The sequence below is a fragment of the Asterias rubens genome, chromosome 11 (genome assembly GCF_902459465.1).
Source record: "Asterias rubens chromosome 11, eAstRub1.3, whole genome shotgun sequence".
Lineage (NCBI taxonomy): Eukaryota > Metazoa > Echinodermata > Asteroidea > Forcipulatida > Asteriidae > Asterias > Asterias rubens.
In genome coordinates, this window is record NC_047072.1 from 5,659,100 (window position 1) to 5,730,459 (window position 71,360).

At 39.5% G+C, this 71,360-nt stretch overlaps 2 protein-coding genes across 4 annotated transcripts; one reads left to right on the forward strand and one right to left on the reverse strand.

Annotated features, from left to right (window-relative positions):
* Window positions 1-694: 694 nt before the first annotated feature.
* On the reverse strand, window positions 695-15,988 carry LOC117296846 (ectonucleotide pyrophosphatase/phosphodiesterase family member 5-like). Its single transcript, XM_033779925.1, has 7 exons — window positions 15,867-15,988; window positions 14,076-15,071; window positions 12,932-13,105; window positions 4,072-4,265; window positions 3,105-3,234; window positions 1,790-1,927; window positions 695-1,429 (listed from the first exon to the last, which is right to left on the reverse strand). The coding sequence occupies exons 2-7, from the start codon at window positions 14,953-14,955 to the stop codon at window positions 1,344-1,346; spliced, it is 1,602 nt and encodes a 533-aa protein (XP_033635816.1). The 5' UTR covers window positions 14,956-15,071; window positions 15,867-15,988; the 3' UTR covers window positions 695-1,343.
* Window positions 15,989-16,040: 52 nt separating this feature from the next.
* Window positions 16,041-57,754, forward strand: LOC117296503 (FGFR1 oncogene partner-like). 3 transcript variants are annotated; one of them, XM_033779468.1, is made up of 15 exons: window positions 16,041-16,121; window positions 17,735-17,843; window positions 18,540-18,628; window positions 19,807-19,962; window positions 21,757-21,774; window positions 26,118-26,174; window positions 27,303-27,373; window positions 31,424-31,485; window positions 31,696-31,841; window positions 32,722-32,918; window positions 33,757-33,917; window positions 34,201-34,315; window positions 39,267-39,420; window positions 41,837-41,962; window positions 57,697-57,754. In XM_033779468.1, the coding sequence occupies exons 1-14, from the start codon at window positions 16,041-16,043 to the stop codon at window positions 41,918-41,920; spliced, it is 1,500 nt and encodes a 499-aa protein (XP_033635359.1). In that variant the 3' UTR covers window positions 41,921-41,962; window positions 57,697-57,754. The 3 variants fall into 3 exon arrangements, with proteins under 3 accessions (XP_033635359.1, XP_033635358.1, XP_033635360.1); XM_033779467.1 differs by lacking the exon at window positions 57,697-57,754 and having other exon boundaries at window positions 41,837-42,134; XM_033779469.1 differs by lacking the exons at window positions 21,757-21,774; window positions 57,697-57,754 and having other exon boundaries at window positions 41,837-42,134.
* Window positions 57,755-71,360: the final 13,606 nt, after the last annotated feature.

Here is a 71,360-nt window from a genome sequence, read left to right on the forward strand (position 1 = left end):
CTAACGAAAACAAGTTCAACTTTTACTTTTAATGGTCAGGAACCATGACAAAAATTTAAAACGTTTCTTATAAAACACATAAGAATTGGTCATGTGATATATTGTCAGGATCCCGACAAAAGCTAATTTTGAGCACTTTATTTCACTGCTACTAATAATTAGCAGACTTTTTCGAGGCTCAAATGGCTCAAATGAAAGCTTGTAACAAGTAACAATCAAAATACCTATTGAATTTTAAATCAAAATTTTGGGGTCAAATCGGCCAAAAATCTGACATAGCATCTTTAATGTAGAAAACACAAAAAGATTTCAGTGCAAACAGTCAAATTAAATAATAGGAATTAAAGAAGGAGAAAGAAGTACATCATTTTTGTCTGACAACTCACACCTGTTATCTCCATGTAATTCATTTCCCAAACAGTTAGTTGGATCATGCACAAAGCATAGTACTGCGAATGCCACAGGCAAACTCAACGCTCCTCCATTAAGTTTAATGACCAAAGTAAATCAATGTAATACACTCACGCACAAAAAGGATGTACTTTCTGAGTTTTTTGTGGACAACTCAGAAACTCTTCAACGGAGCTTTTCACAGAAACCAATTTTATTTGTTTTACTATCAGAACTGTCACCCAAATGAAATAAATTCAAATCATTACAACATACTCGAAATATTTATTATTTGTTTATTACTTTTTTTTTTTTTTAGATTTAGATCTGTACACAATTTCCCCACATGTCATCTTTCTTGTCAGAGCCCCCCCCCCCCCCCCCCCCACCATCGATTGAAGACATCAACCTTTTTGTTTTGAACAAATTCAAGTGAGTTTTACCCAAACATCAATATGATGCACCCTTCACCATCAAAGCTTCAAATCCATTGAAACCAATTAAGAACTCACTCATCGGCAGTGAAGTTAATAACAAGAAGTCCCCTCGATCCACAAAGGAAGGTAAAAGTCCCAGCTGATTTTTAAACTTCCTTCCAAGGCAGTTCGTTTCTGAACTGAGAAGTCCCCCAAATTCAGAAAATCTACTTCGCGGTAGTAACAAAGTACTCCGCAGTATTAGAATATGTAGCAAGACAAGTTCTCAAAAGACAAAATCTACAAGTACATTGTAGATACATTCATCGTGTTACTGCAAACCAAATAAACATCCTGCTGATGAAGACCGAAGTGTCGGTTGAAAGTTTCAGGTATGAAATTATTTTCAGTGTTGTGATCAAGAGTTTAACCAAATTGCAAATAAACATTGCTTTACATTTACCAAACAATTTGTTGTGCTTCCTTCAACTTTCAAGTATTAACATAACTTAATTGGACGCTCCTCTATATACGTCACTAGGTTTCAAGTTGCTTTAAACCCGATATTTTATTTCCTCTTGACTTTTCCGTGATGGTGTTTGAGTTACACTCCAGGCTCAGAGCTATCAATATACAAAACACATTAAAAGTCATTAACCCTTTTTTCTTTGTTTAACCCAAACTATTTAAAATCTTACTCCCAAAATGTTAATAGATGGATTGCAATAGATGTCATCTTTGATGAATTGTCTACTCATATGATGAGCTATCATTGGCTGAGAGTTGTGCGCAGTTCGTACACGCGTACGTTTCCATTGTTTTACATCAAAGATGGCAGTCAAATGACCATATTGCAATCCATCCATTGACACAGCATGTCTTCTTAGTTTGCATAATATCTTAAAGGCATTGGTTCCCAGTACGAGTGTACTGGGGAGTACTCTAAATCTTGGTGTTTGGATAGTTGTAGGACTGGAACCCACCTTCGTCCACATTGTCCAATGACGTGTCAGCGATCGGCGCGTACTGCGTGGGCGGCTGACGATAAGAACGCTGCTTAGCACACATCGCTATGAGTAGACAAACGGCTAGAAATGCAACCCCGCCAACCACAGCCATTCCTGGGATTAACAAAAGTACAAACATGCAAGGTTTAACAAGGCAAGTAAGTTTGTTGGGACAGATTGTGGTGAGGTTTGTGCAGACATGTTGTGGTGAGGTTTGTGGGGACATGTTGTGGTGAGGGTTGAGGTTTGTTGGGACAAGTTTTGGTGAGGTTTGTGAGGACATGTTGTGGTGAGGTTTGTTGGGACATGTTGTGGTGAGGGTTTAAGGGGACATGTGGTGAGGTTTGTTGGGACAAGTTTTGGTAAGGTTTGTAGGGACATGTTGTGGTGAGGTTTTTGAGAACAGGTTGTGGTAAGGTTTGTGAGGACAGGTTGTGGTGAGGTTTATGATGACAGGTTGTGGTGAGGTTTGTGAGGACAGGTTGTGGTGAGGTTTGTTGGGACATGTTGTGGTGAGGTTTGTGAGGACAGGTTGTAGAGCAGTTTGTTGGGACAAATTGTGTTGAGGTTTGTGGGGACAAATTGTGGTGAGGTTTGTGGGGACAGATTGTGGTGAGGTTTGTGGGGACAGATTGTGGTGAGGTTTGAGTGGACAGAATGTGATGATGTTTGTGGGGACAGGTTGTGGTGTGGGTTACAGGGGACATGTTGTGAGGTTTGTTGTGACAAGTTTTTGTGAGGTTTGTTGGGACATGTTGTGGTGAGGTTTGTGAGGACACGTTGTTGTGAAGTTTGTTGGGACAGGTTGTGGTGAGGGTTTAAAGGGACATGTGGTGAGGTTTGTTGGGACATGTTGAGGTGAGGTTTGTGAGGACATGTTGTGGTGAAGTTTGTTGGGACAGGTTGTGGTGAGGGTTTAAAGGGACATGTGGTGAGGTTTGTTGGGACATGTTGAGGTGAGGTTTGTGAGGACATGTTGTGGTGAAGAGTTTGGGACAGGTTGTGGTGAAGTTTTTGGTGGAATGTGTGGTGAAGGGTTGTAGTGAGGCCTACGGAGAGGTTCATGGTAAAGAGTGGGAGGGTTAGTATTGAAGTGCATCAAGTACAGAGCAACACCTCACCAAATTATTCAACCGGGGAAGCAGTGAGATGGAATTTGAGTTGCGGAGTTGTCTATGTGTGTTTTTTAACGTTGGGAGGGATGAGATTTTTTGTTTGCTTGTTATTGGATAGTGTTTTCGATTTGGGCAAATTCAAGGTCTTCGATCAAATCGAGTTCCTCCTACTTTACCAATGATTGTACTTGTAGTCATCTCTTCTGGCGACCCCCCAGTAGTTAGTTCGTTGTATGTCACATGGGCACTTAGTTTTGTCAGTCGATGCGAGGACGTTGGTTCTGTGGTCTGCAGCATGTCTTGGACCTTTCAAAAATAATTAGATTCATCACAAATAATCACACTGAAATGTCATGAAGTGCACTACATGTAGGTGAGGTTAGAGGGAAAGTCTCTTTTAGAGTTGTGTTGGTTCTAACAAGAACCGGTGGTGAATAATAATCATATAAGAGCATTCATATAGCACCATCTACAATATCTAGAACACTAATCCGAGGTGCTGGAGAGGAAAAAAAGTTGATACAAAGATAAGGATCAAAAGTATTTGGAAACAAACAGGTCTTCAGTTGCAATTTAAATGTGTCGAAGGATGAAGCTGTGCGATTGATTATCGGTAGAGTGTTCCAGAGGGTTGGTGCTGCACATGAAAAAGCAATGTAGTTATGCCCGACACTGCCCACTCCAAATGTCAAGTACCTTTTTAAGAGATCTATTTTTGGGTGCAGACCCAGAGTGTTACTAAATCGAGGTTCTAATGTGTGACACTGGGGGACACTGTGCCACTAAAATGAGGTACTACATGTAGTGCCCAAAAAACGTCCACTCAAATGTGATACAAATACCCGACAGTCCACGAGGTACACACTCATACATTGTATGTAATGTACAAAGACCTCAATCTGTCCATTAAAATGAGTGAATAATAGATGGTCTAGCCATGGGCAATCTAGGTGGTCTAAAATATAGTTGGTGCAGTATGACACTGCTCTAAGGTTGTGGGTTCGACTCCCACCAGAGTAATTATGCCTACTGGTGATATTTTCACAGAACTCGGGAAGTACTAACAGACATCGGTGTAGTGGGTAAAAAACCAAAATGAGGTTTGTACAATGTAGTATTACCTGACACTGCCCACTCACATACCTTTTCAAGAGATCCATTATTGGGTGCCGGCGATAGACCCAGAATGTCACAGATGAGCGTGTAGATGTTGACATTCTCAAAGGGTTCTACTAGGAGACCCTTCTCGAAGGACGGACCGTTGGCAACGAAGATGGGATGCATCGCCATGACGCTGTTATTGTAACCATGGTTGCCTTTGTACATCTTCCGAGAATCTGTGTAATTCAGACAAGAGAGAAGTGTTAAGCCACGTTAGCATTGAACCTTTGGGTCTGGTAACATAAGTTCTGATCAGCAGGGTTCCAGTCCCAGTCGTGACACTTGTGTCCTTAAGCAAGAAACCTACATGTAGCCATTGCTTCGTCCCTCGGTTGGGACGTAAAGCCATTGGTCCTGTGTGTTGTGTAACGCCCCCCCCCCCCCCCCCCCCATTCTTGTTGAATTACACAATGTAACCTACTGAGCCCGTACATGCACTGCTAAAAATGGTATTCTTGAAACAAGAAAAACATCTTTTTTTGAGATTACATTTCTTATGTCACTCCTTACAAACTTTTTCTAGGGAGTGACAATAGAAATATTTTCTCAAAATAAGATGTTTTTCTCATTTCAAGAATACCATTTTTAGCAGTGTGTAAGTTACCAGTTGATAACTTACCACGGCACCGTGTAAGATTCAGAGAAATTAAATCACAGTCTAGGTCATCATTTTTGTGACCAGGTTTATTGGAAGTCACGTGACAGTATTTTTAAGTTACAAGAATGGTGCGTTCGCATTGGACTTCTTGTTCCTGTTAAATTACATTGTTAAGTTCCGCGGCTCAAATCGGCCTGTTAAGTTTGTTGCAGTAGCTTACCACCCCAGTACATGTAAGTTACCACTGTTCGCACTTGCAGTTTCCAGCGGTCAGTTACATGTAACTATTTTAAGTCCAATATGCAAATGTAAAAATGCAAAAAACAAAAATGACCATCCGGGAAACAAAAGAACACAGGCCTGATACTTCACGGAGGCAATGGAGGACGATTGCCTCCATTGCCCCTTGTCATTGCCTTGGTGCCCTTGAAATGCTCCAGTAGAAATTTACAATTTCCTCATAGGGTGCCCTTTGCCAAAGAGACAATGCCTTGGTGCCCTTGCCCTTTCAAAAACGAAGCATACAGCCCTGTGAACAGAAATACTAAATCAGCTGGAACAAATCTATACCAGTGAATATTTGGTGGTTTTGTGGATTATCCCCCAGAGTCTTCCCTGCATGGAATAATTCCTGGAGGGTTACCTCCCACATATAAAAACTTACAACTAATTCCTTGTGCCAAGTTCGAGCCCTGAGTGTACACTTCACATTTTAGGAACAGAAAAATAAATTGGTGATCATGGTTTTTCTGGCTACTCTGAATGCAACAGTTGGCAGGTACCAGCATGATCAGTTATTTTCCAATATAAAACTACGACAGGTCACTAATTAATATTCCAAGGTTGACAGATTTATAGCGGCTAGCCATACATGACAAGTGAACAATGCACTACTTCATACATATTGTACAAAAAGATTGACGCGTATGGTACACCCAAATCGATTCTTATTTCAATCAATAAATAAAAATATGTAATTCACAACTGTTCAATTTTATAGGCAGTGGACACTATTGGTAATTACATGTACTCAAAATAATTATTATCCCAAAACCTTACTTGGTAACGAGTTATGGGGAGAGGTTGATAGGACAAACATAGTGAGAAACAGCTCCCTCTGAATTGAAGTAGTTTTGGAGAAAGAAGTAATTTCCATCGAATTTGATTTCGAGACCTCAGATTTAGAATTTGAGGTCTCGCTAAATCTGAGGTCTCGAAATCAAGCATCCGAAAGCGCACAACTTCAAAGTGACATGGGTGTTTTTCCTTTCATTATTATCTTGCAACTTCGACGACCAATTGAGCTCAAATTTTCACAGGTTTGTTATTTTATGCATATATGTTGAGATACAGCAAGTGAGAAGACTGGTCTTTGACAATTACCAATAGTGTCCAGTGTCTTTAACAAGCATAAAGCTTGGTTTTACCAATCGATGTATGTTACTTTCCCAGAGCTCCATGAAAAAAACATCACCTGTAGGCATATTACTCGAGTGGGATTCGACCAAACAACAATTCAAGAGCAATGTCTTTACATACATGTACCAAATAGGCACCCCAGATTGCCAGTAGCTAGAGGCAGTTCAAATCCTATGTTATACCGTCTTCATATCCTGTCTTTATATCCCCAAAACTAAGTAAAGTACGGGAGGTCATGCTTTTCAAGCCGCTGCTCCCCTGCTCTGGACAAACTAAAATTAGTAGGCCCTATTCTTTATCCCCGATGCAAATTTCCATCTATTACATGTAAATCAGAAGCAATTCTTCATTTATTTATTTGTTTTTGCCGCTTTTGTTTTTTTGCCACTACTAAGTGAGCCAGCCTTAGGTCTTTCTACTTCAGTTTGGAAAGGAGCTTCATCTACATACATATAGGCCTAATGACTTTTTTAAATATCCGTAATTAAGGTTTTTTTCATGAGCCATTCATGCATTCATGAGACAAATGCAACCAAACATGTGGCTGTACACACACTGTATAAAACAGTCAAAAAGATATAGACATGTACTTTTGAAACTAAATTATCAAAAACATCTGTTCAATAGAAAAGCATCCCATAAAAAAAGAACAAAAATTTAACGTTAAAAAAATATATATATATAAAAAAATGAATTGGCCCCTAGGACCCTACTATAATAAAACAAAAACAATAATAATAAAAAAATAAAAAAACACCGTGAACAGCATATCTGCCCCAATAGCAAAATATCCAAATAAAGAAAAACATTTTAAAACATTTTTAAAAACAATAAAACCAAGTTTACATTGATACCTCACCATGCAATGCCTCAAATCCTATAAAAAAATAAACCCCCAATAAAAAAAACCAAGAACAGCATATCTTCCTTTAGCAAAATATCTGAGTAAAAAGAACATTTAACATTTAGAAAACAATAAACCAAAGTTTATATAGGCCTAATAAATAAAAAATAAAAAAAACTTGTTAGGCCTTAAAATACATAATACATTTATATTAAAAAACAATGCTACCTGAAGATCTGCCTACCATTCAAAAAGCTGGAGACCACAAAAATTGTCAATAAATAAATAATAAAAATATGATGAGTTTCATGATCGACTATACTACTCTACCACCACCCGAATTCCTAACTCAAATAAAATATTTTAATCAGATAATGTCCTCTCAATTCACTTCAAGATGTGCCATTCAAATTTTGGAAGTCAAAGTTTGTCTTTTTCTTTTGCAGGCAGATCATCCTTCAGTGTTGCAGCCACTGTGGGCGGTGCCCATCAGGCTTGCCCGAAACTAACAAATTTTTGTCCCAGCACCCTGAGCAAAATAAGCTGTGATGCCCACACAAATTTCCTCCAGATTGCACTTCAAAAATGATGGCCCCTAAATCTTTTGTTGAACCGCTTGCCATTTGTGGACTAAATTTGATGTAGAACCCACAACTAAAATTGTTCTAGCTACAACAATGTCCTCCTTGGTAAAATTATTTCAGTTTAAACAACATTATTCTGACTGGCACCCCCAAACAAAGATATTGACTAAATAGGAACACCGCCAACATAGGGCTAGATAGCTCAGTTGGTAGTGCGCCGGTATGTTAATCCGGAGGTCATTGGTTGGAATCCTACTCTGTTCAACCCTAAAATTCAAATATTATTTATGTGTGCGATGTACTGTCATGTCAAAGTTCTTCCTAAATACAGCTACATGTATGTTTTGACAACCTGCCCATTCTGTGCTTGTTTTGTGGCATTGTGTCCCCATGTTGAGTCTTGTCTTCATTGAGTTCTAGGAACATCAGGAATTCTTTACACGATTTTAGGGGGTGGGGAATACTACTGTATTTAGAGGAAAAAGAGCCTGTTAAAGTATGGTAAAAAAATTATTTATAATTGTCTTATTTATTATTATTATTATTATTATTATTATTATTATTATTATTATTTTTTTATTTTTTTTTTTTTTTTTTTGGGGGGGGGGTAAACCGAACCTATTCATTCCAGTTTGACAAAACATTATTTGTAAGGGCCTATTTGTATCACCAAAATAACACTTAATTGAAGACAACCTTTTTGATTGATTCAGATGTTAAATCTAGAAGATTTTTCAGCTCGATAATCAAAGGCAGTAAATAAAAACCCCATCCCCAACAATCTATTGATTTTAGAAATCTGGACGATCTTCCGACGTCATTGATCCCTTAACGATGCCCTTGAAGGCAATTAATCAAGCCCATAGTGTTCGTCTCTCTTTCTCTCTCTCTCGTTGCTTATGTACCAGACCGCCTCGTTATCTGCCTTGGTGACCATGGCAACCATAACCAGGTTGTCATGGTGATGATGACTAGCAATCATCCGAGAGGGATCGTTTGTTGATTAGCAGACGTGGCATTGTACGTGTTTCACTCTCAGCAAGGTTTTGAAAACAAATTCTCTTCCATATAAGAAATAGGCCTACATGTTTTTTGTACGTATAGTACATGTGGTTCGAAGGCTACAAAAGAGTATTACGTAGCAATTTTTGGCTGCATGAAACATTTAGTGCACTGTTTTCCAATTGTGACGCAAACAAATTTGTCATGTGACGCACATGCATGAAAGGGGATACATACATTCTGTAGCCTAGTTCGAAGGCTACAAAAGCAGTTTTTGGTTGCGTAAACATTCAAGTGCACAGTTTTTTACAATTGCGACGAAAGAAAAATGTTCATGTAATATAATGCATGAACCCAGCTTAAAAAGGCATTAGTAATTTTTGTTTAGGGGCATGAACAAGTATGTATTTTGACAACTTTTTTGATTTTGGTGTTAATATCCATTTTTTAATTCAATGAATATAAAGTGCATTACGTAGGCCTATAAGAAAATATCAGTTTTATTTGTTGTCCACCTATAGAAACACAAAAATTCAAGTTCCCCTTCATTCTGCCCTTCATTTGCAATCTATGCAGGACTGGCTACATGATGTACCCATGATCTCAAGCTACAGTTTATTTGATTTTATTTCCAAGGTCTCGAATTTGGAGGGAAAACCCACAAGCCGGTAGGGCTTAACTCAACAGACTTTTGTAAGACCATTTTCAAAATGAGTTGAACAAGCACAAAGAGAAGATCTATCTCATTTGTCATGCTACTTCGATACTCAACAGAAGTGAAAGATATCAGATTCATTGTCAACATTTTATAGCCTAACAAAGACATTACACAGTAAAGTATTGCTGTTATTAGTCAATTGAAAAACACCAGACCGCTGCCCTTGTCTGGTCGTTATTTCACTGGCCCAGCATGCCCAGTGCTAAAAGCAATGCCCTCATGCCTGTGCAGTCCAGTGTTAATTTCAAGCCCTCTTCCCCTACATTCTATGGAAATGTTTGCATGACCTGTAAGGTCTTTTGGGTCATTTAACAAAATTAAAAAATAGAAATTAATGTTCATATTTAAGAGCAAAAGTATGATACAAAATGTACACATTGTGCAATCAAGGCACTTCTGCTACGTGTACATGTACATGTAGCTGGGAGGCGAGTGGTAACTGAGAGCTATTGTGAGAAACAGCTCGGCTCTGAAGTAACATACAGGTCACTTGTATGTGTACTGTAGTTCTTGAAAGAGAAGTAATTTTCCACGAATTTGATATCGAGACCGCAGAATTAGTTTTCAAGATCTCTAAATCAATTATCTGAATGCACACAACTTCGTCTCTAAATCAATTATCTGAAAGCACACAACTTTGTGTTAAAAGGGTTTTTTTTCTTCCATTATTGTCTTGCAACTTCGATGACCAATTGAGCTAAAATTTTCACAGGTATGTTATTTTATGATATGTTGAGATACACCAAGTGAGAAGACTGGTCTTTGACAATTTTACCAATAGTGTCCAGTGTCTTTAAACCATAATTGCTTCATCCTTCATCATTTGATCATCCAAGTACTTTTTAAACCTTAAAGACAGTGGAGACTATTGGTAATTGTCAAAGACTAGCCTTCACAGTTGGTGAATCTCAACATATGCATAAACTAACTAATCTGTGAAAATTTGAGCTCAATCGGTCATCAAAGTTGCGAGATAATAATGAAAGAAAAAACACCCTTGTCACACGAAGTTGTGTGCATTTAGATGGTTGATTCCGAGACCTCAAAATCTAAACCTGAGGTCCCGAAATAAAATTCGTGGAAATTTACTTCTTTCTCGAAAACTATGGCACTTTAGAGGGAGCCGTTTCTCACAATGTTTTATACGATCAACCTCTCCCCATTACTCGTTACCAAGTAAGGTTTTGTGCTCATAATTATTTTGAGTAATTACCAGTTAGTGTCCACTGCCTTTAACAAGGTGCTAATTGTAAATAGTGTCTTGTAAATTGAATATTGCTCTGCTCGCTTATTGTCACAAAAATAATGAGCACTTTGAGGCACCTGTCGGCTGTATTGGTGATAAAGCACTTTCAAAGATATGTAATTGAATTAGAGTGGTTTTGCAAGTGTAAAGATACTTTAAGTAGGATTTGGAACTTTGCATGGTGGAAATAAGATATAGAAAAGTTTGCGGTAACACCATGTAATAACAATCTCTCAATGAGTTGGGGTGGTTCTGAAAAGAACCGTTGGATTAACTTGACGTTTCGATCAGTATGCTCTGATCGTCTTCTGGAGATCATCTTCATTTCTCCAGAAGACGATCAGAGCATACTGCTAAGCTAATCACCAAGCTAATCCGCCACTCAGTACTTAAGCAGCATGCAGCATCAGAGTCCAGCATTCTCCAGAAGACGATCAGAGCATCTTGATCGAAACGTCGAGTTAATCCAACGGTTCTTTTCAGAACCACCCCAACTCATTTAGAGATTGTTATTACATGGTGTTACCGCAAACTCTTCTATATCAGAGCATACTGATCGAAACGTCGAGTTCCAACTTTTCAGAACCACCCCAACTCATTTAGAGATTGTTATTACATGGTGTTACCGCAAACTCTTCTATATCAGAGCATACTGATCGAAACGTCGAGTTCCAACTTTTCAGAACCACCCCAACTCATTTAGAGATTGTTATTACATGGTGTTACCGCAAACTCTTCTTTATCAGAGCATACTGATCGAAACGTCGAGTTCCAGCTTTTCAGAACCACCCCAACTCATTTAGAGATTGTTATTACATGGTGTTACCGCAAACTCTTCTATATCAGAGCATACTGATCGAAACGTCGAGTTCCAACTTTTCAGAACCACCCCAACTCATTTAGAGATTGTTATTACATGGTGTTACCGCAAACTCTTCTATATCAGAGCATACTGATCGAAACGTCGAGTTCCAACTTTTCAGAACCACCCCTACTCATTTAGAGATTGTTATTACATGGTGTTACCGCAAACTCAGACGTTGTACATGTACATGTACATGTACATGTACATTAATGTTAAATGGATACTACTTGGTAATGTATGAATGGGCCCTTGATTACATTTTTAAAGCAAAAAATTAGAAAAGTAAAGTGTAAAGAGGGTCTCTTTTTCACCATCCGAATTAGAAATTTTCTGGGTCCTTCCCAGGTTTTTTTTTTCCACAAGGTGGGGCATTCTGGACCCTATTGTTTTTAAATGTTTTAGCATGCGGAATTAAAACAGGGTCTTAGGAACGTTTTCTACTTGGAGTAGGCCCTATATTTTGTGGTTTTAAAAGCCCTATTTAGGCCTACAATGCATGGACCATTCTACAGTACAATGATTATAATTCTCTATTCTGTGACATTGTCATAAAAAAATAAGCAAAAATAAGCAGGATAGCAGTCATGGATGACATTTGATTCTGGTATGTTATTATTGTTATTTATTATTTATTCAACCCAAACAATCACAAAATGTACACAAATAACAGCACACAAAATAACATGAAAGCAGACACAATAATTAAAAGGGCCAACACAACAGTATACAACAAACCAGAGGACGAACCAAAATGCAAAAACCCAAACGGCTACAGTAGGTCAGGGTTTGCAAAAGTAAACCACTATTATCCGCAGGTATGCAGCCCAGCACATAACAAAGGACAGTGACAGGACGCGAAAGACTGTAAAAAGCATACAGAACTACAAAAGACCAATACACTACACTACATAGGCCCAGAGCAATGACAAAAAAGACAGGGAAAGCACAGACTGTTTTTAAAATTCCCTAGTTAATCTAGTTGAATGGAACCTTGGACAGTTTGATTGAGCACGCAAGAAATGAAATGTATGGTACCAGCCAAAATAAAATGGCTTATTGCCGATTCAATTCAGTTCAATTCAATTCAATGGAACTTCTTTCTAAGTTCCCCTTTATAGATGATGTGACCTGTGACATCACATGTTTACAAAAGAGCCACAGAGCCTGGACTTCCTGCAGGCATGATTTGTATACAGCTCAATGGAAGAAAACATAACATCTTATATTTTATGGAGATTGCACTGTCTAATTCTTATCAACTTTTGATATGATGAAAGGGGGCACATCTCAAAACTTGACCAGCTTTTACTTTCATTAACTCTTGGTTTAATGTGGAAATTATGACACAAAATGTCAACTTTCCAATAGGACCAGTGTAGTATCTTGCCTGCCAGAATACTAAAAGAGTGTACAAGGTCACACTTATTGTAAACAAGGTTCACATGGTCTATAGAAGTGCCCTTCTGGAAGTGCCTCTTACCAGAGGAAAATTGCTGTGCACAGCGATAACAAATTAAAACAAAATAATTAAAAAGGTAAAGGAATTAAAAATGGATTAATCCTCACCATTGGAATGGTCTCCCCGGTTGATGGACCATCCTACATCAGCGACCACAAGGATAGGTGAAATTCGTTGGTTGTCATGGTAATGATATTGCGCAGGAATGGCATCTTTTAAGTACACCTTCACATGTGAGCTGGCATTGTAAATCTTGCTGTAGATCAGTTCAGTATCATTCTCTGTGGTAAATCAACACAACACAAATGAACATCGGAGCTTGAAATTTACCTGGATCCCAGGCTTGGAGCTGGTGTTTTTAGATGACAAGTCGGACAGTCTTTTGTTTTTTTAGTTATAATAAGGGAATCAATGTGTGGTGAAGAGGTTTTCAACTAGTGGTTTAAACCCGCCGAGGCCTGGTTCTTGATAATTTTACCGAGACGAACCTTTTCGGTCAAATAACATCAACAATTTTTGGTCAAAAAGTAAAATAAATGCAAAAATTGTAATTGTTCAATGATTTCTTTCAACACAACACCCCTCCAGCTATGAAATGGTAAGGCCCTTGGGTAAACAACTCTTTATAAGGATATGGCTGTGCGCCTCGCGCGTATCGCGTGATGTGGCACAACTGTCCCGGCCGTTGCTCTCGACCAATAGGAAGAAAACTGTCTTATAAGCACAGGTGCAAGCTCGCGTGTCACGCCCATGTTTCAACACTTTTTACTGGTCATTATCAAAGGTTTAAACACTCCCACGTGATGCGCTCTCCACCAATAGGAATAGAGAAACTGTCTTAGGTATGAGTAACTTTTTAAAGTTCTTCAGTTAAGTTTAAAAACTGATGAATGTGAAACTACATGTACATCAGGTGTTTATTTTTAGGTTATTGATTTGAATCCTACCAAGCTAATTGTCCGCTGTTTTTACGATGACTAGAATTAAATATTCTTCGATAAAAGGCTACTGAACCAAATTTTCTTGCTTTGTGCAATTCATAATCATAGACTTTAAACCAAATTTGCATGTAATAGAGATTAGTTGTTGTCAGCTTGTGGAAGTTTGCAATGTTCCCTTAACAGGAAGATCATCTAAACAAACACACAAACAAACAATTAAGCAAACACCCCAACAAACAAACGAACAAACAAACAAACAATTTCAATGACTATAATTTTGGCTGTTCAGTAGACAGAAGACATGAATTACCTTCATGCGGCCAAATACCAAACACTGGATTATTATCCGTGTAGTGATAGAGAGATGGGTCCACGAAATCATCTAACTGCAAAACTCTTTCTGCGGACACTTCTGCCATTCCATGGTCGGATGTTATGATGACGTTGACTCTATCTCCAAGACCGGCTTTTCGTAAAGATTGCATCAGATAACCGACGGTATCGTCACACATTCGAATCACCGCGTCCATCTTGGGTGAATCTGGACCGAACATGTGGCCGGAATGATCCGGCTCGTGGAAATACAACAATCCGAGATTGATTGATCCGTTGCTGAAGAGTTTCGTTATAATGTCAACGCGTGCCTCAAACGGGAACGTCTGGTTATATTTAGGCAGTCTGTACGTAGGATAAAAGTTGTGGATTTTCGTGTCCATTCCCGGCCATTCTATCACCCCACTCGTTCCCCCTTCTTTCTCGTTCGTCACCCAAATGGGTTCGCCCCCTTCCCACCATTTCGATTCATTACCCATGAAGTAAGTTTCGTTCCACACCGGATCGTACATAGTGTTACCAACAATGCCGTGCGACTCCTCGTACAGACCGGTCACAATGGTATAGTGGTTTGGAAAAGTCTTGGAAGTGAAAGCGTCGTAGATGTATTTTGCTTTGACGCCATCTTCGATGAGATTGTCAAAATTGGGAGTGGCAGTCTTGTCCAGATAATCCCATCTGAATCCATCGAAAGAGACCAACAGAACGAGAGGGCCGGCTTGCGGGCCGTTATTAGCTTCCCTTGGCGATGTCTGCTGGGATGGCGACACTGCAGATAGGATGAGCAGTATAACAAGGTGCAGTAGAAGTTGACTTGTAAGTGCCATAACTGTGTTGTATTTCGACCACCTTGCCATGGTACAGCAGTGGGGAGGTGCGGGTGGGGGCTGGAGGGTAACAGTCTTTAGTCGATGCGTCTGCGTCCTTGAAGTTTTTGCACCTAATATCGCCTTGGGTTCTCACTTGACTGCAGCTGTAGAATAAATGCAGAAATGGAATTTATTTTATTGAAACTGCTCGAACACCTTGTTTGGTAATAGAATCTACTAGCTCCTGGCCAAGTTTGACAGAAAAAACAGGGCCCCTTGTATTGTATCCCGGAGCTCCACGATAAAATTAACAGCCATCATAAGGCCAAATATCATAAAAAAAACACCAGTTGATCGTCCGGATTTTTCAAAAAAGAGGAGGATGAGGGCCTTTTTATTTATTATTAATACACCACTTTTTTTTATCTAAACAAACAAACAAAACTTCATTAATAAAACATTTTCTATCTACATTCATTCAATCAGTGCATCCCTAGCAATAGGGGAGTATCGTTAAAAGAAAGCATCATGCTCATCTCTGCTCATTGTCTCAAGGACTTGCAGTACTATTTATTGTGTAACATCATGACATCAATGATCAGATTGCAACTTCCTTGTTTAATATTAGTCCATAGTATTATAATATTAATTATGTCACTCAGCTCAGCAGTCTATCTATTATAATATAGCCCTCCGGCATAAACACATCTTTTCTTTTCTGTGTTTCGGATAAAAAAATCTGACAGAAACATTGGTCGGCTGTGATCAGGATGGTTATGATTTGACTTGAGTACGATCAAACAACAAACATTACGAATAACATTCCGTATGGCGCCACCACTTTTTCACTAATTTTTACAAAAAAGGATATCTCATTGAGGTAAATTAGATACTATATTATTTCATATCGAATGAAAAAGTGGTGGCGCCATACGGAAACTTTTCCAAAATTACCTTACCCTGACTCGGTTTTCTCATCAGCAGTAGGATAACTGTTAACCCGGATAGACCTTGCCAACTGTGTCGATTATGTGTTCTGGATTTGTTTTTGTGTTGCAATTAATTTTTCGATATCGTCGGTGCCGAGTTGTCCAGTACTCAACTAATGAGGGCGCTGTCGGTAAATATTAAAAATGTCGGCGGACGAAGACACAGAATTGAGGGACTTGGTCGCCCAAACTCTTGAAAGTAGCGGTGTTTTGGGAAAAATAAGGGTGAGTCAATGAAGGAATTAACATTGTTTAAAAATAGTGATTTAAGTGTTGTATATTTTAAACATCGTGGAGTTGCCATTTTGGTGGACATCTCTTATCGCAAAGAAGTTGAACTTGGCTAATCGAGTAATGTACCAATTTTGGCATTGCATTGCACGGTGTTGCACGAATTGCACACAACTTCACCGTAGCGTAGTGTTCTAATTTATTGAGTGAGATGCCATTCCTATTGTAGAAATGAGTGAAAAAATTGATAACTTTTTCACTCATTTTCACAAAAAAGGGATATCTCAGTGAGGTAAATCAGATGGGTACTCCCCCTAACTAAACTATGATTTCATAATATTATTGTAATTTAATAACCATAACATATTCATGTCGAATCATATTGAATGAAAAAGTGGTGGCGTGATCAGGTGGTAATGTGGAAACTTGTCCGAATTTTTTTGGCAGGATACAGAAACTTTTACAAATATAACTTTCCTTTTCAATTAAAGGCTTACAATACATACGTGTATGTGTAAATTCAGGGAAAAGTTTCCTTATCCTGTCACCCTTTTTTCATTCATCGTTGAAATAAAGTAGTACTAGTAGCTAGTAGGCCCTATTGTATTATTTATAATTATATTAAACTTTTTTATAAAATATGAGAAATTCCTTTTTGTAATAATAATAATATCAAAGTCTTATACAATATATATAGCGCTTCGGGATGTCAGACAACTCGTCCGTCGGACAACTCGACAGTTCAGACAGCTCAACGGTTAAGACAGCTTGACTGTTCGGAAAACGTGACGGTTCAGACAACTCGACTTTGAGACAACTCGACAGATGGACGAGACAAGTTGAGCATTCGATCGCCGTTACTGACATGTTTACACAAATTTCCTGTGAACCCTAACCCTACCCTAACCCCCCCCCCCTTCCTGGCCCTGTGCGCACCCGTGTCGAGAACCTCTTCACGGCCATCCCTCGACTTCTTGGACCTAAGTCGAGTTGTCTGACAGTTGAAAAGAACGAGTTGAGCTGTATCAACTGTCGAGTTGTCCAAACGGTCGAGTTGTCCGACGGACGAGTTGTCTGAACACTGCGCATCGCACGTATCTATTCTACCAACAAAGCACTCAAGTCGCTTACAATACAGTACAGTGTACAGCAAGTCAGGTTATTGAAGTTATGAATTCTGAGACCCATATAAGGGTTTACGGCGCATTTACCGGGGCGAACTCCTTCTCTATTCGCTAAGTGCACTGGGTTCTTTTACATGCATACACAACAAATGGGACCAGCAGCTTTACGTCCCACCTGAAAGACAAAGCAATGGTTGAATGTTTTGCTTTAAAAGGACACTTTCAAAAAAGTGGGTAAAAAGTGGGTAAAGAAGTGGTGGCGGGATTTGGAAAGATCCGTTTCTTTGGCTAAAAATCTGTACCCAACTTGACTGCCAATTAATTTGGGCAGCAATTGATGTGGGTGCAATTGTTATGATATTTCAAACCAAAAAGGATGATACTACCCATGTAGCAAACTAAGCACACTTATTTGTTAGGGGCCTACATATGTACCATGGATATTGTTAAATTTAAAGATGTCATATCTTTTCCCATTTGAAGGCGGAGCTGAGAGCAAGTGTTTTCCTTGCACTAGAAGAACAAGATGCTGTACAGAACAAAACACCGTTCATCAATCAAGACCTCAAAAAATTCCTCTCGACAAAAGAAGGTACGTTTTCCATCATTTGTTTTTCCATACAAAATGCACATAGTAACAGTGTAATGCCCTTTTCTTCACTTCCTGGTAACAACCTGGGCCCTATTTTATGGCCCTGAAATTCTGCAATTATAATCACGAATCCAGGCTTACATGCGAGCGTAGAATTTTTGCACTAGTCTTGTCAACATAGTATGCCTAGTAGCGTGGAGTACGCATGCGCAGAAGCCCAAATTTGCAGCTAACCTGCGAATTACGCATGCAGTAAGCAAAGAATTCCCTAAGCGCCAATTCTGTGTTACGGTAAGCAGAGCCATGAAATTGGGCCCTGGTGAGTTACTGGCCGCTGTTATTGGACCAAGCTGAAGGTGAGGTCAGCATTCTCCATTAACAATGGTCTGCTGCCCAAATGCCAGTGAAAAGGCCAAAGGACCAGTTAGAATTCTCCGGCTGACCGACCAGTCTCAATCTTACTGACAAGTCCTGCCTGCTAGTCACTGGAAAAGTTTAAAGGCAAATCCTGGTCTAAACAACAGGCGCATCTATTGGAATAAAAGTACCCCCTCTGGGGGCAAGTAGTGGTTTTTATTTAGGTGATAGCGATTTAAGGTTTTTTTCATCACTAAATAAGTCTATAAATACAACATACATGTCTGAGGACTGTACTCATCGTCTTCTTCTGTTGATTTTTCATTTGTTTTCTTTCAGGGTTTTTAATCGCTTCCTTGGTCCAAGAATTTCTGGAGCACTTTCGCTTGGACTTCACTCTTGCCGTCTTCAACCCAGAAACAAATTTTGTAAGTTACAGACAAAAGGCCTAATGCTAAATGTTATTAGTATTATTAGTAGGCCCTATTATTAAACCATCATTAGTTTTAAGATACAGGCTTGGGGCACACTTTCAGCACAGATAAGTAGCTGAGCATAACACAACTATGCTTTTAGGTTACCAGCAAACTACCAGTGTCACATGTATCTGTGACTGTTATCCTGCTTATTTTTGCTCAGTAGTAATTAAATGTTTTAAAAGCAATATTGACTCATAAAAGAGGGCCTTGGTATTTCTAATCATCAGATAGTGGGTTTGAGTCTCAGTTGTACAACAATTTAGTACGTGTGTTCTTTAGAAAGATGCTTTGCCATAATTGGTTTGTCCTTCGGATGGGACCTTGTCCCTCGCACTAGGATTGGTAGGTAAGCAAAAGAACACAGAACACTTATCGTGAAAGAGTAGAGGGTTAACCCTGGTGTTTCTAATTCACATAGCAAGCACGATGGTTTTGTTTTCTTTTTTTCTTTTCGTCATGCAAGTCGCCAAACAGACAAGGCCTGAAGGCCACTTCAAGGTGTGGGCTACAATTATTCTTTTCCAGAGGTGTGCCACCTACCATGCATACTCCTAGGGCTGAAACAGGGTTACCCGCTTCACAGTCTGTAAGGATGTAGGCATGGGTATCGTCCACTAGGAGCCACCTACTCCTAGGGCTGAAACAGGGTTACCCCCTTTACAGTCTGTAAGGATGTAGGCATGGGTATCATCCACTAGGAGCCACCTACTCCTAGGGCTGAAACAGGGTTACCCCCTTCACAGTCCATATGGATGTAGGCTTGGGTATCATCCACTAGGAGCCACCTACTCCTAGAGCTGAAACGGGGTTACCCCCTTTACAGTCCATATGGATGTAGGCTTGGGTATCATCAGTCCGAAGCCTGGCCGGTAGAGCAGAAAGCACTACCTCCCCAATTTTATGTAGCAAGTGTCACGACCGTGATTCGAACCCACACTCTGCTGATCAAACACCAGAGCTTGAATCCGGTGCTCTTAACCGCTCGACCATGACACGCCACTTTACAGGTTTCCTCAGGTTTGTGAGCCACTTATAAGGCATCTTTGGTTTCGCTACCAAAACTAAACAATTACATAAAATAAAAATCTACTCTGATAATAACAGCGAAGACTTCTCTTCCCATCCAGGGAGAGAAATACGAAGGAAGAGAAACCCTCTCCAAGGATCTTGACATCGTTGATTCCGACAAGTCAAGGGGGAAACCTCTCCTCTGTGAGCTGCTGAAACGAGCCAATGAACAATCCAGTAGAACCTCACGGCCAAGGGCAAACTCCAGAACCGAGGTAAGCTCACCCTGGTTTAGGCCTGAGGGGTGATTGCCTTCATGCCCCCTGGTCATTGCCGTGGTGTCCTTGAACAGTAGAAATTTACAATTTCCCAATAGGATGCCCTTTACCAAGGAGAAAATACCTTGGTGCCCTTGCCCTTTCAGAAAACGAAGCAAACAGGCCTGGCAGTTTATTACACTGAGCCAATGCCCTCTGTTGCCCTGGGGTTGGCCTTTGTGCCCCTTCAAAGTTTCTTGTAGACCTTCAGATTTTCAAATTGGAAGTGCCCTTTGCAAAATGAAAAATGCCTTGCCCTCTCAAAAATGATTGTTTTAGCCCTGGATCACGTTTAAGATGAGTGAAGATTTTTTGATTGTCTGTTTCTTAAATTGGTTTTTATATAGCTCCTCAAATGAAAAACAAATTCGATCAAAGTACTCAAAATCACGCCATCAGTTTTTCAGAATCAACATAACTCATGTTTAGAGAGATCATTACATTGTACTGCATTTATTGTGTACAAAAGTATGCACATTTATTAATTATACATCGCACAGAAAAGAAATAAAAGCATAGACAAAATTGATTTGTTTTTTACCCTTAAACCGATTTGTATTAAGTACTGTATATGCCTATTCAGTACTCTGTTGAGACAAAGTCTACGGACAGATTGTTGTGGTGGGATTCGAACACCAAGTGATTTGCCTGCAGATTTTTTTCACAGAACTCGGGGGAAAGCACTGAGTATACATTGCAATATACGTGTACATCAGTGTATGGGTAAAGAAAAAATTGTATTCTTAAACCCTGATGCAAAAGTTAACATCTTTACACTGACAAATAGCCATACCAAAGTTGAAGATTTTGCAATTAGGTTGGTAGATGACATGCTTGTTTGCTTGCTGAGATGATCTTTCCATCAAGGGAACTCGGCACATCCCACAAGGGGATATAAACGCCAAGCTGGCAACAGCAAATCTCTCTCTTACAAATATGGTTCTAAAGTCTATGATTATGAGTTGCACAAATCAAGAAATTGGGATTCAGTAACTAGACAAAAACTAAATCTAGTCATTGTGCAATTTTTGTAAAATCAACTGCTAGCTTGTTGGATTTGAACCTACAACCTTGCAATTGCAAGTCCTGCAGTCTAACCACTAAACCACATTGACCATGGATGATCCCACTTGGCTTTAAAATCCAGGGCAAGTCTTGGATTTAAAACCCAGGGCAAGTCTTGGTGTTAAACCCAGGGCAAGTCTTGGTGTTAAACACAGGGCAAGTCTTGGCTTTAAAACCCAGGGCAAGTCTTGGCTTTAAAACCCAGGGCAAGTCTTGGCTTTAAAACCCAGGGCAAGTCTTGGCTTTAAAACCCAGGGCAAGTCTTGGCTTTAAACCCAGGGCAAGTCTTGGCTTTAAAACCCAGGGCAAGTCTTCGCTTTAAACCCAGGGCAAGTCTTGGCTTTAAAACCCAGGGCAAGTCTTGGCTTTAAAACCAAGGGCAAGTCTTGGCTTTAAAACCCAGGGCAAGTCTTGGCTTTAAAACCCAGGGCAAGTCTTGGCTTTAAAACCCAGGGCAAGTCTTGGCTTTAAAACCCAGGGCAAGTCTTGGCTTTAAAACCCATGGCAAGTCTTGGCTTTAAAACCCATGGCAAGTATAGCTCTACAAATTGAGTGTACCTTTGGTATTTAATAATTTATTCATGAATACTGTTATTTTTCAACACCCTTTAAGTGCCTAAGTGTCGTTTACATTTTTGTTCCTTCTGTGACCTGTTCGATGTTTTCTTCTTTGTTTTCCCTATTCAGGAAATTGCCATACCAAAGGTAGATTTGCATGAATTTTATATTTTATATTAGCATAAAAAATTAAAAAATTGCATGATAAAACTTAGTAGGATAATGTAGGTTAAAATAGTAACAGATTTGAGTTTCAACTGCATAGAGCTGCTTAACATGATTGATTTACATGTATTTGCTAAGTAAAACAATTACCGGTTATGTGGATACTATGCCGTCTAGGATAAATGTGGCTGATAACCTGGCTGCTGCTTTTTAGCAAATGCACGCTAAGCAGATTTAAGTGCTAAGAAGTTCTATGAAATCTAAGTCTCTTCTGCATAGAGCTGCTTAGCATCATTGATTTAATTGCTAAGTAAAACAACTACCGGTCATGGTTATACTATGACATCTATATAGCATAAATGTGGCCGGTAATGTGACTGCTTCTTTTCAGCAAATGCACGCTAAGCAGATTTGAGTGCTAAGAAGCTCTATGAAATTGATTCCAGCATGGATAATAGAGGAATTGTAGAAGAAGAACTTCATTACCCTTACTCATACATTGCAAATATTAGGGCCTTGTCACACGAGGCAACTTTAACAGGCAACTCAGAGGCAACCAACTGATAGTATACAAATATTGACTGCTTCGAGTGCAATGGTTAAAACTATGACTCCCGAGGTGATCCCGGAAGCGTTCTATATTCCCGAGGCGAAGCCGAGGGAAAATAGAACGCTACGGGGATCACCGAGGGAGTCGAAGTTTAAACCATTGCACGAGTAAAAGCAGCCAATATTTGTTTTATAACACCCCAAACATTTCTAAATACTGAACAATTAAGTTACAGACCTGAATGCTACAATCCACAGACGACGCAAATACAGATTGCGAAAACTTTTACTAATGTAGTGTCATGTAATCCAAAATGGTTACAGACTATTAATTTATCATCCTCGTACACGCAACGGACGTCTGGGTACTGCACGCCGTGTGCTAGTCTTTTGGACTAGCGCACGGCAAACCGATGCACTATCACACGGCCATGGTCTAGTAAAACTAAGACATTTCATGTGATGCGCTATAAACCAATGAAAAGGCAGAATATTGGTAAGGGGTGTTATAATGCATACTACGGGATCATTTTGATGGCACAAGAGTAATGTATACCATTAGCAAGAAATATATTTGAACATTGAAATGTGAATGGTTTGTTTTCTTGGAGATTGCTTGGAACTTGGTTGCCTGTAAATTGCCTTGTGTGACATGGTCCTTACATACGTACATGTACATGTAATGGCAACCTTTCGTTTCTGATCAAGAAATTCTTTATTAGTAGCAAAGTCGGTTTCCCTAACATCATTTTTAATTTGGGCTCTGGCTCCAAGGCAAAAATGTAACCCTACTTTGAAGATAACTTAACTCCTTTGTTTACTTTCTAATCCTGGCCAAGAGACAATAGAGTCTCCATATTACAGATGATTAACCCCATTCCTTTGTTTACCCCCAACCCTCCCACCACTACTCCCACCACTACTCCCACACCCTATCACAACAATAAGTCTGACGGCGGTAGAGGTGTTATTTACAAAGTGGTAAGATCAGATGATATGGTGTTTTATTCGTTTGGAGTGCTGTGATTTTTAAGTTTGAAAGTGATACAATAAGCAGTTTTGGGCTGGGGGTTGCAGGCCTCAAAATAACCCACGACACCCACAGCAACTTGCAGTGGTGCACCGTGCTTTTGCTGTGGTGTGGCTTAGTTGGACACACCTGGTTACCTGCCATCTCCCATACACGTAGTGCAGCAGGGTCTTCTAACATCTTCCAACCACGAAACTACAAAGTATACATAATCCACTTAAAGCCATTGGACCCTTTCGGTTCAGAAAAAAAGAAAAAAAAAGTTCACAGATTTACAAATAACTTACAGGGTTTACAGAAGGCAATGGTGAAAGACTTCTCTTGAAATATTATTCCATGAAATGCTTTACTTTTTGAGAAAACAGCAAAACAATATAAATTCTCGTTAACGAGAATTACGGATTTATTTTAAACACATGTCATGACACGGCGAAACGCGCGGAAACAAGGGTGGGTTTTTCCGTTGTTTTCTCCCGACTCTGATGACCGATTGAACCTAAATTTTCACAGGTTTGTTATTTTATATAGAAGTTGTGGTACACAAAGTGTGGGCCTTGGACAACACTGTTTACCGAAAGGGTCCAATGGCTTTAAATGAGTTTGTAAAAATAATATCAAGCACGCTGTTAAATCCACAGGCCATGAAATAGCAAACAGTAGAAAGATAATAGATAGTATTGTTCGGAACAATTTCTGGCGTTTGCGTGTTCATTAAAGGCAGTGGACACTATTGGTAATTACTCAAAATAATTATTAGCATAAAACCTTTCTTGGTGATGAGTAGTAGGGAGAGGTTGAGGGTATAAAACATTGTGAGAAACGGCTCCCTCTGAAGTGCCATAGTTTTTGAGAAAGAAGTAATTTTCCACGAATTTGATTTCGAGACCTCAGATTTAGAACTTGAGGTCTTGAAATCAACCATCTAAACACGCACACAACTTCTTGTGTGACATGGGTGTTTTTTTGTTCATTATTATCTCGCAACTTTGATGACCGATTGAGCTCAAATTTTCACAGCTTAGTTATTTTATGCATATGTTGAGATACACCAACTGTGAAGGCTAGTCTTTGGCAATTACCAATAGTGTCCACTGCCTTTAAATGGAACTATTTCTTACCCGTATTTATCAGTAGTTCCTCAAACAAATTCATCAGATTTTGAGTACATTTTGGGTATGTCCATTCCATAAATCATGTATCATAAAATGTTTCCAATCCCATCCCTTTTTCACTGAACATTCATAACATTGATGATTTAATCCAGTTTTTTTGACCTGTTTTTGTCTTCGAACTAATCTCACTGTTTTTGTTTGATGGTGAAAAGCACCCTGTTTTCAAACTGCACCAAAATTAAAGTATAAAGAAATTGTTCTACATTTGAAATAACATCACCCGATTTTTCCGCTAAAAGACAGTTATAAAACAGTTACCACATTTCAACAAACAAATTTTGATCAATTGATGCTGTTGCAAAATGAAAAACATGGTACTTCAGCATACATTTGGGAGTCGGGGAGGTAGTGCTTTCTGCTCTACCAGCCAGGCTTCTGCTGGATGATACCCAAGCCTACATCTGTATAAACTGTAAATGGGGTTTCAGCCCCAGCCGTCGATTTCACAAAACTCTTCCTAACTTAAGACTAATCTTAGGACTTAGGACGAGTCCCAACCCTGCACTGTAGCATGCAGACCTTAAGATTAATCCTAAGTTAGGACGAGTAACTCGTCCTACATGTAACTCGATATAAGACGAGTCCTAACTCTTTGTGAAATCGACGGCAGGAGTTGGTAGCAACAGCCCCTGGAAAAAATAGTTGATTGTAGCCTACACCTTGAAGTGGCCTTCAGGCCTTGTGTGTTTGGCGACTTGCACAAACAAAAATCAAAAAAATACACTATGCACAATGTCCGAAATAGGCTCACTGGGTCAAGTTTGTGCAAGGACCAGTGGTTAACTAGTGGTTGTTTAGTGACATAAGTTCATTTGGCGAAAAATCAAGTGATGCATCTGAAGATTCTCCAAATCACCAAATTGTAACAAACTTTTCCTCAAACAATCTTATTCTAACAGATACAATAGCTCTATTTTTATTTTGCATAAAAAATACTGTATTATCTCTTGTTAGTTATTATAACATTTTCCTGACTTTATTTTTTTGTTTTTGAATTCATAATTTTTAGATTAATCATATAAACTACATGTAGTACTATTTTATCAAATAATTGGGTGAACAAAGACAAATTTACTAGTGTGTGATTTGAACCTGTGACCATCGGATTAACGTGCCAGTGTTATAGGAGATCTTGTCCCCTGATGTGTGTGTATTCCCACACTGTAAAATAACATGGGCTGAATGAAAACTGAGTCAAAAGAGTGTGCACCCTGCTGAGATAAAACTTCTGCACAATTTGTGGTATGGTTGGACAGAATTCCTAGGGAACAGAATCTCCTGTCTCTTGTAGATTCTGTCCCCCATATGGGAAATGAACATGGGCTGAAGGAGGATGATTGAAAAGAGGGCGCTATCAGAAGTAGTTTGTACACAGTTGGTGTTATTGGAGAACAGAATCTTCGGGGGACAGAATCTCTTGTTACACCGGCTGCCCCAAGTGAGCTATATATGTATCCCGATCTGGTCAGTTTTTCTTTGTTCACCCCAGAATTAGATTAGATTTAACCAGTCGGTTTTCCATTGTACATGTAGTTTATAACTTATTATTTGAATTGTATTTTGTTTGTGTCTAGGATCTGACTGCGGTACAAATTGCCGATGCAAAAGAGAAGTTTGAATACTATGATAAGGTAATGAAGCCGTCTTTCTATGTGTAGGCTGTCATGGCAGAGAGACTAAGGGCATCAAAATCAAATGGTGGACAGCCATTTTGCGGAGGTGCATTCTGCATTGGGCAAGGGGTTAAACGCACATTATGTTCAACTCGCATTACAACAAGTTATGCTCTCAAACCTTGTGGGCATGATATTCTTCCTACTTTTGTCTGATTTCAAATTTGTTTTACATGTACACTCTTGGAAAAAAACTGGGAAAAAAGTGTGTTTTAAAAGCCTAAAATGTCCATTAAAGGCAGTGGACACTATTGGTAATTGTCAAAGACTAGCCTTCACAGTTGGTGTTTCTCAACATATGCATAAAATAATTAAGCTGTGAAAATTTGAGCTCAATCGGTCAACGAACTTGCGAGATAATAATGAAAGAAAAAACCACCCTTGTCACACAAAGTTGTGTGCGTTTAGACGGTTGATTTCGAGACCTCAAGTTCTAAATCTGAGGTCTCAAAATCAAATTCGTGGAAAATTACTTTTTTCTTGAAAAACTATGGCACTTCAGAGGGAGCCGTTTCTCACAATGATTTTTACCATCAATCTCTCCCCATTACTCGTCACCAAGTAAGGTTTAATGCTAATAATTATTTTGAGTAATTACCAATAGTGTCCACCGCCTTTAAAGGAGCACGTTGCCTTGGATCAGACGAGTTGGTCTCTGAAAAGCGTTTGTAACCGTTTGTTATAAAATGCATATGGTTAGAAAGATGTTTCAAAAGTAGAATACAATGATCCACACAACGGTCCACCATTTTCGGGAGTCAACATTTTGACTCCCAAAAATGGCGGACCGTGTTAGTTCGCAAAGTAAAAGGAAAACCACGCAATTTCGAGGCATATTTGTGTGGATCATTGTATTCTACTTTTAAAACGTCTTTCTAACCACATGCATTTTATAAGAAACGATTACAAACGCTTTTCATAGAACAACTCGTCCGATCCAAGGCAACGTGTTCCTTTAAAGCCTACACCATGTGTACTTGCCCAATGTAGGTCAGGCCTTGTATTTGGTGAAGTGTTAGTACTTTTCCCCCAAGGACCAATAATAATCATGCCTGGCAATATTTTTAAAAATTTTTTCCTCTGCAGGACAAAAGTGGCTCCATTGACAAGGATGAGCTGAGGAGCTTGTTTATTGATATGTTCCCACACTTCCACAGGTAAATTATTGCAAGCCTATACAGGCCGAGTCACACTGCAGCGATAACCAAAACAATAACGATCACGGCGCAAAGAGAACGCTTTCTGTGAACAAATATCACAGGCATGTTACTCGGGTGGGATTTTAACCCACGACCCTTGCAATTCTAGAGCAGTGTCTTACCAACTAGACTACCGAGGTTGCCCGGTAGCTAGAGGCAGTTTGAAACCTATGTTTTGGCAGCGGGTACCGCAACGATATAATAGATGTTAAATTTGCATCGGGGATAAAGAATATTAATTTTGTTTTTTTTACCCATACACCGATGTGTGTTAGCACTGTATACTCAGTACTTCCCCCGAGTCCTGTGTATGGGTAAAAAAAAAATAAAAAATTAATATTCTTTATCCCCCGATGCAAATTTAACATCTATTACATGTAATAGAACGCTTTCTATTGGTTGAATTGCAGAATACGCCCACGCTCATTCAACCAATAGAATGTGTTCTCTTTGTGTCGTGATCGTTATCGTTATCGCTGCAGTGTTACTCGGCCTTAAAGCCTATTCTATTAAATTGTTGCAGTACCAGCTGCTAAACGATAGGATTCGAACTGCTTCAAGGTACCGGGCAATCTCGTTGGTCTAGTTGGTAAGACACTGCTCTAGAATTGCAAAGGTTGTGGGTTCGAATCCCATACGAGTAATATGCCTTTGAGTTTTTTCCACAGAACTCGGGTAAGCACTGAGTATACAGTTTTTACACACATCGGTGTATATGAGTGAAACCAGCACTAACATTCAAAAGCTTCAGTCACACCAAACTTGTTCTCAAACTATCTGAACTCGTCCAAACAAAAAATTGTAAAATGAGTTGACTGTTGTGGTCTGGCTGGAACGTATAGCTTTGACCAGACAATAATAATAATAATAATAATAAACCATTCTTATGTAGCGCATCACCGTGAGGTCCCTATGCACTGTAAAGGGAAATCAACAATTGTACAAAGTACGTAAACAGTATGTTTTTATCCGGGTTTTGAATTGTTCTGATGTCTCTGCCTGTTTAAAGGCAGTGGACACTATTGGTAATTGTCAAAGACTAGCCTTCACAGTTGGTGTATCTCAACATATGCATAAAATAACAAACCTGTGAAAATTTTAGCTCAATCGGTCATCGAACTTGCGAGATAATAATGAAAGAAAAAAACACCCTTGTCACACGAAGTTGTGTGCATTTAGATGGTTGATTTCGAGACCTCAAGTTCTAAATCTTAGGTCTCAAAATCAAATTCGTGGAAAATTACTTTTTTCTCGAAAACTATGGCACTTCAGAGGGAGCCGTTTCTCACAATGTTTTATACCATCAACCTCTCCCCACTACTCGTTACCAAGAAAGGTTTTATGCTAATAATTATTTTGAGTAATTACCAATAGTGTCCACTGCCTTTAACAACCTCTGAAGACTGTACCACAACTGAACTGCTGAACATTGGAAAGAGCGGGAACCTTACGACAATGTCTATAATGTGACTTATCTCTGGTAAAAGTTATGACTGAGAAAGAGAGTTGGGTCTGTTTGTGAACAGGATGAGCGTCTTACAAACGGACCCGGTCTGTGTGCACACTAACACCAAAATGACGCCTGACCGTGAAGGATGTACTACGAACGGAATTGAAGTACTGGGATCTGACTAGGAACCTGACAGGCATGCAGTTAAACTCTCAGCCTGACCAAGAAGGATGTACTACGAACGGAATTGAAGTACTGGGATCTGACTAGGGACCTGACAGGCATGCAGTAAAACTCTCAGCCTGACCAAGAAGGATGTACTACGAACGGAATTGAAGTACTGAGATCTGACTAGGAACCTGACAGGCATGCAGTAAAACTCTCAGCCTGACCAAGAAGGATGTACTACGAACGGAATTGAAGTACTGAGATCTGACTAGGGACCTGACAGGCATGCAGTAAAACTCTCAGCCTGACCAAGAAGGATGTACTACGAACGGAATTGAAGTACTGAGATCTGACTAGGGACCTGACAGGCATGCAGTAAAACTGTCAGCCTGACCAAGAAGGATGTACTACGAACGGAATTGAAGTACTGGGATCTGACTAGGGACCTGACAGGCATGCAGTAAAACTCTCAGCCTGACCAAGAAGGATGTACTACGAACGGAATTGAAGTACTGAGATCTGACTAGGGACCTGACAGGCATGCAGTAAAACTCTCAGCCTGACCAAGAAGGATGTACTACGAACGGAATTGAAGTACTGAGATCTGACTAGGGACCTGACAGGCATGCAGTAAAACTCTCAGCCTGACCAAGAAGGATGTACTACGAACGGAATTGAAGTACTGGGATCTGACTAGGGACCTGACAGGCATGCAGTAAAACTCTCAGCCTGACCAAGAAGGATGTACTACGAACGGAATTGAAGTACTGAGATCTGACTAGGGACCTGACAGGCATGCAGTAAAACTGTCAGCCTGACCAAGAAGGATGTACTACGAACGGAATTGAAGTACTGGGATCTGACTAGGGACCTGACAGGCATGCAGTAAAACTCTCAGCCTGACCAAGAAGGATGTACTACGAACGGAATTGAAGTACTGAGATCTGACTAGGGACCTGACAGGCATGCAGTAAAACTCTCAGCCTGACCAAGAAGGATGTACTACGAACGGAATTGAAGTACTGAGATCTGACTAGGGACCTGACAGGCATGCAGTAAAACTCTCAGCCTGACCAAGAAGGATGTACTACGAACGGAATTGAAGTACTGGGATCTGACTAGGGACCTGACAGGCATGCAGTAAAACTCTCAGCCTGACCAAGAAGGATGTACTACGAACGGAATTGAAGTACTGAGATCTGACTAGGGACCTGACAGGCATGCAGTAAAACTCTCAGCCTGACCAAGAAGGATGTACTACGAACGGAATTGAAGTACTGGGATCTGACTAGGGACCTGACAGGCATGCAGTAAAACTCTCAGCCTGACCAAGAAGGATGTACTACGAACGGAATTGAAGTACTGAGATCTGACTAGGGACCTGACAGGCATGCAGTAAAACTCTCAGCCTGACCAAGAAGGATGTACTACGAACGGAATTGAAGTACTGGGATCTGACTAGGGACCTGACAGGCATGCAGTAAAACTCTCAGCCTGACCAAGAAGGATGTACTACGAACGGAATTGAAGTACTGAGATCTGACTAGGGACCTGACAGGCATGCAGTAAAACTCTCAGCCTGACCAAGAAGGATGTACTACGAACGGAATTGAAGTACTGAGATCTGACTAGGGACCTGACAGGCATGCGGTAAAACTCTCAGCCTGACCAAGAAGGATGTACTATGAACGGAATTGAAGTACTGAGATCTGACTAGGGACCTGACAGGCATGCTGTAAAACTCTCAGCCTGACCAAGAAGGATGTACTACGAACGGAATTGAAGTACTGAGATCTGACTAGGGACCTGACAGGCATGCAGTAAAACTCTCAGCCTGACCAAGAAGGATGTACTATGAACGGAATTGAAGTACTGAGATCTGACTAGGGACCTGACAGGCATGCAGTTAAACTCTCAGCCTGACCAAGAAGGATGTACTATGAACGGAATTGAAGTACTGAGATCTGACTAGGGACCTGACAGGCATGCAGTAAAACTCTCAGCCTGACCAAGAAGGATGTACTACGAACGGAATTGAAGTACTGAGATCTGACTAGGGACCTGACAGGCATGAAGTAAAACTCTCAGCCTGACCAAGAAGGATGTACTATGAACGGAATTGAAGTACTGAGATCTGACTAGGGACCTGACAGGCATGCGGTAAAACTCTCAGCCTGACCAAGAAGGATGTACTATGAACGGAATTGAAGTACTGAGATCTGACTAGGGACCTGACAGGCATGCTGTAAAACTCTCAGCCTGACCAAGAAGGATGTACTACGAACGGAATTGAAGTACTGAGATCTGACTAGGGACCTGACAGGCATGCAGTAAAACTCTCAGCTGCTTGTTGTTGTTGTTTACAGTTTTTGTTGCTTCTATCTTTACAGGAATATGTTAGAGCGATATGTGAACGATGAATTCAGAGCTGGGGACAGTGACTTCAGTAGTTGTGAGTAAACTTCCAGTTTTATTTAGAGTTTGACGCGGGTAGTTGGGCCGATGCACGTGTATTTAGATAAGAATAACCAAAATTTTTTGAATTCTTTTTTTTTATATAGAAAAGTGATGTTTTGCATCAGTAGCAATCCAGTTTGCAGTTGAGACCTCAAACAGTTGAGACCTTAAACTTTCTTTCTTTGCCCCACTTTTTGACCACCAGGTATTGACTTTGATGAGTTTCTGGGCATGTATCGTCGCTTGTTTGTTGTTTGTCGTTCGGTCGTTTCCAACGACGTCTCAGAGATTCTACCTCAGTCCCAGAGAAGACTCAATGATTCCATCAAGACCAACATCAACTTGAAACCGGTAAGTGTTGATGATTCATACCAGACCAGGGCTCAAGTTTTTATACTTGACTGCAGGCCCGGGGCCAGTAGTTTTGGTGTTGGGCTACTATATACTAATGACCTGCAATTCCAACAAACTTGTGTTTTTAGTTAAGTGAATAAAGGGTAGCGATGAGTTCTTAACCAGTCATTTAAAACCAGCAGGGTCGTGGCTGTGCGATAAAGACCTGAGCTGAATAAAGGCCTGAGCTGAAGGCGAGGGCCTTTATCGCATGGCCAAGTAACGTAGTTTTCGAGAAAGAAGTAGTTTTCCACAAATTTGGTTTTGAGACCTCAGAATTAGTTTTTGAGGTCCCGAAATCAAGCATCTGAAAGCACACAATATCGTGTGACGGGTGTTATTTTCTTCCATTATCACGCAAATTTGACGACCAATTTAGTTAAAATTTTCACAGGTTTGTTATTTCCTGCATATGATGAGATACACCAAGTGAGACTACTGGCCTTTGACTATTACCAGTAGTGCCCAGTGCCTTTAATAGGAATATAACACAGGGGAATACTTGTGCATAAAGTGCTTGCCTCTCAAAATGGTGGCTGTGGTTTGATTCCAGGCTAAGGCCAATGTATGTGAGTGAGTTTTCCTTTCTCCAGACAAATCAAACACTTTGGATCTCTGGCTGTGCTCCTGTGTTCATGCGTCAACGTGGGTTACTGTCAAGTGGCATTTTACATGCTTTACATGTAGCTTGACCATTTTGTAGACATAACCTTCGCAAAATCTTTTAACATAAAGTGGGCAAAACCAGTGATGATTTGCAATCTACATTGTATATCACTCAGAAGCTTTTCCTTTTTTTCTTTTTCTTATTGTCTTTTTCTTATTGTCTTCAAACTAGATAAGCGTCGGCCAGAGCAACAATTTCAACAAGAAAGATGGCCCAGGCGCTCAAAATCTTCCTTCCTTTACTGAGAAATCAGAGCTGAGGAAACCGATTGCACATCTTCAGAGGTCCCTCTCTGCTGGTAGTGAGGGTAGTGAAGACTCATTCTTCGATGAGGTACCATCTCCAGGGAGGAAGCCTCCTTCATATAGGTAGAGAACTTTTCACATATTTTAAGTTTATATAATAATTATAATAATAATTTGGGGGCTAATCATCCTTACTCGCAGCTAAGAGCTGAATTGCGAAGGAAGCGGCTACAACGTGTTCGAGAAGCAGGCATGCAAGGGCGCCTTTGGCTGCCGGCCACATCAACCCATTATGACCATGGAGCACAGCCAAAGACCGAAAGTGTTTTCATTTTTCTCGAGGGAGGAAAACCAGGATGGTCTGGAAAACCCTCGTGGCACAGCAGAGAACCAACGCACAACTCAACTCACTTATGGCCCTGGCCGGGAATCCAACTGGGGTCACCTTAGTGAGAGGCAAGCGCTTTACGCACAAGCCAATCATGCCATCCAAGCTTAGCAAAACTAAACAGGATGCCAGTCACAGATAGTACATGTGACACGGTACTTTGGCTGGTAACCTTATTCTGGTTTAAGCATATTTTTGTTGTATTTAAAGGAACACGTTGCCTTGGATCGGCCGAGTTGGTCTATGAAAAGCGTTTGAAACTGTTTGTTATGAAATGTATACGGTTAGATAGATAATTTAAAAGAAGAATATAATGATCCACACAAACATGCCTCAAAACTGCATGGTTTTCCTTTTATGTCACGAATTGACACGGTTGGCCATTTTCGTACTCTACAAAATAGCGTGCCATGGGTGTTCGCTCCGTAAAAGGAAAACCGTGAAATGGCTTTTACCAAAACGCAACCTAATTTTAACATTTTTTGCATTCATTGGTCACGTACATGTAGAATCGTTTTGTGTTTATAAAAATCTATAAAGTCCATTTTTCTTGTTACATGTATTTACTTAAAGCTTGAAGTCAAAAAGGGAGAGTCCTCCACAGTCACCCCCAAAAACACCACCCCCGAAAGCAAGTGGTTTGTCCTCCTTGCTCAATGCTCCATCACTCACTGGAAGTGGGATGGGATCTCTGGCAGGGGCTCCATCATTATCAGGAAAGGGAGGTGCTAAAGGTAAGTAATATTGCTGAGTAACAATTTTATTAGTCATAGCTCAAACTAGGGAGGGGGGGGGGGAGGGGACCATAATACCGCAGCGCTAGTAGCTCAAAATTACTGGATCAGGATTTAAATGAGAACAAATTTTAAAAACCCCACAAATTGAAACTGCAGTGGATGGCTCGACCATAACCCTATATTCATTTCAAAACACATAGCTCACAGCGTCCAATCTACCTTTGGTAGGTGTTGAGGAAATGTCCGCTATTATTATGATGTCTTGTTTTTGGATGCCTAGATGCCCAAAGCCCAGACTGGAAGGACCTGAAGGCGTTGGACAACAAGCTGGACAAGATGAGTTTTGATCTCTCTAAGAGCGAAGGCAGTGAGGATTACGAAGATGATTTCCAGAGGTAGGTTGACTTTTAATAAAAATAAATAATAGAAATGTGCGGTTTTTATATAGCGATTTATACATGTCTCAAAGCGCTTCCGACATTATTACCCTGATCACTGGGCCATTTCATTCCTTAAAGGATTTGGGTACTTTTTGTAACACAAAACACAATGTCCATACATTTACATTAAACTTACACCGTTTGAAGATAATGAGAGTAGAAAGCATACCTCAAAATATTAGTTGCTGGGGTGCTTTAGTTTTTGAGAAATGAGTAAAAACAATGTCATGAAAATACGTTTTTACATGCTAAAATAATTTTGGTCTCATGATCACGGACACCAAAATTATTTTCATGACATTGTTTTACTCGTTTCCCAAAAACTACAGCACCTCAGCAAGTAATATTTTCAGGGAAGCTTTCTACTATCATTATCTTCAAACTGTGTAAGTTTAATGTAAATCTGTGGACATTGTGTTTTTTGCCCTACAAAAAGTACATAGGCTCTTTAAACCATCTCAGCTCTCAGGGGAATGTACAGCCCGTGGCGCCAAATATGCAGCGCACTAAGCTTAACCAACCATAAGAACCATCTCTGCCCTCACAGGTACCCATTTACCCCTGGGTGGAGGGAAGCATTTATGTTAAAGTGTTTGCTCAAAGACACAAGTGTCACGACTGGGATTCGAACCCACACTCTGCCGATCAGAAACACCAGAGCTTGAGTTCGGTGCTCTTATCCGCTCGGCCACAACGCCACTCATTTACCCTGGGCAAGCTTGGCTGGGTGACTGGGGGGTGATTTCACAAAGAGTAAGGACTAGTCCTAACTTAGGACTAGTCCTAGAGATATACAAAACGTGTGGCTAGTCCTAAGACTAGTCTTAACTCTTTGTGAAATCCAGGGCAGGAACACCGGGGCAAATCTCTTCTCTTGTCGATAAGTGCTCTGGATTCTTTTACCATGCATTACACAACACACATGGACCAACGGTTTTACATGTACATCCCATCCGAAGGGGGTAGCAATGGTTAAGTGTCTTGCTTAAGGAAAACAGGTGGCATGACCCGGTCCCAATTTCATAGAGATGCTAAGCAAATTTTTTCCTTGAATTTCTTCAAGGATTACCAACCAAATTTCCACTAGTTGGATATTGCTTGTTACTAGTATTCAGCTGTTGTTCGCTCATCCTGAAAATCACGTGGAAATAATACGGTTGGTAATCCTGTTTTTGAAGCAGAAATTTCATTTTTGTGCTTAGCAGCTCTATGAAGACTCAAACCCACACTCTGCCGTTGAGCAACACTAGAGCTTGAGTCCGGTGCTCTTAAACGCTCGGCAACGACACACCACATGAAGATGATGAGGGTTATTCCATCAATCATGGTCAAGAAATATCTCTCAATATAAATTTTAACAAAATAATTTCCCTATTCATAATAATGTTGAAATGAAACACTCTATCGTGAGATATTGTAGGGGTCAGGGCTGTAAAACAATTTCTTTATTAACACATAGTGAAATTCTTAACAGAAAAACCATGTGTATTTTATGTCTCAGCAGTGAAGGATATAGTTGTTATACTATTGCTAATGCTTTGTATTAGCCATCGTGAGTTACTGCAGAGATTATGGCAATAATACAACATGTGATGCCACGAGCTTTTCATACTTGTTTCTGAAACTAGCTCGTCCAATAAAACTGACTGTCTCCTTCCAAATAAAGAAGTAGTCGGTTGCCTATTGGGTTAGTTTTAGACCAGCACCGGAAGGAGGGGCGGAGGGGGAGATAGGTTTATATGAAAGTGACTTTATAGAACTTTTGTGTATTGGTTCATTTGGAACGGGCTGTCTATAAGCAACATTTCCTTTGTGATGCCGCTAAAGTTTCAAACTTCTTTTCAGTAAATAGTTCTTCAAATCAAACCGGCTGTTTCCTTCCAAATAAAGCTGTAATAGGCTGTAAACTGTGGTTGCTTTCAGCTGGGAACAACAATGAATCACATCTCAAGCATTCACGCAACCATGCAAGGAGAATGGTCCAGCATTTTTCGCGTGGAGATTGTCGCGTGGAGATTGTCGCGTGGAGATTGTCGCGTGGAGATTGTCGCGAAAAGAGTACCGCCTACGCGCGACTAATTGCCGACGGCTGTTTACGCATTTTGTTGTCTGGCGCGATAAAACCATATTATTATTATTATTATTGTTGTAACAGAAACACAATTCATTTTGTTATCCCAAAGAAAATGTGTTTTTTTTTTTTATATCTGAAACAAAAAGTCGCATCCCCTTAAGGTGATCTCCCCTGGCTGCCGCTTCCCAGGTTGTTCCCAGGTTGTATCGTAATTTGGGTGTGATCCCTGGCTACATGGCAGTTAACGGTTGAATGGCTTCTGACTGGCACCCCTGAACAAAGATATTGACAAAATTGGGAGACCACCAACATAGGGCTAGATAGCTCAGTTGGTAGAGCGCCGGCACGTTAATCCGGAGGTCGTTGGTTCGAATCTCACTCTAGTCAATTCTTTGTTCAACCCCAAAAATCTTCTTCTTTTTTTAAGGAAAGAAAAACAATTAATTTTCTTTGGGTTTTTTTGGCAGTGAAGATTTTTGTTTTCTTGCTGTTGCAAAACGCTTTCCAAAAACAGTGCAATTGTAACTTTGTCTTTTTATCCCCCAAAAAAGACAAAATGAGTTTTGCACTGGTTGTGACAGTGAAAGATTTTGCTTTCATGCCGTAACAAAATTGCTCTGCAAAACCCATGATAAGTTAGTGCAGGAGTTGCTGTGACAGTAAAACTAAGTATCAAATATATTTCTATTCCATAAAGCAAATTATTTGTAAAGAAAACACATTGAGTTTTATACAAGTTATGGCATTGAAAAAGATTTCCCTTTGATGCTGTTCCAAAATACTCTTCAAAACAACCATGTGAAGCGTAACAATATCTCTGCGTGTCCAAACCTATGATGGGTTACATGTATTATCAAGAAATCATTATACATTGACAGTGACAGATTTCTCCTTTTAGTTTGTCCATAATTTAGCAAAACACTTAAAATGTCAATTATCAGTCATCTGTGATTTCCGCCAAAAAAATCCATCGTGATTTATTACCAAGCCTCTGACAGTGAACATTTTTTTTCACTTTCTCTATCATATCATACTACGTACCTATCAGCAGAATCTATTATTAATTTCATCACTGTTTCCACAAAGAAGGTATTTCATTAATGTCAACAGCTTGCCCTGGTTCTGCATCTTAAAGACTCTGGACACTATTGGTAATTGTCAAAGACCAGTCTTCTCGCTTACTGTATCTCAACTTATAATACATAAAATAACAAACCTGTGAAAATTTGAGCTCAATCGGTCATCGAAGTTGCGAGATAATAATGAAAGAAAAAACACCCTTGTCACACAAAGTCGTGTGCTTTCAGATGCTTGATTTCGAGACCTCAATTTCTAAATCTGAGGTCTCGAAATCAAATTCGTGTAAAATTACTTCTTTCTCGAAAACTACGTTACTTCAGAGGGAGCCGTTTCTCACAATGTTTTATACTATCAGCCTCTCCCCATTACTCGTTACCACATAAGGTTTTATGCTAATAATTATTTTGAGTAATTACCAATAGTGTCCACTGCCTTTAAATAGTAGCAGTTTTTTAATTCGCTTAAAAAATCCATAATACGTGTCCATCATACATTTGTTTGTTTAGATGATCTTCCCGTCAAGGGAACTCGGCAAACTCCCACAGGGGGATATTAAACACCAAGCTGGCAACAGACAATCTCTCTCATACAAACAATGGTTTAACGTCTATGATTATGAATTGCACAATTCAAGAACTAGTGTTTCAGTAACTAGACAAACATACTTATTCTAGTCATTGTGAAATCAGCGCTGAGCTTGGGGATTCGAACCAACAACCTTGTTTTTGCAACCCTGCAGTCAAACCACTGGACCACAGTGACCAATTGCCTAATGTGCAATTCTTTACAAATCAATGTACATGTTAAGCTGTTCATACAGGTAATGATATATGGATACATTTTCGCAGAGTAGGCACAACGCATGGTGGGCACATGGATTTTCCGCTTTACACTTTATTAACAAAGTATTTGCATTTTCACCACAAGACTTTTTGCCAATTTTAATGGCATACTATTCACGATATGGCCATTCTTGTGTGTGTGTATGTGCCCTTATTACACACGCCAACTTACTTAAATGATATCCAATTATTACTTATGCTATCCAATTATTACTTATGCTATCCAATTATTACTTATGCTATCCAGTTATTAATAAAAGCAAAAACAAATGTTGTCCAAGCGATAACTGACGAAGGACTTGGGATCCCCCAGAAACCTATTGCTTGTGGACTCCCATGACAAATATCAAGGTCATTAAAAGACTTGTTTTCAGAGAAATAACTCGTAAGTCCAAACTCAAAAGTCTGTGGTTTTGTCTTAGGATTCCCTGAAAAATATTGTTTTTGGACTCCTAGGTAAAATGTTATGGTCTTTATGATTGAAACGAAAGAAACATTGTCTCACAACTCCAGACGGACTTTATCTCCAAACTTGGTGTGTGGATTGGTCTTTGGATCCCGAGAAGCCTAAAAAGTTATGGGTAAACCCTGTCTACTAACCGTCTTAAGTGTAGCAGAGGTCTAAAATTTCAGGGTTTTGTCTTCATTTTATCTACAATGTATACAACGCTTCTACAATGCTTTCTCCTGTACACAATCGGAGCATACTGATCGAAACGTCGAGTTGAAACCAATGGTTCCTTTCAGAACCACCCCAACTCATTTAGAGATAGTCATTACATGGTGTTACCGCAAACCTTTCCATATCCTATTTCCACCATGCAAAGTTTCAAATCCTACTAATACAATGTCAGGTTTTTCAGATTGAATGCAATAATGATTTGTTTTTTTCTTCTTTTTTTGGTCGCAGTTCTCAAGACAGCCAAAGCGTGACTCACTCAAGGGGTCAGAAGAGCCAGAAAAGCAACGAGGGAAACAGCATCAGCGAAGATATCAGTGAAGATATTCAAGAAGAAATTGATATTTCCGGGGACGATGACTTCCTCGCAAGCAGTCAAGAAAAAGTAAGTGCTCAAAATGAACCTTACCCATTCTGTTTCTAGAGATCCTACCCTAATCTGTTTGGAACGGTTAAAGACACTGGACACTAATGGTAATTATCAAAGACTAGTCTTGTCACTTGGTGTATCTCAACATATGCATCAAATAACAAACCTGTGCAAATTTGAGCTCAATTGGTCGTCGCAGTTGCGAGATACTAATAAAAAAAAAACATGCTTGTCAAAAACAGTTGTGTGCTTTCAGATGCTTGAATTCGAAACCTCAAATTCTAAATCTGAGGTTTTGAATTCAATTCAAATATTTTAGTGAGAAATAGCTTCTTTCTCAAAAACTACATTACTTCAGAGGGAGGCGTTTCTCACAATGTTTTACATGTATACTATTAACAGCTCTCTATTGCTCGTTGACAAACAAGCTTTTAGGCAAACAATAATTTTGAGTAATTACCAATAGTGTCCAGTGCCTTTAAAGCCATTATACACTTTCGGAACAGAAAAAAAAAAAAAAAAGTTCACAGATTTACAAATAACTTACAGGGTTTACAGAAGGTAATGGTAAAAGACTTCTCTTGAAATATTATTCCATGAAATGCTTTACTTTTTGAGAAAACCTTAAAACAATTATCAATTCTCGACAACGAGAATTACGGATTTATAGTAAACACATTTCATGACACGGCGAAACGTGCGGAAACAAGGGTGGGTTTTCCCGTTATTTTCTCCCGACTCCGATGACCGATTGAGCCTAAATTTTCACAGGTTGTTATTTTTTATATCAGTTGTCATACACGAAGTGTGGCCCTTGGACAACACTGTTGACCAAAAGTGTCCACTGGCTTTAAGTTCCCCTGTCTGAAACCAAAATTTATTTGGATCGACCTAAAGTCACTCTTCATCTATTTGGTATGGTCGCACCTGTCTGTAACCGTGTTAAATTATTGTACTCTCTCAGGCAAACCATTCTTTAATGTCGCAACGGTTGAAGGGTTAGAAGCTTTACAGGCTACTTCATTATAATTATCACACCTTGGAGTACTTTATTGTCAGATAAGGAAGACATTTGCATCAATATTTGATGAAATTCAGACACTTTGTAAGGTTGAGGTCGGCCGGGAATCCTGAATTTACTCTCTGTCCATTTCTTGATTTGCCTTATACATGTAATAATGAAAGCCCAACGTTGTGGATAACAAGCTGAGATTTTCTCAGGAATTCTTTCATGTTTTCAGGTCCTTAAAGACACTGGACACTATTGGTAATTGTCAAAGACCAGTCTTCTCACTTGGTGTAACTCCACATATGCATAAAATAACATACATTGTACCTGTGAAACTTGGAGCTTGATATAACAATGAAAGAAAAAACATCCTTGTCACACAAAGTGCTTTCAGATGCTTGATTTTGAGACGTCAAAATCTAATTCTAAGGTCTGGAAATCAAATACCTGGAAAATTACTTCTTGCTCAAAAACTACGTTTCTACGTTACTCACAATGTTTTATACTATCAACCGCTCTCCATTAGCCTACTCGTTACCAAGAAAGGTTTTATGCTAATAATTATTTTAAGTAGTTACCAATAGTGTCCACTGCCTTTAAACCATTTTCAGAATGTTTATATTTGTGAAATCTTATTCCCTGGCAGGTGTCAGATCTTGTGGCCAAGTTGAGTGCAAATCAAGGGCAAGGCCTCTGTAAACATTCCAGGACTGTTCCGTAATGCTTACAATATTCATAGAACTGGGCCGTGGGCTTCCTGGATTTTAGTATGTCTTAAGCAGGTTTATTTAAGAACTTCTTTTTAACAGTGCCCTTTACAATGAGACCCAACTGTACTTAGATGTTTTGTCTTAGCAATTTACATGTAGGAATCTGTTATGGTGGTTAAGTCATCGGAGTGTGGGTTCGAATCTCAGTCATGGCACTTGTGTCCTTGAGCAAGATGTTTGACTATAATTGCTTCTCTTCACCCAGGGGTATACAATGTAAATGGGTACATGTACATTGTACATGTGAGGATAGGAGGATTTTGTGTATGATAAAGCCTGTGGAGCACCACTACAGCCCAGGGCTGTATACTCCCCAGGGTGCTGAGCAAGATTAAAGGACTTTTATTGGCCCAATGACCTGCAGCCGATGTCACGAAACGCTAGGATTAATCCTATCTGGAGTTAAGACGAGTAACTTGTCCTAACTTAGGATGGGTTCAATGCGTCCTATGTATTTGGATATTGAACTTAACTCGTCCTAAGTCCTAAGATCAATCCTAAGTTAGGAAGAGTAACTGATGTATGTGAAGCGCATAATGACAACTATCATTAATATATAATAACAATAATAACTTATTCAAATGAAGTTATTACCAGTATCTAAATTTTTAATAACTCAATCTTGCTTGTTCTTTATTTTTTTCACACGCAGTTTGATGAATTGACGACAGATCGGTCAGTGTCTCAGCTCAGTGGACACTTTGATTATACTGAAGACGCTCAACTTGAATTCTAGGAGGGTTTGACCGAGAAGTCGTTTCAAGATGAGCTTGCAATGGTAAACCTTTCTTCAGACAAAAAAATATCTTCTTTTTTTCTTTAAAAGGCAGTGGACACTATTGGTAATTACTCGAAACACATATTACCATAAACACTTACTTTTTAACGGTCAATGGAGAGCTGTTGATAGTATGAAACATTGTGATAAACAGCTCCCTCTGAAGTAATGTAGTTTTTCAGAAGGAAGTTATTTTCCACTAAAATATTTGAATTTGATTTCAAGACCTTAGAATTAGATTTTGAGGTTTCTAAATCAAGCATATGAAAGCACACAGCTTTGTGTGACACCCTTGGGTGTTTTTTCTTCCATTATTATCTTGCAACTTTGATGACCAATTGAGTTCAAATTTTCACAGGTTTGTTATGTTGAGACACATCAAGTGAGAAGACTGGTCTTTGACAATTACCAACAATGTCCAGTGTCTTTAAGTAAAGAGAGTAATGTCTCTGCAGCGTGTGGGAAGTAAGCCATACTTTTGGGGCCATACAAAGTTTTCAACATTTTCATGGCCGGATCAAGTGTGGGCAGGGAGGGTTTGGGAGTGATCAGAGGGGGGATTTAGAGTTTGTGGACAACTGCTGCGGTCAAAAGCAATCTTGTGCTCATTTGGGAAACCTTCATCTTTTTAACAAAAAGTCTACCTGGCACTTCAGAACCAGAAACAAGAAGAATAAGACCTGTCCGACCGTAAAAGTTTCGCGCGAATTCAAACACTTTGGTCCCACTACATTGCTTTAATAAATGGAGGAAACAAACTTGCGCGCTTTAACGAGCCCACATATTGAATACATGCGAGACTTGTACAGTTTTTGTTTAGATGATCGGAAATTCCCATCAAGGGAAGTCGGCAAACTTCCACAAGGGGATATAAACACCAAGCTGGCAACAGATTCTCTCTCATAAAAAAATGGATTAAACATCTATATTTACGTATTGCACAAATCAAGAAATTGTGATTCAGTAACTAAGCGACAATACTTATTCTAGTCATTGTGAAATTAGCAGTTAGCTTAGTCAGATTCGAACCCACAACCTTGTGGTTGCAATTCCTGCAGTCTAACCACTAGACCACATTGACCAGTCTATACCAGGCCTGACACCTGATGACATGTGTCTAAAGGGCAAGGGCACCAAGGCGTTTTCTCCTTGGTAAAGGGCACCTCTGTGAACATTTCAAGGGGCACCAAGGCAATGACCAGGGGAAACAGAGGCACTTTCGTGAAGTATCGGGTCTGCTATGCTTTTTAGTATCTGCGAGGGTCGTGAAAGCAACTTTTTAAGCACATGGACAACATTGTCATGTTTTTGTCAAAGACCAGGGGTCGATTTTACAAAGAGCTAAGATTAATCTTATCATGTAAAGACATTGTAATTGCTAAAGCAAACTTTGTTGCACTTTACAAGTCACTTTAGTAATACTGACAACTCACTAAAAGATGAATCTTATTGCTTTGTGAAATCGAGGCCAGTACCCTCACTTAATGAACAAAAGAAAAAGCATTTTAAACTGGCGCAATAAATCATTAGTCGCAAGAACTGTCAGGAAAAAAACAATTGTGAAAATAGCGTGATGTTTTCACTGTTTACAAACATCTGGTTTTGGACGCAAGAGATCAAGCCTAATTTGTACTCATTTCTCAAAAAACTATTTTCAGGCGAAAATATTTCAAGGGAAGTTTTCCACAGCGCCCAGCTTAACACCATGTAAGTCACTCCAAATTTGTGTACATTTACATTTTCACTCTTACCATCTTTGTGCACATGCTTTTGAAATTGTTTAAACTATTACTTCTACAGGAAAATCAAACGAGCAATACACAAATTTGAATTTAAAAAATGAGTAGAATAAGCATTGTATTCTAGTCACTGAAACATAGGTTCTTGATTTGTGCATTTCATAATCATAGTCGTTAAACTGACGTTCTTATGAGTGGGATTTTCTGTTTCCAGCCATGTGTTTATACAATGTATCCCCTTGTGGGAGTTTGCTGAGTTCCCTTGATGTGAAGATCATCTAAACAAACAAACACACTATGAATTTTAGGAAAGTCAATTTGGGTTTCTCAGCTGTGCCGAAAGAAATTGGAAAGCACAGTGCAAAGACATGCTGTACCTTGCATTTGCCTCTTTTTATGATAAACTGAAGCTGCATGCATGTATGTAACACAACCAACATTATGTTTACAAGCACTACATTGAGGAATGGAGGGGCGGGGCGTGGGGGAGTGGTCTTTAAAAGTAGTACTCCTTGAGTGACCTTTAAAATATTGAAAACTTTGGACGACCCCCTGACTGAGAGTATCTTTAATGTTTAACTGTGTATTCAGCAATAGGGTCTTTTTAAAAACCTTGTAAGTTTTATGTCTTATCACGCATTCCACAATCAGTGCCATGCGTCAACAGCCTGACTTCTGACCAGCATGGTGCTTAAAATCATAGAGCCTGGGTCCTAGCTCTGTGTTAAAATGTGGAAGCCGGAGCGGGCTATGCTAACAAGGGTCAGTTTACAAAAAGATACATGTAGAACTGGTCCTAGGACTAGTCCTAGAACTGGTCCTAGGACTAGTCCTAGAACTGGTCCTAGGACTAGTCCTAGAACTGGTCCTAGGACTAGTCCTAGAACTGGTCCTAGGACTCTTTAGGAGTTACTGTACATCCGTCGATTTCACAAAACTCTTCCCAACTTAAGACCAATCTTAGGACTTAGGACGAGTCCGAACCCTGCACTGTAGCATGCAGACCTTAACTCTTTGTAAAATCGACGGCTGTATCAAAACTTAAGGCTAGGCCTCAGTTAGGATGAGTAACTTGTCCAAACTTGTCTTTAACTCTTTGTGAAATTTACCCTAGTCCTGAAGTGTTGACCAATGCAAAGCTCTATTCATATTGAGGTCAGAGGTCACAGTTATCAGCATAGGTCAGAGAGATTTGGTCGAGAGTAGATCATTAACAACGTTAAAGTGGTAGCTGCTGATCAAATATAGTGTTAAGTGCATGTTTATGTAATATTGACACAAAGAACTTGTTTTTGATAATGGATGAACACAGAAAAATCTACATGGACCCTACCAAAAAAATACAATAGAAATTTAAAAAAACAAAATATAAAAAATACAGACAAAATAAATGAAATAATTTAAATGAAATAATTGAAATAATAATAACAAAATAAACGAATACAAACTATTAGGTAGATCTTGGAAGAAGAATGTCTTTAGGAGACACTTATAGAGCGGCCCATCAAAGAAGCCACTATTATTAACAATAAGAAGGTAGATCATTCCACAAGATTCAATGCAGCCAGAGTTAATTATCTGTCTCTTCAATCTTCCTCTTATAGGATTAGGGTTAGGAATGGAAAGCGAGTCAGATCGGACGATAAAATTGATAAAAAGTGATTAAAATATACACAGCACGCTCTATCTATAAATCCATGAGTGCGAGTAGTATGCACATTTTAATATCAGACCAAATAATGCATTACCTGGTCTGATAATTTTTGAGGCCATTGCTCCTGGTCATTGTCACCTAGCCCCATTGCCTCCATGCCCCTGGTCATTGCCCCCATGGCCCTGGTCATTGGCCCCATGCCCCTGGTCATTGGCCCCATGCTTCGTTTTTTAAAAGGGCAAGGTCACCAAGGCATTTTCTCCACAGTAAGGGGAAACTAGGAGGAAATTGTAAATTTCTACTGAAGCATTTTAAGAGCACCAAGGAAATGACCAGAGGGCACGGAGGCAATCGTCTCAGTTGCCTGCGTGAAGTATCAGGCCTGGATTTGTGTCTGTTATGAGGGTTTCAGGGGAAAACTACCTTGCCCTCCTTATATGAAAGAAATTACTGACTTGGGTTACACACGACCCACTTTGAAGGGGGGAAAAAAAGAAAAAGAAGATAACTTTGACATTTGATCCACATGTTGTTTCCGACTGTCAAACAACGCTAATGTCAAATATCTTTCATTACGCGTTTGCTCCACACTAAACATGCCATCCAAGCAGCGGTTCTAGTGAAAACAATTGTACGTACATCAATATTTGTTACAGCCTGGGCAGAATTAATGCTTTGGACGAAGAAGGGGGAAAAATTGTTTAATTTCAAGACGGCCGATATGTAATTCCAGATCAGTTGGGAATACATAATATGACTAACTTTGAGGGAATTAATTTGAAATTTAATTCGCATGTTGTTTGGGACTGTTAAAACAATGCAAATACCAAATATCTTACTTTACGCGTTTGCCCCCGGAAGATTCGCCTGCATTGCTGGGAAATAATATTTTTTGAAATAACACAAATATCAATGTGGTTGCCTTTGGCGGCATTTTGATTAGTCACGTCAATGAGTTTCAATCATAAGAAGTATATAGAAATTAATTGGAAACTTCTAGGTACAACCATGACCAAGTTCGAGTGTGCACCATGGTTGTTATTAAAGGTTGACGACTTTGACTCAAACCCAGGCTAGTTGACTACTGTGGTTGACATCATGGTTATTATTAAAGGTTGACGACTTTGACTCAAACCCAGGCTAGTTGACGACTTTGACTCAAACCCAGATAATCTCTACAGATAATAACCTTTATCTATTCATTTTGTAATTGAACACTCACAAAGCTCACAAACTCTTTTAAAGGCAGTGGACACTATTGGTAATTACTCAAAATAATTATTAGCATAAAACCTTATTTGGTAACGAGTAATGGGGAGAGGTTGATAGTACATGTATAAAACATTGTGAGAAACGGCTCCCTCTGAAGTGACGTAGTTATCGAGAAAGAAGTAATTTTACACGAATTTGATTTCGAGACCTCAAGTTTAGAATTTGAGGTCTCGAAATCAAGCGTCTGAAAGCACACAACTTCGTGTGACAAGGGTGTTTTTTTCTTTCACTATTATCTAGCAACTTCGACGACCGATTGAGCTCAAGTTTTCACAGGTTGGTTATTTTATGTATATGTTGAGATACACCAAGTGAGAAGACTGGTCTTTGACAATTACCAATAGTGTCCAGGGCCTTTAATAGTCGAAACAATAATGTAAGGGTGGTCAAGTTGTATTTATTATTTGTTTGTTTGTTAAGCCAAGTAGACCATTTTACAAACTCTTTACAATTGTTTACCATTATCCATAAAGTATCCAGCAATTACTGTAATTTAGTCTGGTCCCAGCATGCGTTTACTTTCTCCAACGAGGGATGTGAATTACCTTCCTGTGGCCCAATTTCATTAAGCTGCTAAGCAGAAAATACTGCTTGACAAACTTCTTTGCTAAGCAAACATTTTGTTTGGAACCAATCACAGCAATGTAAACTTTATGTAGTTTTGGCTGGTAATTTTTTTTTCTGCTAAGCAATACTTTTCTGTGCTTAGCAAGTTTTTGTGCTTACAGGTTTTGTGAAAGTTGGCCCTGGGCTCACTTTCCCACAGGTTGGTGTATCTCATAATGGAATTCTATAGGCCTGTTTTAAAGGCACTGGACACTATTGTTAATTACTCAAAATAATGTTAGCATAACAACATATGAAGTGTTGATATGAATTAACATAGGTGGGGGGGGGGGTCACTTTAAAATTTAAATGCGCTATTCAGGACATGCACACACCTGTACATGATAGGCCCTCCAGACGAGCTGTTGATAGTACAAAACATTGTGAGAAACAGCTCCCTCTGAAGTAACATAGCTTTTGGGTAAACATTTTAACAGGTTTGTTATTTTGTGCATAGGGATGTTGAGAGTGACTGACCAAGTGAGAGGACTGGTCTTTTACAATTACCAAACATGTCCAGTACCTTTAAGCACAACAAATTAATGCTTGCCAGAATATGGTTACCAGTCAAAACACTTTTTCTCAAATACCATCTATGACTGGTATCCCGCTCTTTTTAGCTGCAATTTGTTTATCAATTTCTTTTGCTTAATAAGCTCTTTGAAATTGGGGCCCAAGTACAATGTAGTGTTATTTTAATTATTAAAATAATTATAGATGTACATATTGTTCATACATTCTTGAATTAAAATATTTTTAGTTGTTGTAAAAAATAATAAAAACTTCCACTGAACAATTTTAATTCAATTTTAATGTACATAGGCATAATGCATTGTTTGAACGTTTCGTAGATTAATATTTATTTTGTTTGAATGCATCTGGATGAATTGTTGTTGGATTTGTGTTTTTTTGTAAGGACGCTCCTGTTGAAAATATGACCTTGCGCTTATGCATTAAATGAATATCAAAATAAAATCCAGGTGTCCCCCCCCCCCCCCCCCCCCACACACACACCCCCACCCACCCGCGAGGGCAAGCGATTGGATCAAAACATACGGTCGAGTTTTTCATCGTGATTGCGTGCTTCGTTGGTTTCTGGTTTCTATATTAAATCAGGGTAAATCTATATTAAAGTAATTTAACAATATTTTTTCAGATATGTGCGCGGCTTCGATAAGGGAGTGATCCTAATCAAATATCCCATGAGATGGTTAACCCTGATCGAAAATTAATAATTAAAAAATAATATTAAAAATAAAGTTGAAATAAGCAGGACAAATATGAAGACCCAAAGGGCCATTCAGAAGATGATGTCTCACACGTCCTGGATTTTCCATTGTCAGCTTTGCTGATGGGTACAGCTTTTTTGTTACTTTTCCAAAACATCATCCTTGTTGTTGTTTTTGTTGATGTTTATGTTGATGTTGTTGTTGTTGTTGTTGCTGCTGTTGCTGTTGCTGTTGCTGTTGTTGTTGTTGTTGTTGCTGTTGTTGTTGTTGCTGTTGCTGTTGTTGTTGCTGTTGCTGTTGCTGTTGTTGCTGTTGCTGTTGCTGTTGTTGCTGTTGTTGCTGTTGTTGTTGCTGTTGCTGTTGCTGTTGCTGTTGCTGTTGCTGTTGCTGTTGCTGTTGTTGTTTCTGTTGTTGCTGTTGCTGTTGTTGCTGTTGCTGTTGTTGCTGTTGCTGTTGCTGTTGTTGCTGTTGCTGTTGCTGTTGTTGTTGTTGTTGCTGTTGCTGTTGCTGTTGCTGTTGTTGTTGTTGTTGTTGCTGTTGTTGTTGCTGTTGCTGTTGTTGTTGCTGTTGCTGTTGCTGTTGTTGCTGTTGCTGTTGTTGCTGTTGATGCTGTTGTTGCTGTTGTTGTTGCTGTTGTTGCTGTTGTTGTTGTTGCTGTTGTTGCTGTTGCTGTTGCTGTTGCTGCTGTTGCTGTTGCTGTTGCTGTTGCTGTTGCTGTTGCTGTTGCTGTTACTGTTGCTGTTACTGTTGTTGTTGCTGTTGCTGTTGCTGTTGCTGTTGCTGTTGTTGCTGTTGTTGCTGTTGCTGTTGTTGCTGTTGCTGTTGCTGTTGTTTCTGTTGTTGCTGTTGTTGCTGTTGCTGTTGCTGTTGTTGCTGTTGTTGCTGTTGCTGTTGCTGTTGTTGTTGTTGTTGCTGTTGTTGCTGCTGCTGCTGCTGCCGCCGCTGCCGCCGCTGCCGCCGCCGCCGCCGCCGCCGCCGACGTTGATCGTTATGTTGATGATATTCAACAGCTCTTAAATGCTCGTTACTAAGTAATATTTTATGCTATAAAAACAGTTTAGTTGAGTAAATACCAATAGTTTCCAGTGCCTTTAAAGTGGTAATTAATTCAGCAAGTCCTAGCGATCTCGTTATCTCGAGAGTAGATTGTATCATCAAATCAAGCGCTCGAACAGCCTTACCTTAGAAGTTTGTCAGCAGAGAGTGCACTAAAGGCACAACGTGCTTCTTTCAGATTTGGCAAACCTCAAAATGAGAAACTGGTGAGCAGTTGTTGTTCAGCACATCCTTGTATTCGTGTGGCGATTGGTACTGGTTTCAAGTTGTGTATAAAACTTAGAGGTGGGTTGGGGAAAGCATGGAGGTAGAAATAGAGTTAATCATTTTGTAGGCTACCAATCACGGGTATCACCTTTAAAGGAACTGGACACCTTTGGTAAATTGTCAAAGACCAGTAAGGTGTATCCCAACAATGCATAAAATAACAAGCCTGTGGAAATTTGGGCTCAAATGATCATCAAGTTTGCAAGAGAATAGTGAAAGAAAAGCCTCCTTGTTGTACTACTATGTGCTTTCAGAAGCATAAAAAGGGCCTTTACTTTGAGTGAGAATAGCCTCTTTCTACAAAAAAACTACTTTACTTCAGAGTTATAGCCGTTTCCCACAATGTTTTTAACATGTACCATCAACAGCTCTTCATTTCTCGCTGCCAATTAAGTTTTTATGCTAACATTTAATGGGAGTAATACCCAATAGTGTCCAGTGCCTTTAACTGCGTAGGCGATAGACTGTGATTTGACATTTTAGTTCCATGGTTCCCAAAGATCAATCAGACCCCGTGTTAACCTAGTTAAAATGTTGATATTAAAGACAAATTAAGATGTTGATGTTGATGCTCACAGTAATTGAGTGATGTTGGATCTACTGATTGCTGGAGTTGTCGCTTGTCCCATCTGTGGTGTATTAAGACCCTTTCACACGAGAGAAATTTAGCAAGGGATCCTTGCTAAACTGTAGCACGGTTGTAATGTTACAAAATATGCCTCGGTGAAAGGGGCAACAATTTGTTCTATCTGTCGAAGTTCTCTTGCAAATTCTTGTTAAACATTGCTACATTTTACAACCCTTGCTAATTACTCTCATGTGAAATGGGTTTTTCACGTAAGAGCAATTTTGCACCGGTCCCTTGCTAAATAGTATCAAGGGTCCCTTGCTGTATAGTAGCAATGGTCCTTTGCTAAAAAAATTCAAAGGTCCTTTGCTAAACAGGGTAGCAAAAGTCCCTTGCTAATTTTTACCAAGGGTCCCTTGCTAAATTGTAGCAAGGTTGTAACATTTTACAAACTCCACTCGTTCTAACAGACAATATTGGAAAGAGAGAGAGAGAGGCAGGGTAAGAACTAAATCAACATTTTTTTATTTCCATTTATGAGGATGAACAACTTCATTACGCGAAGAGAGGCCGAGACACTGTATGGAGGCATGACCCATTAAAAGCAAACGCTTGATAGATTATTACTTGTGTAATTTTGAGGCATTTCATGGTGCTTGTATCAATTTGGCTTGCGCATACCGTAAATCTTCTTGCTGATGGGTAGATTATTTCTTTTGAGAAATTGTCTTGCTATATAGTCTACTGCGGCGGAGAAGATTTTTCGGAATTCATGAGACTTCGAAAGTAGTAGTCCCAGTCGATTTCCTACCTTGCCCGTAAACATACAGGACAGTTCTCTTTAAGGCAGTGGACACTATTGGTAATTGTCAAAGACCAGTCTTCTCACTTGCTGTATCTCATCAAATGCATTAAGTAAAAAACCTGTGAAAATTTGAGCTCGATTGTTCGTCGGAGTTGCGAGATAACTTTACAAGAAAAAACACCCTTGTCACACGAAGTTGTGTGCTTTTAGATGCTTGATTTCGAGACCTCAAATTCTAAACTTGAGGTCTTGAAATCAAAATCGTGGAAAATTACTTATTTCTCGAAAACTAAGTCACTTCAAAGGGAGCCGTTTCTCACAATGTTTTATACTATCAACCTCTCCCCAATACTCGTTACCAAGTAAGGTTTGATGCTGATAATTATTTTGAGTAATTACCAATAGTGTCCACTGCCTTTAAGAACTGCAAAGTCTCCCGAATTCATAAAAAAAAAAACTCCGCGTCAGTAAAATAACCATTTAGCCGCTGTACCGCCCAGCCGCCTCTATGCGTACGAGGAAACCTCGCTAGCTTGTGTTTGTAGAAAAAAACGGGCATTTATTGTTCCCATGAGAACTTTTATACAAATATTACCGAAAGGGTAAAAAATTGTGCATACATATTCAGCCATGGCTATCTTTTAAAATGCGAACTACGATTCCAGTAATTTTGAGAAATTGGTTTTGCAGCAAACTCGGGCGGTGCAGGGACTAAAGGGATAACCTATCGAGACAATTTCTCTAAAGCACATAATCTACCAGCAGCAAGTAGATTTAAACACATGGTGTTATCGCAAACCATGAATTATTCATTGATATAATATTTATAAGCAGATCATTTGATCATAGGAAAATTTATCTGAGTCTAGAGCTTTTTCTTCCTAAAGACGATCAGAGCATCGAAACGTCGAGTAGTTTTACCGGTAACACTACCCAAAATAATTATTTCATATTTAGATTTCACACAAGTGTTCCTCATTATGCATATATACAATTGCATATACATATTTATACTACTTGAAACAAAGATTCGTTTTTTCAAGTTTCCCCCAGGCGTCCCGAATAGGTGATTGCAACTTCCTGCAATTAAAACCAAACTCGTTTTTTTATATTTTATATACATTACATTTGGTCAGTTGATGCCTGTGGAATTTTGGGCTGGCATTTTCTTTCTTAAAGGCACCGGACACTATTTGTATTTACTCAAAGTAATTGTTAGCATAAAACCTTACTTGGTAACGAGAAATGGAGAGCTGTTTGATAGTATAAAACATTATGGGAAACGGCTCCCTCTGAAGTTTCGTAGTTTTTTAGAAAGAAGTAATTTCTCACAATTAAAAGACTTCGGCTGAATCCTTTAGGTAGGCTATGCATCTGAAAGCACACAAAATAATGCATCAAGGGTGTTTTTTTTTTTTCATTATTCCCATACAAATTCGACGACCAATTGATCCAAATTTTTCCCAGGTTTGTTTATTTCATGCATATTATGTATAGGGTTTATTCAGGTGAGAATATACTGGTCGTTGGCAACAGTGTCAGTGTCTTTAAACTAAACCATCAAAATGCTAATCAGTGTTATAAATCTCGGCGAGACGAAATTCGAATTCGAAGCATCCGGAGTGCATGCCTTTGGAGACGCTGTCCATAGGGGGTTTGAATGCTTAATACTGATTCCCTGATCCAGCTTAATCCCAGTTGATCCGGGTGGATTATCCAATCCCTTAGGGTGGAGCTTCACACTGAGATCGTTGCTAATCCCAAACCACACTTGCCTTCTCATTATGCCTGTTCTGTGCATAAAACAAACCCCAACCACACCCTGTGGGTATGGAAGAAACGTACATCGCGTCTGAACTGAAATGACAAGCTTGCCTAGCAGGCGTTATAAATCCGTTCTCCAGCCCCGTCTTGAACAGCATTTCGAAATTCTTTTTCACCCAAAATATGGTCCAACTTCATGATCTATATATAGCGTGGGCCAATTTGATAGTGTGCCTATAAGCATGGAATTCTACCTCCATGCTTAAAGGAACACGTTGCCTTGGGTCGGTCGAGTTGGTCTATAAAAAGCGTTCTTAACCGTTTGTTATGAAATGCATGGTTAGAAAGATGTTTTAAAAGTAGAATCAATGATCCACACTTAACCGTTTGTTATGAAATGCACGGTTAGAAAGATGTTTTAAAAGTAGAATCAATGATCCACACAAACATGCCTCGAAATTTCACTGTTTTCCTTTTACCTTGTCGACTAACACGGTCGGCCATTTATGTGAGTCAAATTGCATTGTGACGTCATATTAAATGCACCAGAAAGGTAAGCATGCATATCATGTGCTTACGATTAGCAGCGCTATGGAATGAAACTCGGTCATAAAAGACAAAATCGTTCTTTAAGAAAAACATTTGTAAGCAATATTTGCAGGCCAAGCACAGGCCGTGGTTTCGAATGAGCCAAAGTTAACAATTTAAATGGTAAATAACTGTATAAAATATCACCATCACAAACCACATACTGAACGGTCGAAGCCGCTAATCAGAAAAGCACTTTTTAAAAGGGCAAATTTAATTCGTTCGCAAAACCGTCTCGGGGTGTTTAAAGACACTGGACACTATTGGTAATTGTCAACGACCGGTCTTCTTACTTGGTAGTTCTCAATACATGTATATGCATAAAATAACAAACCTGTGAAAATATGAACTAATTGGTCGTCGATGTTAATAATGAAAGAAGATAAAACGTCCTTGTCACACGAAGCTGTGATGTACTTTCAGATGCTTGATTTCGAGACCCTGAAATTCTAAATCTGAAGTCTCAAAATCAAATTCGTGGAAAACTACTTCTTTCTCGAAAGCTACGATACTTCAGAGGGAGCCGTTTCTCACAATGTTTTTATACTACCAACCTCTCCTGATCCTCATTACTCGTTACCAAGTAAGGTTTTACAGCCCAAGCACAGGCCGTGGTTTCGAAAAGAGCCAAAGTTTGTTGACAATCTAAATGTTAAATAACTGTATAAAATCACCATAAAACCACTTACTAAACGATTGAAGCCGCTAATCACAAAAGCACTATTTAAAAGGGCAAATTTAATTGGTTTACAAAATCGTTTCTGTGGTGTTTAAATAATCACAGTAATAAGCTCATTTTGTAGGCTCTGTGTCGCACATCCAAACCAATATACTTCAATTTGAAAGCAATCAAAAACAATTTCTTCAATTTGAAAAAAGAAAGTAGCAAGTCATGAAAGTCATGAATAAAATTAATGATAATTTGAAAGAAATTGTGCTAGTTAAACAGCCAAACACGGAGTAATATTAAAGGAAAGGTATTTAATCAACCCAGATGGATGAGAGCCATACTTTAAAGGCACTGAACCCTACTGGTTATAATACTCAAAGTAATTGTTGGCGTCAAAACTTACTTGGTAACAAGCAATGGAGAGTTGGTATAAAACATTGCGAGAAACGGCTCCCTCTCAAGCAACGTAGTTTTCGAGAAAGAGGTAGTTTCTCACTCAAGTCTAATATTTTAATCTGAATATATACTTCAGACATGATTCCGTTTTTAATGCGTCTGAAACCACACAAATTAATTGTGCAATAAGGGTGTGTTTCTTCCATCATACTCTTGCAACTTTGATGACTAATTAAAGATAGGCAACAATGGTCATGCATATTTTGGGTGCATCCTATTATTTGACTTTAAAGGCAGTGGATACTATTGGTAGTTACTCAAAATAATTAATAGCCTAAAACCTTACCTGGTAATGGGGGAAGCTGTTGATAGTATAAAACATTGTGAGAAACGGCTCTCTCTGAAGTTATGTAGTTTTCGAGGAAGAAGTTGATTTCGAGACCTCAAATTTAGAATTTGAGGTATCGAAATCAAGCATCTGGAAGCACACAACTTCGTGTATTACTTCGTGTGACAAGGGTGTTTTTTCTTTCATTTCTTTTCCGCAACTTCGACGACCACTTGAGCTCAAATTTCCACTTGTTTGTTATTTTATGCATATGTTGATATAAAAATGGTCTTTGACAATTACCAAATGAGTGTCCAGTGTCTTTAAGGAGCTATGAAGTGGGGGTCATGGTTAATTGCTAGCTCCGTAAAAAAGCAAAACTCCGCGCCTCCAGCCTGCCTGACATCGGCCCCTGGTTCGACCTAGAACCTCTGCCCTTGCCTGCTCATATATGATTCGTTCGAGGTGATTAGGGTATAAGGTTCGAAGTACGTGTCAATGATACCATAATGGATGCGAACCCGATCCCACTTATGGCACGTCAAGTGCTCTCTCGAAAGTTAAGGTGATAATAGGATAATGACACGTTACTGCAAGGGTTTCAAATTAATCCACGAGGAATTGCATATCAAGTTTAGAAAGTTTGTTAAACCCATGTGATTCTCATTCAAGACTAGGCTAGATCAAATCCAGATAACCACTATGAAAGTGGAGCTCACCACTAAATTGTGTCTTCTCCCACACCTGCATGAGTATGTTGCAATAATCGACAGATACAGTTTTGTTCTTGTTGCTATTCCGCGCAATAATAAACCTAGACTTTTGTCAAGGCCTTCGTGACGTGGACAGCATCGTATGAGCCGCGGTCCCGCTCTAGTCGCTTGGGCCGGGGCTCTACGAAGCTGTCCAAGTCACGAAAGCCTTGACTTAAAGGCAGTGGACACTTGGTAATTACTCAACATAATTATTAGCATTAAACCTTTCTTGGTGACGAGTAATAGGGAGAGCTTGATGGTATAAAACATTGTGAGAACCGGCACCCTCTGAAGTGCCATAGTTTTTGAGAAAGAAATAATTTTCCACCAATGTGATTTCGAGATCTCAGATTTAGAACTTGAGGTCTCGAAATCAACCATCTAAAACGCACACAACTTCGTGTGACAAGGGTGTTTTTTCTTTCATTATTATCTCGCAACTTCGACGACCAATTGAGCTCAAATTTTCACATGTTTGTTATTTTATGCATATATTGACTTACACCAAGTGAGAATACTGGTTTTTGACATTTACCAATAGTGTCCACTGCCTTTAACCACATAACGGGTTTACGAGTCCGCAGTATGCGCATATATTCACGGTTAAGTACAAGGCATCGCAAATATACAGTCATGCTCAGATTATTTGCGATTTACAGTGGCCTTTCATGGCAACAGATCTCTAATACAAAGAAAGCAATGAAGACTAACGGCCTTAGTTAGCTATTAATGAGGTGCTCTATTTGAAACTTGGGGATGTGTCTGATTGATGAAAAGGTACCCCAAATCACTTGTGAAAAGACACAGGTCGTGGTGTCATTTCAAGTCAGGATAGGGAGGACTGGGGGCTGAATAATTCAGCATAGGCTAACGTTGTTGTTTTAAAAGTTGTGTCAATACTCTCTATAGAGCCACATGAGGGACAACTCTTTTTCGAGTGGTCTTTCATGTACACTCTTTTAAATTGAAGTTTGCATCTTTTTGAGTGGTTTTTCACTCTGTCCTGGAGTGAAACCCCTTTAAAGTAATTAAATAACCACCACTCTTTTAAAAGCGCCATTTGAGGGACAACTCGAAATGTAAAGAGTGAGATTTTCCATAGAGCAATATATATAGCTCTATGTGTTTTTCACTCTTTTACATTTAGAGAGTAGACTTGTGGACAAGTCGTTAACTGTCTGTCGCTGTGTGAGCGTTCCGACTTTATCCGTGTGATTCCTGCGATACTGGCGATAGTCTCGCGAGACTGCGAGCCCACGCGAGACTATACTACTCTCGTGTTATTGGAGTAGTGTAGGCAGCCAGCAGCTTCGCGCGAGAGCAGTGATCTCGGGAGAGCAGTTTTTCATCGCGAAATCCTGAAGTCATTCGCCACCACCACGACTTGACTATCTCACCGCGGCAGACCATAAACGACTCGTCCTCAAGTCTAGTTGTATCCAGGAGTCAGTCACATACTGACACTTTGTAATACTGACTGTGACACTCGAGGCGGCAAAGCGTTGCTTATAACCCCACCTGAGTGCCGCTGTGTACTTAAGAGTAATTACATTTAATGTTCTTTATAGAGTATAACAATGATCGTAAAAAAAAATGCCATTGGACCTGGGTGGCTGCCTTCTCATTTGATTTGACTGAGCAGCCAGGAGTCAGTCACATACTGACTGTGACACTCGAGGCGGCAAAGCGTTGCTCATAACCCCATCTGAGTGCCGCTGTGTACTTAAGAATAATTACATTAATATTCTTTATAGAGTATACAATGATCGTAAACAAAAGTTGCATTGGACCTGGGTGGCTGCCTTCTCATTTGATTTGACTGAGCAGCTATATACATTCTAGTTGACTAACTTCTGCGCCTTGAACACCCAGCAGGGTGGATATGTGCGCATTACAAGTCTTATTATTATTATTATTATTATTATTAAATTACTGTCAGAACATAAATGTATTGTCACTATACACCAGCTGATATTCTAGACACCGTATTATATTAAAACTGTTGAAGGCAAGTATGATGGCTTTTTGATATTACAGCATGTTGGTGCATTGCACTGGACGACTTTAATTGGCGGAATGAAAGAGTACAGTGTGGCCAAGCAAGACATATTAAAGGAACACGCTGCCTTGGATCGGTCAAGTTGGTCTTTAAAAAGCGTTTGTAACCATTTGTTATGAAATGCGTATGATTGGAAAGATGTTTTAAAAGTAGAATACAATGATCCACACACCTCGAAATTGCGTGGTTTTCATTTATGGGAGTCAACAATTTGACTCCCATAAATGGCCGACCGTGTTAGTCGACGAGGTAAAAGGAAAACCACGCATTTTCGAGTGATACTTGTGTGGATCATTATATTCTACTTTTAAAATATCTTTCTAATCATATGCATTTTATAACAAACGGTTACAAACGCTTTTCAAGATGGCGCTCTTATTGTGGCTCTTGCGGCTGCATGTATTGCTTTCCATGGCTGTCACTGCCCGTTGCTTATGATGTTGTTTATTTGTTTGTCTGTTGGGATGTTTAATATGTTTGTTTTTATTTGCGAGATTATTTTGTTTAAATGCTGACGTGATGGACGAAGTCCTTAAATTCTGTTCCGTAAAGGTTTTAATCAAGGACCACGGGGTGAAATTAATGTAATCACAAACTTTGCTATAAATCAAAGAAATAATTAGTTGACAAATATGTCATATTACGGACATTGCATAATTCAAGCAATGATGGCATAAAGCGAATGAATGTGTAGCTCTAGATTTGAGAATAGTAACACTGTTTGGTACAACGAACTTTCATCCGGTCGCTGTATGAACAACATGGCGTTGATGCCTGCGTTTTCCCATCTACTTCGGCAACATAAAAATAATGAGGTTTTGTGGGTGATCTTGTTATCTCTGCATGCATGCCATTACTTTCACACGTAGAGCCCAAATAAAAACAAGAGTTGATTCATCAAAGATGAAGCGCCGCGTGGGCGCCTAATTCCCACACATGAAACACTTTAATTGCGGCTCTTATTGGGCGATATTGCACGCCCAATGAATCCACCCTTGCGCCACTTATAAGAAGGCCTGCGCATTTGCACACTGCTACAGGTTTCTTTTTGCTTTTGCGTCTTGCTGTGTGAGAGTACAAGAATTAGCCTGTCTCAAATCTACTGCAAAGCCTCTCGAAGGATACTCTTGCGCCGTCTCTGTCTGCTTCTATCCAGTCGGTACCAAGAACATTATCAAGGTAAATGTTTTTATTTGATGGTGTTTTTCTCCAAGTTTTTATTTTTTATTCAGAGCAAAGTTTATGATACGGGTTAAACGCATTGTTTTTCTGACGACCAAATCAAACCGGTGGCCACATTGATTTCTTTAAGTATAAATTTTGAGGAAAAAAGTGTAAGTATTGATATAATCAGAATATTTGTTACATTATTATTAAGAAGTTGGCCTGACGTATATGTTTATAGGAGATAAATTAATCTTTTATTAATTTCATTTTCACAAAAGTTTTGAAAATAGGTCCACGTAATATCGTCCATAGCAATTTGTCGCAAAAACAGTTAATTTTGTTCGACAAAAAAATGTGTTCTTATTAAAGAAAAAAATAATACTAAGCATGAGGAAACGTATTTTTTTTAAATACCGATAAACCTCCGGGTTACGGTTCTGTACACCGTTCGCTTGCTACTTGAGAAGGCTTGTGCCGAAAGCACAAGTTGTCAAAATTGGTGACGCTTAAAATGTTAATTCCAACCCCTTAAACGTGCATTCAATCGACGCTCTTTAAACGGTCCTTCAATCTAACGCTTTAAACGTTTTAGGCTTTAAGCGTTCTTTCTGTTATGGTACGTGTTCCTCCCTCCTTTCCCAAACGTTCCTTCATAGCGCTTTAAACGTTCCGTTAAACGATGTAACCATTCCTTCCACTAAACGCTTGAAACGTCACTCCTTTTAGTGCTTTAAACGTTCCCATCGACGCCGAGTGTTCCTCCCTTTTAATTCCCAAAACGTTCATTTCAACGTTGTAACCTTTTTTTTGCTTGAAACGCCACCTCTTGGTGCAAACGTTCTCCTCACGTTCCTTCTTAACGCTTAGATTCTTTTATTGTGCCTAAAAGTTCCTCCAGTGCTTTGTGTGTTCCTCCCTATAAGTCCCTCGTTCCATGTGAACGCTTTGAATGTTTCATTCTATCGTTTTAAACGTTCCCTCTGAATGCTTAGTGTTCCCCAACTTCTAAGTCCCAAACGTTCCTTCCAACGCTTTATATGTTTCATTCGATGGTTTTAAACGTTCCTTCGGGATGCTTCGTGGTCCTTCCTAAGCCCAAACGTTCCATCTTAGCCCTTTTACCGTTCTAAGAACACTTTAAAGACAGTGGACACTATTGGTAATTGTCAAAGACTAGCCTTCACAGTTGGTGTATCTCAACATTATGCATAAAATAACAAAACTGTGAAAATTTGACCTCAATCGGTTATCGAACTTGCGAGATAATAATGAAAGAAAAATTACCCTTGTCACACGAAGTTGTGTGCGTTTGGATAGTTGATTTCGAGACCTCAAGTTCTCGAAATCAAATTCGTGGAAATTACTTTTTTCTCGAAAACTATGGCACTTCAGAGGGAGCCGTTACTCACAATGTTTTATACCATCAACCTCTTCCCATTACTCGCCACCAAGAAAGGTTTTACACTAATAATTATTTTGAGTAATTACCAATAGTGTCCACTGCCTTTAAACGTTCCGTAGAACGCTTAAAACGTTCTTTTTGATACTCCAGACGTTCCTTTTGAAAGCTTACCACATTGTTCTTTTCAAAGTTCTAAAAGTTCCTTATTAATGATTCAAGCATTTCTGTATACGTTCCTTTCAACGCTCTAAACGCTCCTTTCCAAAGCTTTGTTCATTTTTTCAACGCTCCATCTCACGTTGCTTTTAGAGCTTGCCACGTTAATTTTTAACACTTTAACTTTCCTTTTGAACGCTTTTATTGGTGTCCTCTTAGTAAATTATCGTGGCCGAGCGCAGTTAAGAGCACCAAATTCAATTCTGGTGTTTCTGATTAGCAGTGTGTGGGTTCAAATTTCCAGCCGTAACCATTGCTTCGTGCTTCGGATGGGACGTAAAGCCGTTGGTCCCATATGTTGCGTGAACTCATGTAAACAAACCCAGTGCACTTATCGAAAAGAGAAGTGGTTCGCCCAAGTGTTCCTGGCTGGATTGACAGCATATTGTAAACACCTTGTAAACCATACCATGGTGCTAAGGATTAGGTCTTATATCTCAAACTTCGTCCAACCCTTTGCAGTAATAATACCTGGCGCTTTGTATCATTTGGGCTGTTATTATTAATGCTAATCGACGTTTCTTGCTTTTATAACAATTGCCTCAATTCGTTCAAGGTGGCATTGACTATGTACGGTTGCCTAAAAAAAAAATGGTAACCAGAATAAGGGTACCTATCAACAGATCCATGAAATTAGGCATTTTCACTAGATGGCTTCAGTTAAAATAGTAAAAACTGGTGTACTTCAGGGCCATGTTCAAATCTCACTCTGTCGTATTTTTAGTTATTTTTTAAGCACAAAAATTGTGTTGATTGTTTTACTGTTTTGTGTATGTTCTCATTGTCTGCTGAAAAAGTGGGGTTTCGGTTGAAAGTGTCTTGAAAATTAGTCACTCAAACATTAACTTTTTGCCCAGTAAATTTCCATTGTGGTTTATTGTTTGAACTTTCATTTAGAATCTGACGAGTTCACTTCCTTTAATTTAAATTCTAATTAAACAGTTCTTAAAGGCAGTGGACACTATTGGGTATTATTCAAAATACTTATTAGCATAAAACCGTACTTTTTAACAAGCAATGGAGAGCTGTTGATAGCATACAACATTGTGAGACTCTGAAGTAGCGTAGTTTTCGAGAAAGAAGTAATTTTCCACAAATTTTATTTCGATACCTCAGAATTACTAGATTTTGAGGTCCCAAAATCAAGCATCTGAAAGCACACAACTTCGTGTGACAGGGTGTTTTTTCTTCCATCTCGCAACTTCGACGACCAATTGAGTTCAAATTTTTGACAGGTTTGCTATTTAGTGCATAATTATGTTGAGCTACACCAACTGGGAAGACTAGTCTTTGATTATTACCAGTAGTTTCCAGCCCTTTCGGTACAGAAAAAAAAAGTTCACATATTTACAAATAACTTACAGGATTTACAGAAGGTAATGGTAAAGACTTCTCTTGAAATATTATTCCATGAAATGCTTTACTTTTTGTGAAAACAGTAAAACAATATCAATTCTCGATATCGAGAATTACGGATTTATTTTAAACACAAGTCATGACACGGCGAAACGTGCGGATACAAGGGTGGGTTTCCCGTTATTTTCTCCCGACTCCGATGACCGCTTGAGCCTAAATTTTTTTTCGTAAGAGCTAAATTAAACGAACGATCACTCATCGTTCTCGTAGTGACGTCATGCACCTGGGGGCAGCCCCCAAGTGACCCACTCCAAATGCAGTGCACTTGGGGGTGACCCGGGTGAGCCCCCGGAATGACGTCAAAGCTATTCGAATGCATCGGGAGCAGAACGGGATCGCGACCCAGGAAAGCTCAACGAACGCACCCCATTATGAGTAGGTGGCAACATCCCCTGGAAGAAGTGTCTTAAGCCCACACTTTGAAGTGGCCTTCAGGCCTTGTCAGTCTGGCGACTTGCATAAAAAAAGGCTGCTGACCCGGAAAGATGTTTAAAATGATATTTAAACTCAGATTCTGAGTCAGTTTGATACATTCCGAGTCAAACTGACAGGACCCGGCATTTGGTGCCATTCTTACTCGGTAAAGCCACAGCTCTTTATAAATTGGGCAATAAAGGACCACAAAAACTCGGGGCACACTGTACAATGCGTCCGTTTGTCACATCATGTTACTCCAACCCGGTCTTCCCAAATCGTGCAGGTTAATTTCCTCCCAAGATGCTTTCAGCACGACCTACTTATCGTTGGTTAAAAACGCTTGAAGAATTAATAGCTTTTAGGTTTAGTTCGGAAAGCAGAACTGACAAGACGGCCGGCCGGTAAACACTCGAGTTTTAACCCCAAAATCTTGCTCCAAATTTCGAGGTTCAGGACAAGTCGCTAGCGCTGCCCCAAACACACATTCGGCCGTTCATGCAACAATGACCGTGCCATTGTCGTTCGTGCAACGGTCGTAGGTATAGATACTGGAATCGAGGATGTGTGTACCGTCCCCGCAGCTACACCGGGCTTTACAATTACCGGCTTGATTTCAAGACTAGTATAATAAGAGGCGTGGGGCGCCAAAAGTCGGAAAACATTTTCAGCAAATCCTTGCGAAGTGTTCCGTCAGCAAACCGTCGTCACAAATCGTTACCTCACTCTCATTTTCGCTCCATTTTGAATCGTGCCAACAAATCTCTTAAAGGCACTGGGGTCGATTTCACAAAGAGTTAGGACCAGTCCTAACTTAGGACTATTCCTAGGAGATATACAAATTGCATGGATAGTCCTAAGTTAGGACGAGTAACTGGTCCTAACTCGAGATAAGACTAGTCTTAACTCTTTGTGAAATCCACCCCTGGACACGTTTGGTATAGCATAAAAACTAGGTAACGAGCTACGGAGCTGTTGATAGTTGTGAGAAACTTTGTGAGAAACGGCACCCTCTGAAGTATTAACGTATAGTTTTTGAGGAAGAGTAATTTCTCACTAAAATGTTTTAATCTGACAAAAATTCGGCCGGTCTGAAGCCCTTTTCATGCATTTGAAATCACACAAATTTGTTCAACCATGATGTTTTTTTCTTTCATTATTATCTTGCAACTTCGATGACCAATTGTGTGAAAGTTTTCACAGATTTGTTATTTTATGCATTGATTTTGGATACGCCAAGTGAGAATACTGGTCTTTGGCAATAACCAAAGGTGTCCGGTGCCTCACAATGTCCATTCCAACAGTGGTCTTTCACGCGAGCAGCCATGCCGTTGATAATGACAAATTTACCGTCAGTGCTTGGAAGGTTTCCGTCCCAAAACAATAATCCTCTCGGTGATAAATTCATAGCAGACCGAGTTATAAAAGCAAAGTGATGGATGAACGCTACAAATTTCGATATGGGAGGAAGCAGCATTACCGGTTTCGAGATGTGCGAGGCCGACAAGGTTGGAGCTCCGGGAACATTTCTTTGAGATTATTGTTGTTGCAGCTGTTTTTTGTTTTTTGTTTTTTTAGCCAGCCGGGATAGCGGCATCCTGGTGGAAATTATTTGTATCCGCAGTAATTTCGGGTCAATATGTAAACATGGAATTTTGGATATGTATTTTGTGCGCGTATTATGCATCCTCGTACCCATGGGCTAAGATGGCGCGGCGAGATCGATCACTCCTGCGAACGAGGTTGTGGCTCATCCGCACAAACGTATCCGAAAACAACCGGTTATAAACAGGTCCAGCTGGTCATTATCAAAATGTTAAACACCCCCCCCCCCAAAAAAAAAAAAAAAAAAAAAAAAAAAAAAAAAAAACAGGAATAGCGAAACTGTCTGAGGTATTTATGAATACAATTTTAATACCATTACCGGGTCAGCCTGACCTCCAGGAGAGCCAGGCCCTACGGGACCCGGAGAATCGGTCAATATTGACCGGGGAGTTTTAAAGATGCTACGTCAGATTTTCGGCCCTAAACATTAAAAAAAATAGTGAATGGTATTTCCATTTCAAAGAGTATCACCCGCTCTAACGGAAAAAGTTTAACTTTTACTTTTAATGGTCAGGAACCACGACAAAAAAATAGCGCATCTATACAATCAAGGGGAGTTTTAACATCGTAGTCTTATATAGCGCATCTACCAAACAAGGTACTCAAGGTGCTTAGCATATATACAAACTCTCAGAAAGATAGGTTATTGAAAGTAATGAATTCTGAGACCCGAATACATAGCACCTTACAAGGATTTACGGCGCATTGAGCAGCCAGGAACACCGGGGCGAACCCCGTCTATTTTCGATAAGTGCACTGGGTTCTTTCACATACGTTACACAACACATGGAACCAACGGCTTTACGTCCCATCCGAAGGACAAAGCAACGGTTAAGTGTCTTGCTTAAGGACACATGTGTTACGGCTGGGGATTCGAACCCACAGTCTGCTGATCAGAAACAGCAGAGTTTCAATTCGGTGCTCTTAACCGCTCGTTCACAACACTCCCAGTTTTTAGAGTGCGAATTCTGATGGACTCTAATTTTAAAATTGAGATTGCCTCCCCTACCATACACTTCTAAACGCACCGTATGTTGAGATAAACACCAAGTGAGAAAACTGGTCTTTGACAATTACCAAAACGTGCCCAGTGCCTTTAAATTTGAGATTGCCTCCCTTACCAAACACTTTTAACAAAACACCATCTACGATTAATCTCCCATTATCAAATGAAATTTGCAAAGCGCTCGACCCTGAAGCTATTGTTAACTGCGAAACGTCGTTTGATTTGGATCGGGGGCTTTTTGTGTGAGGAGCTAGAGACACCCGTCCGTGTGTAGATCGTCCTTATCAACTTGTTTTAAAGTCACGGACGAACGTGACAGATAACTTGTATTGGATAAAGAAAATAAACACTCGGTCTTCGAAAAGAAAAGAGGAAACAGAAGAGGCAGTAAAAACAGAGAAGAGCCTTTTCAATCTAATTTCCATGTCCCCGTATAATAGGAGTTTGAATGAGATAGATTTAGGGCCGCTGTGACGCAGTTAATATTATACCAAACGTCTTTTCTAAATAGGGCCATGGGGCGACTCGTTGGATTGGTAATTACTGAAATTAATTGTTCGCAAAAGGAAAATACTTGGTAACGAGCAATGAAGAGCTGTGGATAGTATAACACATTGTGAAAAACGGCTCCCTCTGGAGTAACGTAGTTTTTGAGAAAGAGGTAATTTCACACTTCCTATGCATCTGAAGGCACACAGAGTAATGCCAAATGGTGTTTAATCTTTTACTATTCTCTTGCAAATTCGATGACCAATTGAGCCAACAGGTCTGTTATGTTTTGCATAGTTGAGATACACCAAGTGAGAAGACTGGTCTTTCACAGTTACCAATAGTGTCCAGGTAAGGGTCTGTGTGCGTTTGGTATATGGCAATACAAACTTACGTTGTAAGCACACTCTGAAAGCGTTAGCGCGTTATAATACAAAATTTGTCGGGAAAAAGGTGATATTATATTTTTCCAAACGCAATACTTTTAAGTGGAATATCTCTTAATTGCATTTATACTATCAAAAGCTAAACACTCTTACCACGTAAGTTTGTATTGCCATTAGTGCTTTTCAGAGTCATTACCAAAGTGAACACACCTTCTAAAGGCACTGGGCACGTTTGGTAATGGGAGACTTTCTGGGACGATAGAGGGCAGCAGACTTACCGGGTAAATCCATTGTTCTCAGAATTATGCGCATGTTCAGAACTACGTAAACAATGGAAATTAATTACCCGGTATGTCTGCTGCCACCTAGCGTTGGAAAGTCTCCTATTGTCAAAGAACAGTATTCTCACTTGGTGTATCCAAACATAATTATGTACAGCAGAACAACATATCTGTGAAAATTTGGACTCTATAAATTGGTCATCGAAGTGTGTTATTGCCATTAATTTGCATAGTCTTTACCAAACGAATGGGGACCATTTACGTTCAACATTTTGTGGTTTCAATTTTTATCAATCTTTGTTTTAAACTTGTAGATGGTGATGTATGCCAATCTGTTTGTTTGTTCTTGTAGATGGTGATGTCAATGATGGCTCGTGCCGTGTGTCTCGTCAGTCTTCTTTGCCTGGGGCTCTTCATACAGTCTTCATCCGCTGCATGGGCGCAATTTCATGGCCCTGCTTACCGTAAGCATTAAGAATCGGGCACATTGTGCATAAAGCTGTTTAGCAGAAAATACGCCTTTACCAACTCGTTTTGGGGGCCTTGTGTTTTTTTTTTTTTTTTTACATTTGCCAACGATTTTGGTGGGAGAAAATGTAATGCATAATGCATTAGCGTGGTGAGTTGCTGGCCAATAAGAAGCCACAACTACTTGCATGACGTCACAAGAACGTTCGATGCAAATTCGTTACATTTTCTCCCACCAAAATCGTTGGCAAATGTAAAGAAAAACATAAGGCCCACAAAACGAGTTGGTAAAGGCGCTTCGCGACTTCGCCGCTCGTGGTGATAGTCTTTTTTTGTACGTTACATTTTTGGGGTTGTGCGTGCTATCCGGTGCGCCTTGACGTTATTCATTAGCCTTGAAATGTGACGTCAGATGTTCAGGCTACGCTTGCAAAAGCAGGGAATTGTGTGCTTACAGCAATCTCATTTCACGGGTTAGCAGGGGATTTGGGCTTGTTAACAGTTACTCCACGTTACTTGGCCATCTACGCTTAGGCCTACAATACAAGGCTATAGTAAGCGCAGAAATTCGGCGCTTGCCGTGCAGCGGAGCAGTGGTGATCGTTAGCACAGGATTCGGTGGTGGTAATTAGAAAAGCCATGAAGTTATTGTGCCATGATTGCATCATGTTGACAAAATTCACCTTGGCAAACTTTCTCAGCGCATTGATTCAAGCTCCTCCACCCACCATTTAGGACTCCGCTCTAACCCTCAGGATAAATCCTCTTTGTTTTTCGTCTGTTGGTGGGACGTCAGATGTATGTCTTCACGGACAATTTAGACCACTTCGTGCGTGACGCAAGACGGTATCTAACCTAGACAAAACAAAATCACAATCTTGAAAGGTATATTCCGCCGTTCGTTATTTTTCATACTTGCCAATTAAGCAGATGGGACATATAGCGTCTTCGCCTCGGTATTAAAGGCACTTGTCAAGAGTGAGCAACTTCAGGGATCCAACGATTTAGAAATGAAAGAACGCTCGAATGTTGATGAACAGTCTGCCCGCCCTATGCTCATCCAGATTTGCATATTCATTGCTGTCCAGCGTGAGATACTTCAGGGATCCAACGATTTTAGAAATAAAAGAACGCCCCGAACGTTGACGTACAGTCTGCCCTGCCCATTATGCTTATCAAGATTTGCATATCCATTGCTCTCTAGAGCGAGCAACTTCAGGGATCCAACAATTATAATTTATAAATGATCGAAAGAACACCCCGAACATTGACTGTCTGCCCCGCCCATTATGCTAATCAAGATTTGCACATTCATTGCTTCCCCACAGAATTGAAAAACTACAGGGAAACACCTCGTGACTTTACGTGCCGTTCCTTCCAGAGCAATGGAGATCTCATCGAGTTGGCGAGTGGCCGGAGTCGAACCATTGGATGCTACGAGTACACGTGCCCTGCCAGTGGTGTGATGCAGCGAAGACAGTAAGAGCTAATTTAAATAATGAATATTCATAATCATGGTTGTATGTGAATATTAAAGTTTGGGTACTTTTTGTACGACACAAAACAGAAAGTCCACAGATTTAAAGACAGTGGACACTATTGGTAATTGTCAAAGACCAGTCTTCTCACTTGGTGTATCTCAACATATGCATAAATTAAAAAAACTGTGAAAATTTGAGGTCAATCGGTCGTCGAGTTTGTGAGATAATAATGAAAGAAAAAACACCCTTGTCACACGAAGTTGTGTGCTTTCTGATGCTTGATTTCGAGACCTCAAATTCTAAACTTGAGGTCTCGAAATCAAATTCGTGAAAAAAATAACTTCTTTCTCGAAAACTACGTCACCTCAGAGAGAGCTGTTTCACACATTGTTTAATACAATCAACCTCTCCCCATTACTCGTAATCAATAAAGGTTTTATGATGATAATTATTTTGAGTAATTACCAATAGTGTCCACTGTCTTTAATATAAACTTTATACACGGTTTGAAGATAATGATAATCGAACGTTTCCCTTTAAATATTACTTGCTGAGGTGCTGTAGTTTTTAAGGAGTTAACCTGTAAAAAAAATTTCACGAAAATAATGTTCGTCTCAGGAGACGAACATTTTGGCATTTACAACGTATTTACCAGTACTTGGAGTTTACGCGACTCTCCTTAACACATCGCTCAGTGATATTTTTTGAAGTCACTTTGTTCGTTCTAAAAAAAAACTTGATGACTAATGAAGCTGAAACTTCTACAGGTAAATATATTACATACATCTTCATTCACAGTGAGTTGGGATTCATCTCATGGCCAAAACACTTGCCTTTAACGAGGTTTGAAAATGGGATGAATGCCATTTTTCAGTTTATCATGTACATTGCACATAATCAATTAAGTTATAGACATCATGATTTTAGAATCTCCCGTAAAATTAAAGGCAGTGGACACTATTGGTAATTGTCAAAGACTAGCCTTCACAGTTGGTGTATCTCAACATCAAAATAACAAACCCGTGAAAATTTGAGCTCAATCGGTTATCGAACTTGCGAGATAATAATGAAAGAAAAAACACTCTTCTCACACGAAGTTGTGTGCGTTTAGATGGTTGATTTCGAGACCTCAAGTTCTAAATCTGAGGTCTCGAAATCAAATTCTTGGAAAATTACTTCTTTCTCGAAAACTATGGCACATCAGAGGGTGCCGTTTCTCACAATGTTTTATACCATCAACCTCTCCCCATTACTCGTCACCAAGAAAGGTTTTATGCTAATAATTATTTTGAGTATTAATTATCAATAGTGTCCACTGCCTTTAATACTCTATGCTGGTTGTCCAATGGTTTCGTTTGAACGAGTCTTTTTAGAACATTTTATTTTTCACTATAATGTCGTGTATGATATATTGATTGTTATTAACGATCCTTGTGATCTATCCTTTCTGCTTCTTCCACAGAAAATGCTGATTGTATTGCTAAAGATGAAGATTCCCTTTCCCTCTATGAGCTTTCTCCAACTTATGACATCCCCAAAGTCATTATAAATACGAATCATAAATAAACAATGGGTCGGAGGAACTTTTAAAGTGGGCACGATTAATCTAAATGTTTGTTTAAGGGACTGTACACCTTTGTTACTTGTCAAAGACCAGGGCCCAATTTCATGGCTCTGCTTACCGCCGAATTCTGCGCTTACGATCGCGATTCCCCGCTTACGTGCAAGCGCCGAAGAAGCCCAGTAAGCGTAGAATGCCTATAGGAAAGTGAAGTACGCACGCGCAGAAGCCCAAATTCGCCGCTTACCCGTGAAATACGCTTGCCGTAAGCACATAATTCCCTGCTTCCGTAAGCGCCGATTCTGTGCTTACGGTAAGCAGAGCCATGAAATTGGGCCCAGGGTACTCCCACTTGGTGTCTCCAAATAATGGCTTTAAGACATCATTTTGCGAACATTTCGATTTGATTGCCTTTTAAAGTTGCAAGAGGAATGAAAACACCCTTGATGTTGCCCACATTGTGTGCTTTCAGAAGCCTAAAATAAGGTCTTCAGGACTGGTCTTTAATTCTTAAAGTGAGAAGTCAAGTTAACTTTCGAAATAAAGATTATTCAAAAACGTACACATTGCCTTGGATCGGGCGTGTTGGTCTACGAAAAGCGTTTGAAGTTTGTTATGAAATGCATTATGATTAGAAAGATGTTTTACAAGTAGAATAATATAGAGGTCCACACATTGTCTGCATTGAAATTTGGACATGCACTTTTCCATAAAAGTCGAATCCAACACGGCACTCTGATTTGTGGAGTCAAATATTTTTCTGACTAAACAAAAACGGCCGACCGTGTTATCGCAACTTAAAAGGAAAATCACGCGATTTCGAGGCAGCATTGTGTGGATCATTATATTCTTCTTTTAAAACATCTTTCTTACAATTTTTCATTAAAAACGCGATTACAAACGCTTTTCATGGACCAACTCGCCCGATCCAAGACAACGTGCCCCTTTAATGGTAACATACAGAGGCATTAGAGTGACACGAGCGAGTGGGAGAAAATAGATTTATGATTTATATCTACGATTTAGTACAAGTCATAATTATGACTTGGGCCCTATGCCTACTCATAATTCAACTGCTCATGACTATAACATGCCTAAGAGTGTGCAATGTGTGTGGGTTTCATGAAATTGCTGTTTCACTATCCTGGAACGGAGTTAATTGATCAAGCTTCGAAGTATGTTTGGCGAAAAGAATCATTCATTTTCTAAGTAAAATATTCAATGTTGATTTTGGTTTATTTTCTTAAAGTCACCTGGAAGTGGTATTTTTTCAAAATAAAGCTTTTGTCACTAATATATGTGTTTTGATGAGTGGAATGTGAATAAACAGTTAACTAAGGTTTTAAAAAATCAGTTCTTATGTTATTTACAAATTTAAGAGTAGACCCCGACCCGAGAGGGCGCTGTTCGTGACGTCAATCGAGGCAGACTTTGCCTGTAATGCGTAGAGTAAACACAATTGCAAAGTACATGCACGGATCAAGTCGTGAGTTTGTACGTTTCAAAAAAAATTTTTTTCGTTTTTTCCGGCAATGCCGACCAGGTGTATTGCTGCTGAATGCAGAAAAACACTTTTTGAAATGTACCAACTCACGACTTGGACGTACATGTACTTTGCACGTGTGTTTACTATACGCATTGCAGGCAAAGTCTGCCTCGATTGACGTCACAAAAGGGGTAGGCGGAGTCAGCCCCCAAAACAACTTTATACAAACAATTACTAAAAAAATTGTTTTATTGTTCGTAAGCA

Coding starts and splice junctions, on each gene's coding strand:
- LOC117296846 (XM_033779925.1), bottom strand. CDS start 14,955: ATGGCAAGGTGGTCGAAATACAACACAGTTATGGCACTTACAAGTCAA. Junction 13,106..14,075: donor TGGTATTTGGCCGCATGAAG/GTAATTCATGTC, acceptor GATTTACCACAG/AGAATGATACTGAACTGATC. Junction 1,430..1,789: donor ATTGGACAATGTGGACGAAG/GTGGGTTCCAGT, acceptor GTATATTGATAG/CTCTGAGCCTGGAGTGTAAC.
- LOC117296503 (XM_033779468.1), top strand. CDS start 16,041: ATGTCGGCGGACGAAGACACAGAATTGAGGGACTTGGTCGCCCAAACT. Junction 16,122..17,734: donor GTGTTTTGGGAAAAATAAGG/GTGAGTCAATGA, acceptor TCCCATTTGAAG/GCGGAGCTGAGAGCAAGTGT. Junction 26,175..27,302: donor AGTTTGAATACTATGATAAG/GTAATGAAGCCG, acceptor TTTCCTCTGCAG/GACAAAAGTGGCTCCATTGA.